This window comes from Phacochoerus africanus, chromosome X, assembly GCF_016906955.1.
Source record: "Phacochoerus africanus isolate WHEZ1 chromosome X, ROS_Pafr_v1, whole genome shotgun sequence".
NCBI classification, from domain to species: Eukaryota; Metazoa; Chordata; class Mammalia; order Artiodactyla; family Suidae; genus Phacochoerus; species Phacochoerus africanus.
The window spans coordinates 88,963,170-89,035,258 of NC_062560.1; the positions used below are offsets into that span (position 1 = coordinate 88,963,170).

Genomic DNA, 72,089 nt, shown 5'->3' on the forward strand with positions numbered 1-72,089 from the left:
CCCAGTCACATATATATGTATATACATTATTTTTATCATATTATCTTCTATCTTGTTCCCCATGATATATCCCAAGAGACTGGATGTAGTTCCTGGTGATATACAGTAGGACCTCATTGCCTGCCCATTCCAAATGTAATAGTTTGCATCTACTAACCCCAAATTCCCAGTCCATCCCATTCCCTTCCCCACCCCTTGGCAACCACAAGTCTGTCCTCCATGTTTGTGACTCTGTATCTGTTCTTTAGATAGGTTCATTTGTGCCACATTCTAGATACCACATATAAGTGATATCATATGGTATTTTACTTTCTCTTTCTGGCTTCACCTAGTATGAGACTCTCTAGTTGCATCCATGGTGTTACAAATGGCATTATTTCATTCTTTTTATGGATAACTAGTATTCCATTGTGTACATGTACCACTTCTTTTTTATATATAATTATTTTTTAAAATTATAGCTGGTTTACAGCGTTCTGTCAATTTTCTCCTGTACAGCATGGTTACCCAGTCACACATACATGTATAGATTCTTTTTTTCTCACATTATCATGCTCCCTCATAAGTGACTACACATAGTTCCCACTGCTACACAGCAGGATGTCATTGCTTATCCATTCCCAAGGCAATAGTCTGCACTATTAGCCCCAAGTTCCCAATCCATCCCACTCCCTCCCCCTCCCCCTTGGCAGCCATGAGTCTATTCTCCAAGTCCATGATTTTCTTTTCCATGGAGAGGTTCATTTGTGCCATATATTAGATTCCAGATATAAGTGATATCATATGGTATTTGTCTTTCTCTTTCTGACTTACTTCACTTAGTATGAGAGTCTCTAGTTCCATCCATGTTGCTGCAAATGGCATTGTTTTGTTTTTTATGGCTGAGTAGTATTCCATTTTGTATATATACCACATCTTCCTAATCCAATCATCTGTCGATGGACATTAAGTTGTTTCCATGTCTTGGCTATTGTGAATAGTGCTGCAATGAACATGCGGGTGCATGTGTTTTTTTATGTAGAGTTTTCTCCAGATGTATGCCCAAAAGTGGGATGGCTGGGTCATATGGTAGTTCTATGCATAGTTTTCTAAGGTATCTCCATACTGCTTTCCATAGTGGTTGGGCCAAGTTACATTCCCACCAAGAGTGTAGGAGTGTTCCCTTTTCTCCACACCCCCTCCAGCATTTGTTAATTGTGGACTTATTAATGATGGCCATTCTGACTGGTGTGAGGTGGTACTTCATGGTAGTTTTGATTTGCATTTCTCTAATAATCAGGGATGTTGAGCACTTTTTCATGTGCTTATGGCCATCTGTATATCTTCCTTGAAGAAATGTCTATTCAAATCTTTTGCCCATTTTTCCACTGGGCTGTTGGCTTTTTTGCTGTTGAGTTGTACAAGTTGCTTGTATATTTTAGAGACTAAGCCTTTGTCAGTTGCGTCATTTGACACTATTTTATCCCATTCTGTAAGTCGTCTTTTTGTTTTCTTTTTGGTTTCCTTTGCTGTGCAAAACTTGTCAGTTCCATTAGGTCCCATTGGATTATTTTTGCTTTTATTTCTGTTACTTTGGGAGACTGACCTGAGAAAACATTTGTAAGCTTGATGTCAGAGAATGTTTTGCCTGTGTTTTTTTCCAGGAGTTTGATGGTGTCTTGTCTTATATTTAAGTCTTTCAGCCGTTTGGAGTTTATTTTGGTGCATGGTGTGAGGGCGTGTTCTATCTAGTTTCATTGCTTTGCATGCAGCTGTCCAGGTTTCCCAGCAATGCTTGCTGAATAGACTGTCTTTTTTCCCATTTTATGTTCTTGCCTCCCTTGTCAAAGATTAATTGACCATAGGTGTCAGGGTTTATTTCTGGGTTCTCTATTCTGTTCCATTGGTCTGTCTGTCTGTTTTGGTACCAGTACCACACTGTCTTGATGACTGTGGCTTTGTAATACTGCCTGAAGTCTAGGAGAGTTATGCCTCCTGCTTAGTTTTTATTCCTCAGAAGTGCTTTGGCAATTTTGAGTTTTTTGTGGTTCCATGTAAATTTTTGGATTGTTTGTTCTAGTTCTGTGAAAAATGTCATGGGTAATTTGATAGGGATTGCATTCAATCTGTAGATTGCTTTGGGTAGTATGGCCATTTTTACAATATTAATTTTTCCAGCCCAGGAGCATGGGATAGCTTTCCATTTCTTTGAATCCTCTTTCATTTCCTTGATTAATGTTTTATAGTTCTCAGCATATAAGTCTTTTACCTCCTTGGTCAGGTGTATGCCCAGGTATTTGATTTTGTGGGGTGCAATTTTGAAAGGTATTGTATTTTTGTATTCCTTTTCTATTATTTCATTGTTAGTATACAGAAATGCAACTGATTTCTGAATGTTAATCTTATATCCTGCTCCTTTGCTGAATTTGTTGATCAGTTCAAGTAGTTTTTGGGTTGAGCCCTTAGGGTTTTCTATATATAGTATCATGTCATCTGCATAGAGTGACAGTTTTATCTCTTCTCTTCCTATTTGGATGCCTTTATTTCTTTCATTTGTCTAATTGCTGTGGCTAGGACTTCCAGTATGATGTTGAATAACAGTGGTAAGAGTGGGCATCCTTGTCTTGTTCCAGATATTAGTGGGAAGGTTTTCAGCTTTTCTCCATTGAGTATTATATTTGCTGTGGGCTTGTCATAAATGGCTTTGATTATGTTAAGGTATGTTCCCTCTATACCTACTTTGGTAAGAGTTTTGATCATGAATAGAAGTTGGAATTTGTCAGATGCTTTTTCTGCATCTATTGAGATGATCATGTGGTTTTTGACTTTTCTTTTGTTAATATGGTGTATGATGTTGATTGATTTGCATATGTTGAACCATCCTTATGCACCTGGGATGAATCCCACTTGGTTGTGGTGTATGATCGTTTTTATATGGTGTCAGATTCAGTTGGCTAAAATTTAATTGAGAATTTTTGTGTCTATATTCATCAAAGATTTTGGCCTATACTTTTCGTTTTTGGTGGTATATTTGTCTGGTTTTGGAATTAAGGTGGTGGCGTCGTAGAATGTCTTTGGGAGTGTTCCTTCTTCTTCAAATTTTGAAGAAGTTTAAGGAGGATGGGCACCAGTTCCTCTTTATATGTTTGATAGAATTCGCCTGTGAAGCCATCTGGTCCTGGACTTTTATTTGTAGGGAGTGTTTTTATGACGTATTCAATTTTATTTCTAGTGATTGGTCTGTTCAGTTGATCTATTTATTCTTGATTCAGTTTTGGCAGGCTGTAAGTCTCTAGAAAGTTGTCCATTTCTTCTAGATTGTCAAATTTGTTGGCATAAAATTGTTCATAGTATTCTCTCATGGTTTTTTGTATTTCTGTAGTATCCGCTATGACTTCTCAATTTCATTTCTTGTTTTGCTTATTTGGGGTTTTTCTCTCCTCTTCTTGGTGAGTCTAGCCAGAGGCTTGTCAATTTTGTTTACCTTTTCAAAGAATCAGACATTGGTTTTATTGATTTTTTTTCTATTTTTAATGTCTATTTTATTGATTTCCTCTCTGATCTTTAAGATTTCCTTCCTGCTGCTGACTTTAGGTTTTGTTTGTTCTTCTTTTTCTAATTCACTTAAGTGGTGGGTTAAGTTGTCAACTTGAGATTTTTCTTTTTTGAGGAAAGCCTGTATCGCTATGAACTTCCCTCTGAGCACTGCTTTTGCAGCATCCTGTACATTTTGAGTAGTTGTGTCTTCATTATCATTTGTCTTGAAGTATTTTTAATTTCCTCTTGATTTCCTCATTGACCCATTGGTTTTTTAGTAGCATGTTGTTTACTCTCCATGTATTAAGTTTTTTCTCATTTCTTTTCCTATGGTTGATTTATAGTTTCATGCCATTGTGGTCAGAGAAGATACTTGAAATAATTTCTGTACTCTTAAATTGTTGAGGTTAGCTTTGTGCCCCAGTATGTGACAATCCTTGAGAATGTTTCATGTGTACTTGAGAAGAATGTATATTCTGACTTTTTTGGATGTAATGTCCTGAAAATATCAATTAAGTCTACCTTTTCTATTGTGTCATTTAGGATCTCTGTTGCCTTATTGATTTTCTGTCTAGAGGATCTGTCCATGGATGTGAGTGGGGTGTTAAAGTTTCCTACTATGATTGTATTCCCATAAGTTTCTCCTTTTATGTCTATTAGCATTTGTTGTGTGTATCTGGGTGCTCCTATATTATGGGCATATATATATATATATATATATATATATATATATATATATAGACGATTATAATATCCTCTTCTTGAAATGGATCCTTTTACCATTAGATAGTGTCCTTCTTTGTCTTTCTTTATGGCCTTCCTTTAAAAATCTATTTTGTCTGATATGACTATTGCTACACCTGATTTCCTGTCTTGTCCATTGGCATGAAATATCTTTTCCCATCTCCTCACTTTCAATCTATATGTGTCCTTTGCCCCAAGGGGAGTCTCTTGTAGACAGCAGATTGAAGGTTTTTGCTTTTTTATCCAATCTGCCACTCCGTGTCTTTTGATTGGAGCATTCAGTCCATTGATGTTTAAGGAGATTATTGATAGATATGTATTTATTGCTATTCTAAACCTTGTTTTCCAGTTGATTCTATGTTTCTCTTTTATTCCTTTCTTTTTATGGTTGGATGATTTCCATTTATCTTATGCTTGAGTACTTTTCTTTTCACTTTTTTGAATGTAATGTTTGGTTTTGATTTGTGGTTGCCCTGTTTTTTAAGTATGTTAACCTTTCCTGAATCTGCTTGCTTTAGCCTGATAGTCATAGAGGCTCGAACACATCATTAAAAAAAAAAAAAAAAAAGAATCTATATTTTCTTACTTTCCTTCCCCACATGGTATGATTTTGATGTCTTCTTTTTTTTTTTTTTTTAACATCTTCACGTTTAGATCTGGATGCTGGCTTATTTAAGTGATTACTTTCCAATTGTGATTTCCTCCATCCTAGTTATTCTTACTTCTTCTTCTTCTTTTTTTTTAATTTAGAGAAGCCCTTTCAACGTTTCTTTTAGAATGGGTTTAGAATTGCTGTACTCTTTTAGCTTTTGTTTGTTGGAGAAATTCTTTATTTCCCCTTCTATTTTAAATGGTATTCTTGCTGGATAGAGTATTCTAGGTTGCAAATTTTTTTTCTTTCAGCACTTTAAATATATCTTTCCACTCCCTTCTGGCCTGTAGTGTTTCTGTAGAGAAATCAGCTGATAGCCTTATGGGGGTTCCCTTATAATTAAGGCTTTGCTTTTCTCTTGCTGCCTTTATTTTATTTTTTTTTTTGTCTTTTTTTTTTTGGCATTTCTTGGGCCGCTCCCATGGCATATGGATGTTCCCAGGCTAGGGGTCCAATCGGAGCTGTAGCCACCAGCCTATGCCAGAGGCACAGCAACGTGGGATCCGAGCCGCATCTGCAACCTACACCACAGCTCACGGCAATGCCGGATCGTTAACCCACTGAGCAAGGGCAGGGACCGAACCCGCAACCTCATGGTTCCTAGTCGGATTCGTTAACCACTGTGCCATGACGGGAACTCCTCTTGCTGCCTTTAGAATCCTCTCTTTGTCTTTAACTTTTGCCATTTTTATTATAATATGTGCTGGTGTAGTCCTATTTGAGTTCAGCTTGTTTGGGGCCTTCTGTGCTTCCTGTATCTTGATATCAGTTTCCTTTAGATTTGGAAAGTTTTCAGACATAATTTCTTCAAATATATTTTCAATCCCCTTTTCTTTTTCTTCTTCTGGAATTCCTATTATTTGTAGATAGGCCCACTTTATATTATCCCATAGATCTCTTATATTGCTTTCTAGTGTTTTCATTTGATTTTCTGTCTGCTGTCCTGATTGGGCGATTTCCATTATTCTATCTTCCAAGTCACTAATTCATTCCTCTGCATTATTCATCCTGCTCTTTAGTGCCTTTAGCTCAGTTTGCATCTCTGCAAATGAATTTCTAATTTTTATTGGCTCCTCATATTTTCTAGTTCCTTTCTAAAAGAATCTGCATTGCTATTCATATCCTCTCTTATTTCCTTGATATTCAGCCTTAATTCCTTCAGTATTTTCACTATCTCCCTTTTGAACTCAGTGTCTATCAGACTGCAGGGGTCTGTTTTATTTTTGACTGCTTTAGGTGAATTCTCCTGTTTCTTTAACTGGGATTGATTTCTGAGATTCTTCATCTTACTTATGTTTTTCTTTTTCTGAGAGTTTAGGGAAGCCAAAGTGTAGTCTTATAATGCTCCTTGTATGCAAGGGCACCCCTCTGTATTTTTGGGGGGGTTACTGTTTACCTTTGGTGTGGGAGTTTGAATATTTGCCCTCTCTTTCTTCGGTGTGAGCAGGCTGTTATCCCCAGGATGCTCAGCGTGTAGGGCCAGCAGTCAGTACCTGGTTGCTGGGCTCTCAATGGCAGCAAGGACCTGCAGGAAGGTGGCACAGACTACTCCTAGTTGCAGGGCCCTGGGAAGTGGTAATGAGCTCTAGGCAGATCTACAAGGTATCTAGAGCATTTGGCAGTAGCATCAGCAGGGTGCGTGAGTTCCCAAGGGAGTGAGAGCAGCAACCGCTAGTTTTTTATTGCAGTGCCATCCTCTGAGGTGATTGGAACCACAGGTGGTGCCTGTTCAGGGACCCTTAGTGGTAGTGGACCATGACCACCTCTGGAGTCAGTGATAACTGTGGTGGTTTGCCCCTGCCACCTGTAGACCATGCATGAAACACCCCATCTCGCTTAGCCCACATAGGAGGTGTTGCACAGGCTGCTCCTAGTTGCAGGATCCTGGGAAGTGACAGAGATCAGGCATGCGGGTACTGCCTGGAGCATTCAGGAGTGGCAGCATCAGGGCGGGTGTGTCCCCAGGGGTGCAGAGCACCAACAGGTGGTGTTTGGTCATAATGCCCACCTCTGTGGTGCCCTTGAGGTGACTGGGGCTGCAAGTGGTGCCTGTTCATGGACCCCTAGTGGTAGCGGGCCACTCCCACCTCTGGAGCCAGAGATAACTGTGGTGGTTTGCCCCTACCTCCTGTAGGCCACGCAGGAAGCACCTCTTCCTGCTTAGCTCCCACAGGAGGTGCTGCACCAGCTGCTCCTAGTTGCAGATTCCTGGGAAGGGACAGTGACCAAGTGTCTGGGCACTGCCCAGAGTGTTTGGCAGTGGCAGCAGCAGGGCGGGTGTGCTCTCAAGGGAGCAAGAGCAACAACAAGTGGTGTTCTGTCACAATGTCCTTCTCTGTGGTGCCCTCTGAGTGGTTGGGGCTACAAGTGATTTTTGTTGAGGTATCTCCATTGACCGTGGGCCATGCCCACCTCTGGAGTCAGAGATAACTGTGGTGGTTTGCGCCCCCACCCCCGCCACCTTTGGACCATGCAAGAAGCACCCTGTCCCACTTAGCCCATGCAGGATGTGCTGTACCAGCTGCTCCTAGTTGTAGGGTCTTGGGAAGGGACAGTGACCAAGTGTCTTGGTGCCACCCAGAGCGTTTGGAAGTGGCAGCTGCGGGGCGGGTGTGTTCCCAGGGGAGTGAGAGAATCAGCGTATGGTGCTTGGTTGCAGTGCCCTCCTTTTTTTTTTTTTTTTTTTTTTTTTTTTTTTTTTTTTTGCCAACCGCTGAGGTGACTGGGGCTGCAGGTGGAGCCCACTCACAGGTCCCCTGTGGTGGCAAGCCATGCCTCCCTCTGGCCTCTGAGACAGCCACAGCAGTTTGTCCCTGCTACCTGTAGATTGTGCAAGAGGCACCACATCGCACTTAGTCCCCTGATGCCCTTAGCCCACACAAAATGTGCTTGACTACCGGTAGCCTGCACAAGAAGTGCCCAGTCTCCCGTAAATGAGCAAGAGGCTTCTCGCCACGTGTAGCCTGCACCAGAGCCACCCTGCCTTCTGAGAGCCTGCAGGCATGCACAAGCTCAGGTGCGGGGAGTTCCCTATGTTGGTCCGCCCCCTCCTCCTTTCACCCTTCCCAACAATGGCACCTTGCCTCTCCTGCAGGCCTGGACCTTCTCCCCGGTTCCCTCTGCCATGGTGTTCCACTACCCAGCCCATAGTGTACCACTTCCCTGCCCATGGCGCACTGCTCCTTAGCCCCTTAGGCAGTCCCCACACAGCCAGCCCCAGTCCTCTCCCCTGGACTAACCTCTGGAGCCTAAGTCTCAGCACCCAGTCCCTGCCCAAGTGTCTCAGGCTGTGGTGCCTGGGCCGGTGGTTCAGATGATCTGTGCGGCTCTCACTCTGCTTTGCTGTTTTCAGTCCAGCTGCTGTGCTTTTCTTGGCGACTTTGAGGTCCCTCCCACTCGGCTGATCTTTCTGTCAGTTAGGTGGCTTCCCAGGATGTGTGTTCCTCTTCTCCTTCACAGCTCCCTCTTAGGAATTCTAGTCCCATCCTGATTACTTTTCTCTCTCTTTGTTGTTCTACCCAGTTATGTCAAGAGTTTCTTGCCCTTTTTGGAGGTTTAAGTTCTTCTGCCAGCATTCAGTTGATGTTCTGTGTGAGTCGTTTTACATGTAGATGTGTTATTTTTTTTATGTGTTTGTGGGAGAAGGTGAGTACGACCTCTTACTCCTCCACCATCTTTCTCCACCCCCTCCACATTTTCTTAATGCATTCATCTGGCAATGGACATTTAGGTTGTTTCCATGTCTTGGCTATTGTGAATAGTGCTGCTGTGAACATACGGGTGCATGTATCTTTTTGAATTGTAGTTTTGTCCAGATATATGACCAGGAGTGGGATTGCTGGATCATACAGTAGATCCATATTTAGTTTCTGAGGAACCTCTATACTGTTTTCCGTAGTGGTTGTACTTTTTTTCAAATGGGCTCACCATTGTTTTTCTGAAAACGCACCCGGCTCTGTAAGGAAACGTGAGCTTTCAAAATTTATTCCAGGTGTGTAGAATATCTCTAGGAACCACAAAGCAAGATCAAATTGCACTGGATTTCATGTGTTGACAAAAATTCTTAAACGATCAAATTAAGAAGAAAAGGGAAATTCATTTTAGCTAAACTGAGGATTATACCCTAGAGACAGGGTCTCCAAAAGCTCTGATAATCTTACGAGGGTTGACTTCTACATACAAATTGTTTTTCTCTTGCTGGGTCTCTTTGGGTTTATCTAATTTGGAAATTTATGGACTTTCTGGATCTAGATGTCTGCTTTTATCCCCACGTTTGGGAAATTTTCTATCGTCAAAGCCCCCAGTGAGTTAGCAGAAGATGTAATAGCAATGGAATATTCCCCAGAAATCAGAACAGGAAAAATAAATGGGAATACTTATATAATTACTAAAAATGCTTAAATATTTTCCAAAAAAAATGTGGGGCATTCCCTTGTCACACAGCTGTTTAAGGATCTGGTTCAGGTCACTGCTATGGCGTGAGTTTGATCCCTGGTCTGGGAACTTCCACATACCAGGGTATAGGCAAAAACACTTCTTTTAGCATGGCTTAGTTCTCAAAATACCACGCATAATTTAACTAATGAATAAACATGAGCTATTATTTAAAATTTTTCTAATCTTTAATTCTTATTCTGTGAGAAACCACCAGAGTGTGATGCAAAAGAACAGTAAAATGAAATTTTTAATTGAGGTTATATTTCTTCCAAAAATCAATGATAACAAAAGCAATTTCTTTAGTGCATTTATATAAAAATAAATTACAGATATTGTATTAAAATAACTTAAAAAGTATTGACGTTATTTAATTTTCAATGAGCTAAGATCCAAATGGTGAGGTTTCAAGTGTATTTCCTTTGAGGCCTTCAAAGCAGCCAGTTCTAGTGTCAATAAAATGGTCCCATCATGAAGGGAAAAAGTAACTTTATCACTAGTAACTATAATATGATGATAAAACTATGGGTGAAACTTTGCAACAGGGAATTATTTAGACCATGATGATAGCTACAGGAGTGGACCCTTGTGATTACAGGTCTTTAAGATTTTTTCCCCATACTGATCAAGGACATGGAATAGAATTTGTTTTGGTTTCTGCCTCTCTCATTGGGAAGAGTCCATTTTTTCATTACAGGTGCAGTCCTTCAGGCATCTATTATTATTGAAGGGCTCAGTGGACTATTAATTTCTGTTATTTTTCACACAAAGCTGAGCTTTTGAAATAATGTATATAAATAATTTTGTCAAGTTATTTTTCACATTTGGATGGAATTTTCCTACATTTTCTATTCCATTTATTGAATAAATCAGAAGTGTAGGCATCCCTTTACTCCGCAACATTAAAAACAACTATTCTCATACTGGTGTCATGGAGGTACCTCTCCATGGAGGTGTCCAAGAGGACAGGCAGATTTTTTTTTTACTAGTCATCTCAGAAATCTCAAAGAGCAAGGCAGAAGCTATGTGTACCCGCAAAGATTAGCTCTGTACTGTGCATAAAAGCACTTCTTTCACACTCCATTGGTCAAAGCAATTACAGGCCTGCCAGAGCCAAGAGAGGGCAACAGACATGTCTTATACACAGGTGAAGTTCTGGAAATGAGTAGCCTACCTCAGTCTAACAAATGCATCAGACAACACAGGCTTCTTGAGATGCTACTGAGGGCCACACATTGGTAAGTCCATAACAGAAGGTCCTGTGGTAAATTTGGGCCACTGAGGTAAACTCTGTAATCGTTTTCAACTTGACTTATACCTATCTGGGTGACCTTACACATTTAGTGGATCCCTATGTTCCAGGGAAGAGCTTTCACTCTAAACAGCATGAAGTGTCTGACCATTTTACACATGGATTGACAGAAAGGAGAGTTTATCCAATGAGTACCTGCAAAGAACTCTATCAGAATCTGGTCTCAATATCAGATTTCCTGATTTGGGTCTAGTGAGTTTTCCTATATTCCTCAAGTTCCTTTTCTTTCAGGGGTCCCCTAACACCTGTCACTTTCATTGCAATCCATCCCTCTCTGCCTCTCCTACAAATAAATATATTGTCAGAGTTATGTTGGACAGGTTTGGGGTCACAGAAGGAATTGAAGGAGCACAACCAGCAGAAACCAGCACAACCAGCTCCTGATTCTGAAATCCCATACTCTTGGAGTTTGCTTAAGGGAAACACTTGATTAAGTAATTACATTTGAATTAGTTCCCCAAAGGAGATGAGTTAGGTGAAACAAATTCATGCTACATTTCCTTTCATTCTAAAATATTTCCTCTTGAGCTGGTTACTAGAGAAACATGGTCACTAGGAGCTCCTGAAATGTTCACATTTTCAAAGGCTAATACCATATCTGATGGACTAGAACCTAGAGATTCAGGAGGTCACCTGGGTTCTGGTATTATATCTCACCCAGCAGCTATGTGACCTTGGGTAATGAATTCCCTTCATATCTCTGGAACTACGTCATGTGGGAAAGAACACCGAGTGCCTAGAAGGGGTAGAATTCACCATGATGGTCCAATATTTACAAGAACAGTAATTATGCAAATGAGTGCTACTTGAAACAAAATCCCCAGTGATGCATGGCTAAATACCTGGATCAACATCAAGGCCACCCAAAGTCATATGATACTAGCCTAATTACATCCTTAAGGGCTGACATTGTCAAAAGTAGTTACATTAAGGACAGCTTGCAGGATTTCAAAGATCCTGGCTGACAGGGGCAGGACTGGCCATGTAACTATCCTCAGACAGACACTAAGTAACAAAAACTTTGTTGATGATTTGTTAGAGGGGAGTCCTGGTGCTCTCATGTTCTACTAATGTTCACTAGTCATCCTACCTTTGTTTTGAAAGTTCCCTCATAATATCTGTAAAGAGTAAAAGTCTACTTTTTCAAGATTTCTCCCCTCCCATCTGACATTCATTCCCTGTCACTCGGTAGTGACAGGCCTTGATCAAAGAGGAAGAGTGCAATAATGGATCAGAAATCAGAACCAACTCCAGTTTATTGACCCCTACCTTGAGAGCTGGGTTTTTATCCTATCAATCTAGTGTTGTGGTTTTATTTTGTCACATCCATATGCTTGAAGATGAAAAAAATATTTTAACAGAGCAAAAAACCTGAGGAAAAATACCCACTTGAGTCAAGGGGGAATAATTTTCCTAGCATTAAATGGATGGATAACACAGCCATATGTCTGCTCACATGTCTGGATTCATATCCTTCCCATCATGTTTAAGGTATATAGTTAAACAAAGAAACCAACAGCAGCTTAAGAATAATATCAACTTGCTCCTCAGTGTCTGAGGTTGAGCAACCCAGGAAGGTTGCTAGCTCAGTCTAAGTCACCTGACCCCACATCAGGCCAATGGCTTGGTGGCTACAGGTCCCTTAATGACTAATTCAGAGCTGAGTGCAGATTGAACTGCTTTGTTTGCAAGCCCCTATTCATGCCCACGACACCAATATGCAAGTAATGAAGTTTTGCGTTTTCAAGAATGCAATATCTCAGGCTTTGAAAGAACAAATGAATCTAAAGGCGTTAGAATAGAAATTCAATTCTCAGCAGACTGGAATAGGCATTGTTTCTTGAACTTTGTGATTCCACTATTTCTGTACGGTGTTTGGGCTCTTGCTTATGTTTTCGATGGACTCTGTAACACGTGTAAGTTGAAAAAAAATGGAAATGTTGGCCCTCTTAATGCTATGTTCTTGGGATCGCTGCCTAAATTTTTTCCCATAAGTTTAAAGCTCTTTACCTCGGTTTGTCTTTTCAATCACCACCTCCATTATCTCATGATTGTTCATTAGGAGCCCTGTTTCCTCAGTCATACTCTGAAGTGACGATGTAAATGTACTCATTTCTCCTGTTTTCAAAATCAAACCCCACTCCTCTCTTTTGGCTACATTTCACATATATCATTCAACTCTTGCATTCCAGTCATCAAAGCCTTTACAACCCAGTGATTTTTGGGGGGATTTTTTTATTGAAGTATAATTGATGTACAATGTTACATAAGTTACAGTTGTACAACATAGTGAGTCACAATTTTTAAAGGTTATACTCCATGTATAGTTATTATAAAGCATTGGCTATATTCCCTGCTTCATACAATGTATCCTAGAAGTTTATTTATTTCATTTTTCCACATTTAAAAACATTTTTATTAAAGTATTGCTGATTTACAATGCTGTGTTAGCTTCTGCTGTACAGCAGTGATTCAACCACACACACACACACACACACACACACACACACCCATATCCATTCCCAAACAGGTTATCACAGAATATTAAGTAGATTTCCCTGTACTATACAGCAGGTCTCTGTTGATCATCCATTCCATATACAAAAGTGTGCATTTGCTGATCCCAAACCCCGAATCCATCCCTTGCTCCCACCCTTCCCTTTTGGTAACCATAAGTTTGCTTTCGAAGTCTGTGAGGCTGTTTCTGTTTTGTGACTAAGTTCATTTGCATCATTTAAAAAAATTTCCGGGGGTTCCGGTCATGGCACATCGGAAACAATCCGACTAGGAGCCATGAGGTTGCGAGTTCGATCCCTGGCCTTGCTCAGCCGGTAGATGATCCAGCGTTGCCCTGAGCTGTGGTGTAGGTCGCAGACGCAGCTTGGATCTGGTGTGGCTGTGGCTCTGGCATAGGTCGGTGGCTACAGCTCTGATTGGACCCCTAGCCTGGGAACCTCCAGATGATGTGGGTGCAGCCCTAAAAAGACCAAAAAAACAATTAAAATAATAATAATAAATTTTCTGCATATAAGTGGTATCATATGATAATTTTAACCTTTGTAATTGTAATTACACTCCCATTTGTAGGTCACTCATCTGAGGGCATAGGTCTTGACTATACAGTCTCCACCTCCTTAAACATGTACCAAGTTTAAAATTGTTTTCTTCACAATACCTAAATCCTAAAAATACTCCAAACATTAGAAATGATGAAGACCTATTGAGTAAAAATATATATATTCACCTAATTCTCTAAAAAACCTCCTTAGGGAGAGAAAAATATCAATAAAATGGGAAATAACCTAAATTTAAAGGCATGCCCCTTTCAAGAATCTTTGATAATATACCCAAAGATATTCCTACATGTATGAATGTAAAACAGTATAGAAATTGAACTCCCAAAATTATAAAGATTGATCCAAACAAGGGTTTAAGGATAAAGAAGAACTAAAGAAACAGAGGTCATCAATGATCTATCATCCCAAATGGCCAAACTTCCAAGGGTGTATCTGGTCAGGCCTTCGAGGAAGAGTTATTTCCACTGCTGATAAAATAGTTCTAGATTATGAAGGAAAAAAATTGCTATGTCATGAAATACAATATGATGATAAAACCTATTGAAGAAAGCATGCTAAGCAAATATCCAAGCAGTCTCATTTATAAATGAGGATACAAAAATCCTACTTGAAATAGTATTAAATAAATCTGATGTCACATTACAGAAGAGACAAAATAAGGGAAATAGCATTGCATTACAAACATTAACATGGGAGAAAATTATTCATAAAACAAAATACCCCACACAAACTTTTTTCAACATGACTGCTACTGTGGAATTTATTTAAATAAATAATGGTAGACTCAAACAGAGTCCAGAACAGCTAAATCAAAAAATTCATGAAATGGCACCCATTTCAAGCTTCCTAGTAATTGGAATAAGTAGTCTATCTCATTCAGATTTATCTGATTCTATTATTTTCTGGTCTACATCTTTTTTTTCCCTAAAAATACAAAGCTTCATGACCTGCAAATATGCATTGCTGGATGATGGGAGGATCCAATCAGAGCATCCCAAGCCTCACCCTCCACTGGCTCAGCCAGTGAAAGACCTGCAGACTCTGAACTACAGCCATTGGGTCAAAGTAGGAGCTGGTGACTTGGATTGAACCAGTAAGTGCCTTCCTGGGCATTCCTCCTTGGAAACTGAGGAGGAAATTGATGTGTTAATTTTTTTGTCTGTCATTTGTTCGGGGCTATAAATCTCAATTGCTGCTAATAGTGGGTTATTGCGGGCAGGGGCGGGGGGGGCATATTCCTCTGGTTAAACAGGCCAGAAGAGTAGCCTTACATATATTTAAGAAATACTGAATAAAATTACTCTAGGTGAGCAGCTACCAGTCTTTCACATGCCACCATGTACCTCTCATCTGTTCGCCCTCAATTTAACACTTACAGTGCTAAAATGGAATCAACATGTCAGTGAAAAGGATTACCAGATGCAGCTGGACAGTGGGAGTTATTATCCAACCCCAGCTCAGCTCACATCCATTCTTTCCTTTAGGCACCCTGAAATCCAATCTTGTGCTGGATTGCTGTGGAAATGCCGAGGTTGCTGAATCTATCATGGATGTATAGTATCTTTCTTCAAATTTGAAAATGGCAGTGTTGAAAGTAGAGTAAATGTGTTGGATGACAGAATCAGGATGCAAAGATATCTGTTCGTGAGCACATCAGCCATCAGGATGGTTCCTCATCATGTAGCTTGGATCCAAAGAATCTGGGCGGTATCATCAGGAGAATATTTGAAGTATAGAGGCAGGTACACAAGAGCTGATTGCAAATACCAGAGCAAGGACTAGCTACATTGTGTGGGTGTCTAGCACAGTCCTAGGACTATTGGATAGAAATTACAGGGAGGCAGGTTTGCACACAGTGTAAGCCGTCTGTCACAGCAAGGGACTGAGTAACTCTACTGGGTAACAGTTTCAGGCAAGCAGTAAGGTATTGGTGACCAATACAGTTACTTCCAACTTTCAAATCCTCTGGCTACTCTAAGCCCTGTTATTTTGTCCCCTCATTCACATTTGATCAGAGGTGACCCCCTTTTTTCACTTAGGGAACTTTATGTTGTTCTAGAGATAACAGCTTTTACTTCCTGTAAATCCAGTGATCATTTTAGATTGTCAGCTCTTAATAGGGAGTGGTAAGGTAATACTTGAGGTTGCAAATAGGTACAGACAGTATAATCCCGTTTCGTAAGAAAATCTATGAATATTAATAAACCATAGTCTGGATGGTGATTCATTCAAATGCTAACATGTGTAACTGGTGGGATTATAGCTGATTGTTTCTCATAAATTTCAAGTGATAAAAGCATTGTTTTAGGGCAGCTATCTGGACTCATCTGTTTATATGTATTCCTTACTATATTACTCAGCTAGGATTGCCATAAGAAAATACTGTAGCCCAGGTGGCTTAAACAACAGAAATTTGTATCCTCACAGTTCTGGGGGACAGAAGTCTCAAAATCAAGGTATAGCAGGGCCAGTCTCTGGTGAAAACTCTTCCTGGCTTGCAGATAGCCACCTTCTTGTTGGGTCCTCACATGGTGGGAGAGAGTGAGATCTGTTGTCTCTTCCTCATTTTCTTGGTGACAATCCTATCAATCCACCCTTATGATCTTCATTAACCTTAATTACCTAAATACTCTATCTCCAGATCTAGTCACATTAGGGCTTAGGGCTTCAATATATGAATTTTTTGGAGGGGAGACAGTCCATAGCACTTATGTTCACCACAAACACCAAAAATACTGGGTTCATGAGGCAATGAATTCCATTCAGGACAAGAACAAGACCTGGGGTTCAACACTGTAGGTCATTAGCAGGTATTCCGCTATCTGAGTTTATGCTCAATGGGAGATGTGATGTGCTTAGCACAGTATGGATTAGCAAGTGTCCCCCCCACCCACTTCCCCGTCCAACCCCAGCCTTGGGTGTCCCTTAAATTTAGTTGAAAATCACTTTCCAATAAACAAGAGAATCCAGCTAAAATTCCAGCCCTTATATAACACCTTAGAAAATCAAATCAGACCCTGTGTTTTCATGTTCTCATTTCCAAAATAAGGGGGCTAGTCCACATGTCATCTTTTGCCAGGGTTCTCTATCTCTATGATTTGAACTCTGAGGAAAAAGCACTTAGCGTCCCTGTTGGGAAGTAGACATATTGAATAATATCCTCCAAACTGAGAAGGAACTTTGGGACTGAAAAATGAAGCGAGCAACTCCATAAAGTGCAATATAAAGTTTATTGTGGGTAACTTACATATAGGCATGAAAGATAGGGCAGACATAATCCAGAGAGCATCCACAGCTGCACTGTGCACTGCACCACCAAAAGGGGTACAGGGGAATTTAAAGGGGCCAGGGCTTCAGACAGAATTTGACTACCAAGGGAGAAGCATGTCTGCACCACATGGAACCAGGGTTTTTTCCTCCCTACAGGGGTCTCAGACCATTACCTATCTATGTCAGCAAAAGGCATGCTTCTGGGTTACACATCAGATGAGAAGGCAAGGGTAAAATTTTAGGGAGAACTCTTCTGGCTTGGACTCACTCCTTGTAAGTTAGGCTAAAGCTCAATCACGTGGAAAGGGGAAAGGTTAGGACTGTGGGTCTAAGAGCTGACAAAATGAAAGTCAGTATGGGAGTTCCCACCATGCAACAATGGGTTAAGAATCCGACCTAAGCAGCTCGGGTCCCTGAGGAGGCATGGGTTAGATCCCCAGACCTGCACGGTGGGTTAAAGTATCTGGCATTGCCGCAGCTATGGCATGGGTTGCAGCTGCAGCTCAGATTCAGTTCCTGGCTCTGAAACTTCCATATGCCACTGGTGTGGCTATTGTTTTGAAAAAATGGAGTTGGTATGGTTCAGCCACACAATCCCCAAGTCAGGACCCACTTGATCTGGACAGAGGAGTGCCTGATGCCTGTCTCATGTGCCAAATCTGCTAACATTAGCAGGTATTCCGTATCTGGATGCTTTCCTGCATCCATTTTTGTTTGGCTGAAAGGTACCTTGCATACTTTCATGCCTTAAAAGATTCACCCAGGAATGAACCACAGGAGCCTATTATAAACAGATTGATTATATTTATTATTTTATTGTTCCACTAGAAATGAAAATAAACCGTGAGAAGCTGCAAAAGCATGCAACTTTATGAAGATTTTAAAGCAATAAAAGGAACAACTGTAGAAAGTTAAAAGTGGCTTATCCTGTAGGGGGTGCCAGAACTAAAAGTACAAAGGTTATCAGTGGTGAGATTCCTGACAGCATCTGTCAGCTGGAATCTATACACCACTGAAGGTTTAAAATGAATGTAAGAGAACATTGGCTGCCCCTGACCTCTTAGCCAGGCATTACAGGTGAGAAGACATCAGAAGATGTCTAAAATCTCCACAACACAAAGGTTTACCAAAACAAGCCAAAAATCAAGACACTCAAGCAATGTTGAAATTCACTCTTGGGAGAAGATTTTCATTTTACGATGTCTGAACACACTCTTTCTCCTGCTGGATAGCTGAGGAAGAAAACAAACACAAACAATCATTAAGAGAGTAGTTTGGGCAGTTCCCGTTGTGGCTCAGAGGTAAGGAACCCAAGTAGTATCCATTAGGATGTGGGTTCGATCTCTGGCCTCACTCAGTGGGTTAAGGATCCGGCGTTGCTGAGAGCTGCAGTGTTTAAATTACAGTCATGGCTCAGATCCTGCACTGTGTTTTCCTAAGACTAAGTTCCATTTTTCCAAAAGACTTCTTTGCCAAGTCACTGGAGGCTGCTGCTGCTACATCTTCCTTAAATTTAGAATGCCAAGGCACTAAATTCAGTCAGGTATGTGTGTGTGCAAATTAATGAACTGAACATTTCTTAGACTCAACTGTGTGGGGTTTTCCCCATTTGAGAGGTAGGTTTCTGCTGTTGCCCTTTTTTTTTTTCCTTTGGATTACTCTGAGACTCAGGGGCAAGTGAAGAATTTTTCTCAGATTTATCTATCACTATACAATTAGGGAGGTGTGCCCTTTCAGAGAATTTTGACTAACTTTGGAGCTTTCAAATAAAGCTGACATGACAAACCGTTTCCCTTGCTTGGAGCTTCTCCAACAGACTGTAAGTGGGGACGGCAAAATTGATCCCTTGATCCCTGGGAGACTTAAGTATACCCAAGATCTAAACTGATTACCTCACCTCATCTTGTCATCAGGTAAAAAAGGCCAAAACCACAGTTTGCATGGCTCACTAGGAATGAGATCAAAGACCCAGATAACTAGATGTAGAAAAGTGCCAAATAACCAAAACATGGACAAAACTAAGATATTTCTAATGCTACATCCAATATTCCAAGATTAGTTTTAATGTTGCTTATAGTAGCTTTCCAACAAAACCCAGTTTTTTTTTTTTATTCTTCCATTACTACTAGGGCCTATTTTGTGGAACTACTTACATAAGTAAAGGGAAAAGGCAATTATTTGATTTTTTAAATATTACATTAAATAATGGGTACTCTAACGATTGCTTACTTTGTGGTAAAATTTACTAGAAGAGTTTTATACACTGAATCTATCTATTTTCACTATTGTCTCAAATAGAAAGCCCCTGTGACTTACTTTCCTTTGAGGGAAGAGTGTTTTTTTCTTTAGTATTAGTCTTCTTCAGTTTTGACCTGTCAAACTTCTCCACTTCAGACAAGTCTGGCTTGTCACTCATCTTGACTAAAAGACTGAAAAAAAAACATTAAACAAAACTTACCTAGTAGAACTATTATCACACTAATAGTAACAGCCAAAATTCTCACATTTAATATCAATGTGTATTTTTACCTGCTGTTTTCAACAGGAAAATAGCAACAGATCTTAGAAGTCATGTTTTATCAGAATACTTTTTATTTTACATCATTACCTCATTTCTGATAGACAGTAAATGTCACTGGATCAGGATACACTAGAAACAAAGATGCTCTTGAAACACGGAGCCAATATAAATGGAGGTGATAGAAACACATGAGCAGATAGGGATAGAAGAAAAAATACTGAGTTTAACCAGCTAATTATTTATAATAGGAGATAGCACTATTTGAGCATTTTTAGTTTTATTAAATTACTTTGGGGAGGCACATTTCTTAGGGCTTATGAAGCAGCACACAAAAAGGGGTAGCATAAATTAGACTAGTTTCTTTCCATTTCATCTGCCCAAAACAATAGATTATGGGGTTACAATAAAATAAGGAATTAAATCCAGTCACAATTAATTAGATGTCTCACAATAGCTCCTTATGACACTGGTTTGTAAATATTGTTAAGACTGCAAGCTAATTATGATTGGTCTCAGGACTTCAGCAGAATAGGATTAAATTAAATAGAGTTGATTTTAATTTCACGTTTTATCCTTAAAGGGTGAGGCTAGGAGATGAGGTGCCCTGTGGTTATTACCGGTTTGTTCAGAAGAGACCCCTGAAATTGGAAAGCACAGCTCTCCTGCACGTGCCTGGCCCCAAACACAGCTAGTGCCCACATTAGAACAGAGAGGCCCCCAAGCAGCCAGACATCCCGAACATGCCTTCCTTCCATCGAGGTTACCTTAAGACCCTCCTTTGGTAAGTGATCGGCTGCCAATATCCAGGGGTGGGGAAATGGGAACTTCAAATAAACAGAGCTGGGCGCATAAACCACTTTGTTAGCAGCAATTTGCTCACATTCAAAAATGACTCTGATCATTGCCGGAAGCTCAGCCTAACCTAATAGCCACAGGAGGGGAGGGAGAGAAGGGCCAGCGCCAGAGGGAGGGCCCACTGCGAGCGGCCCCAAACTCCTTGTCCTCGCAGCCTCGGACCTGCAGCCGCAAAGGAGCGGCCGCTCTGGGGGCTTCCCCCTCCGACTTTTCAGGGACCGACTCGGGGAGGATTCAGCATCGTGCGCACAGCGAAAACAAAGGCTCGAACTCTCCAGGAGGCGCAGATACGAATCTCCCATCCCAACCCCCGCCCTTCTGGTTCCAGGAGAGCTGACACCCCTGCCCCGAGGCCACCCAGCCTCTTGTCCCAGAGTCCTCTGGCTTCCGCGGGGCCGCACATCCTCACCTGTAAGGCTTGGAGACTGGGGAAAGGCCTACAGCTAGGCTGGGACCGCTCCGCACCGTAGATGAGGTTAGCCTTCCCGCGCGGAACCCTGCAGTTATAATCTGCTGGCAGGCCCCGCCCCAGACCCCGCCCTAGTCCTCTCCGATTGGCCAAGGGGTCCCAGACTCGCCTCCTCGCCCCACCCGCCGCTTTAGCCTTGCTGGGTCTGAGTCCACTGTCTCCCTTCTCCTCAAGACCTCACCCCTGCAACAGGGTCTTGAGCACGTCATACCAGATCCACCTCCCTAGACCCCATCCAAGCTCTCTCAGATTCGCCCAGGGATTGGTTGCTGGTCTACCTCCCTTGCTTCTCCCACTACTTTCGTCCTGAAGGTCCATTTCCCTTGCTCACTTGCTCATAGTAAGAGCCTCTATAATAAGCGAGCACATCGTGCCCAGTTAGCTTTGAACATGCAAAACTCCAAGATCCAAGCTGAAGGAGCCATAATCAGGTACTTTTGGCTTTTATAGCCATAGGAGCCTAAGTATGCGATGACAACCAAATAGTGATTTGGAAGCGATGTTCGGTGTTGTCTGTTCTAATTCTTAGCCGGTCATGAAGGAGGGGTGCTCATGGAGAGGGTAGGAGGTTCAGGGTCCTTCACCCCCACAGCTGGGCATTTCCGTGACAGTGGTGTGCTCCTATGTAAAGTCACATTTTCTAATTTCTCAACCACTGAACATGGTAGCAGTTAGTTTAGGGTAATCAGAGGAGAGTCTGCTGAAGCTATTCATCTTGATATCTCCAATCCTGATCACTCTGCTTGGCCCACACTAAACTTGGAAAATACTTGTCTTTACTCTGGAGTAGTAAATCCAGGATAGAGCAGAATTTTTGGACAGCAGCACCACCCAGTGTCTATGTTAGGGGAGAAAAGTGAGGATCTGGTATTTACTTGAAAGAAGTAAATCTTCAAGGTAGTTTATTTTCTGGATATTCACCCAGAACCTTAGATTGATAAACTAAAATGGAGATAGGTCCGTGTCTTTAGCTTGCACCCCATATTTTCCACATGGTTCATTTCTGGTGGTAGAGATCTACATAGATCCAAATCACTCTTTCCTCAAGCATGTCTCAGGCCTTCCCCACCTCTCTCCATTCCCTTTTCTATACTCTTGCCGCATGTTGTGTAATCTTCAGAGTTTTCTATGTTTGTCAGAGGAACTTTTAAAACTGAAAGGCACACTCATTCAACAAATAAGGTGCATTGAGTATCTACAACATCCCTGACATTAAATATAACAAGCACCATTGTTTCCACCACTCAGAGTTGGATGATGTTAATATTTAGGTATATATACTTTGTATTTTTTTAATGAATAGAAACATTACAGAAAAAAATTGAGGTTTATTGACCTTTACCCCATTTCCATTGCCCTTCCACTTGCCCAGGGGTACTCCTATCCTGAATGTGATATGTAGATTCTAGGCCATCATTACAGATTTATGTGATCTGTTTCCAGGAGGAACATGGAGCCTCCTGTGGACCTGTGTTCCAGGTGTAAGACTGAATTTCCACATCTCTTGGGATCTACGGGAAGTCCCAGACACCCACCTCCTCCTCCCTAACACAAGCTCCAAAGTCTATCTCGAATCCATCTGCCTCAAATCCATCAGAACTCATCTCATTATGTCTGTCTCCCTTTATGTGAGTCATCATAACAACCCTCAAATCCCCACGACACCCCTCAACTCCCATGTCCTAACTTCCATAAATGACCACATTCTCTCTTTAGTTCACTCTACACACCCCTTCCCTACTGCTAAAACAATGCAACCTCAGTGATTGCTCTGTGTCTTCACCCTCTTTTCTTTCTTTCTTTTTTTCTTTTTGGGACCGCACCTGTGGCATATGAAGTTCCCAGGCTAGGAGTTGAATCAAAGCTGCAGCTGCAGGCCTACACCACAGCCACAGCAATGCCAGATACAAGCAACATCTGCATCCTACATTGCAGCTTGCAGCAACACCGGATCTTTAAGCCACTGAGCAAGGCCAGAGATTGAGCCCACATTTTCATGGATGCTAGTTGGTTCTTAACCCGCTGAGCCACAACAGGAACTCCTCACCCTCTTTTCTGATGTGCCCTTGTTTGTCGTCCCCTGATAGAAACCAGGCTCTTCCCTGAGGACTCTGTGTGCCCTGAGGCCCACTCAAGTGAAGCAGATGATTTTTCTCTCCCACGACCATTGTTTAACAGAGCCTAAATGTCTAGTGAATGTCTTCCTTGTTTCTTATTGCTGCCTTTAGAGCATTCCTCTCCCACATGCCTCAAAACCTCCAGTTTTTGAAGCTTGTGTCACCATCTAGCCTTCATTGTCATCATCTACCAATCTTCAGTGCTCCCTCCCCTATTTCTCAAGGATTTTAGCTCCTGAAACTAGGTCACTTCCAACCATAGTAATTTTAATTCCTGCTGAGCTCAAAACTGATAATTTTGATACAAATTCTCCTCCATGACATTGTCCTTGACCCCACTTCAGCTGTTCACTCGCATGGCCATACCTTAAGCCTGTCGTTGCAACTATAGCAATTCCTCCATAATCTCAACTTCAAACATTCCTCCCTATGACTATCATCTCCCCTATTTTTCAGCTCACTCCCTTTGGTACCTGAGCCCCACCTTCTTTCAACCTCACTGGAATCTCCAATCCATTGATCTTACCACTCGCTCCCTTATTGTCTTCTCTCCCCTCCTTCCCAAGGTCAAATGTCATATTCAGTTTTAAAATCACTCATTGACATATACTCTGTGCTCTCCTGCCCCTCTCTCACTTTGTATTGCATCCCTAGCAAATTCATAACCTTAGCTAAATCCAAATACACCTCAAGGAGACCAAATCCACACAGCTAAATCTGGCTGGAGGAAAACACATAACCACAAAATTTCAAAAACTGATCTTTCCCCAGTCAAGTGATACTCCCACATGATGCTGGGCAGCAGCAGTAATCTATAGCTACTGGTCAGCCACATGATACCAACCAAAACGCTTCCAACCATTCTGTGCCCATACAGTCATTTGGTTTTTCCCTTTCAATACAGTATTCGATAAATTACATGAGATATTCAACACATAATTATGAAAGAGACTTTATGTTAGATGATTTTGCCCAAATGTGGGCTAATAAATATAAGTGTCCTGAGCATGTGTAAGGCAGGTGAGGCTAAGCTATGATATTCGGTAGGTTAGGTATATTTAATGCATTTTCAATTTAGGATGTTTTCAACTTACAATGGGTTTATCCAGGGGTAATCCCATCGTAAATCAAGGGAAGTCTATAGATCTTTCTCTCACACCAATTCAATGATATCGCTATCATCTCTCTCCCCCTTATCTCCAACATCATCAATGTTGTGCTATTAGATTATTTCTTATCTTCGCATAAATACATTCTCATCATTATATATGGATTATATATATTATATATGCTTAACTCCACTCTTTGTACCTGCTATCATCCCATTTCTTTGCTCCCCTTTGAAGCAAATCTCTTTTACAAATATATGTAATATGCATCTCCATTTGCGGTGTTTGACTGTGAATATTTGAAGGCATCATTTGAACCAGTATTTCTGGTCTAGGACCATATTCCCCCAGGCCTTCTACTATATATCAATCTGGTGTCAAGAGGGAGCCCCAGTCAAACTTCCTTCCCTAGCACTCCCTCTTTTCTGCCTGCTCTCCACCTCACTCACTCTGCCCCAACTGTGGCCTCTCTGCTGTTCCTCAAACAAGTCACACTTACTGTTGCCTAGGGCTTGTTTGATGTCTGTTCCATCTGTCAGGAACAGATATCTTCCCTCAGATATCCACTTGGACTACTCCTTCACCCCTTTGTAATAGTTGGCTGTATTCACTGATTCTAATTTTTTTTTCCTTTTCTCATTTGAACACATTCTGATCAGGCGTCCACCACCACCACGCCACTGAAATTGTTCTTGTCAAGATTGTTTATAACTTCCATACTATTAATCCAGTGGTCAATTCTTTATTTTTTATTTTCTGCTTTTTAGGGCTACACCTGCAGCATATGGAAGTCCCCAGGCTAGAGGTCAAATCGGAGCTACAGCTGCCAGCCTATGCCACCACCACATCAACACGAGATCCGAGCTGTGTCTGCAACCTACACCGCAGCTCAGGGCAACATGAGATCCTTAACCTACTGAGCAGGGCCAGGTATCGAACATGCATCCTCATGGATTCTAGTCGGTTTTGTTTGCACTGAGCCACCACAGAAACTCCCAATTATTACTCCTTGTTCTACTCGACCTATTAGCAGTATTTGGCATAGCTGATGAGCCCCTTCTCCGTAATTCACTGTCTTCTCTTGACCTCCCATTCACCCGGTTTCCTCTAACCTCGGAGGCTGCTCCTTCTCAGTCACTTTTACTGGTTCCTCTTTTTCTCCAAAATCTCTTAAAATGGGAGTGTCCCTGGACTCAGTTCCTGTTCTTCTCACTTCTATCTGCACTCCCTTGATCTCTTCCAGTCCAAGGCTGCAAAGCCATTTCTATACTGGCAACTCTTAAATTCAAGTCTACAGACAGGATCCGTATCCCAAACTACAGTCTAATATACCAAATGCCTATCCAGGACCTTTACTCAGATGTCTAACAGACGTCTCAAACTCAAAATGTCACAGATTGCATTCCAAATCTTTCCCCCAAACCTGCTTCTCCTACAGCCATCCCCATCTCAGGTGATGGCAATTCTATCCTGACATTATCTTCTACTCCTCCCTTTCTCTCTCATTGCACATCAGGAAGTCATTCTGTTCCTACCTCAGAGTGTATCCAAAATCCAACCACTTCTCACCATCCCATTGCTACATCTGAGGTCAAATCCACTAACATGTCTCATCTGAATAATTGAAATGGCCTTCTAACAGATCTCTCTGCTTTCATTTGTGCTCCTCTATGGTGCATTCTCTACACAAAAAAATTAAATGATCACTTTATTTTTATTTATTTATTTATTTTAGCCATGCCTACAGCATGAGGAAGTCCAAGGCAAGGGATCAAACCCATGCCACAGCAGTGACTCAAGCCACAGCAGTGACAATGCCAGATCCTTAACAAGCTGAGCCACCAGGGAACTCCTAAATGATAATTTTAAAATATTAATCAGAAGTCCTCTTGTAGTTCAGAGTGTTAAGGATACTGTGTCATCACTGCTGTAGCTTTGGTTACAGCTGTGGTGCAGGTTCAATCTCTGGCCCAGGAATTTAAGCATGCCCCAGGCATGGTCAAAAAAATAAAAATAAAAATAAAAATAAAATGTAAATCAAATCATTGTACTTCTCTGCTCAGAATCCTGTAAAGATAGACAGTTCCACTCAGAGGGAGGCCAAAGTCCCTACAAAAGCCCTACATTTTCAGCTGTAGAAGAGTCCCTATTTCTCCCACATTTTTGCAAATAAGTATTTTTAGATTTCTTTTTCCAATCTAATGGGTGAGCATCTCCCTAGTATTTGAATCTGCATTTCCCAGGTCATTTCATGAGGTGAGCATCATTTTATTGGTTTTTCTGACCATACATATTTCTTATTCTGTGAATTACCTTTTGATATTCTTTACCCATTTTTCTTTTGACCTCTTAGTATTGCTACATGTGAGTGCTTTACATATTCTATATTCTTTTTTGGGTTGAATTTGTTATTAAAGTATAGTTGATTTACAGTGTTGTGACAATTTCTACTGTACTGAATAGTGACCCAGTCATCCATATACATACATTCCCTTTCTTATATTATTTTCTATTGTGGTCTAGCCCAAGAAACTTGATATAGTTCCCTGGGCTATACAGCAGGACCTCATTGCCCATCCTTTTTTTTAATTTATTTTTTTTATTTATTTAATTTTTTTTTCTTTTTAGGGTCGCACCTGTGGCACATGGAAGTTCCCAGGCTAGGGGTCAAATTAGAGCTGTATCTGCTGGCCTACACCACAGCCACAGCAACATGGGATCTGAGACTCATCTGTGACCTACACCACAGCTCACAGCAACGCCGGATCCTTAACCCACTAATCAAGACCACATCCTTAAAGATACTAGTCAGGTTCATAACCTGCTGAGTCACATCAGGAACTCCCTGCCCATACGTTTAAAATGGAATAGTTTGAGGAGTTCCCGTCATGGTGCAGTGGTTAACAAATCCGACTGGGAACCATGGGGTTGCGGGTTCAATCCCTGGCCTTGCTCAGTGGCTTAAGGACCCGGCTTTGCCGTGAGCTGTGGTGTAGGCCAAAGACGTGGCTCGGATCCCGCATTGCTGTGGCTCTGGCGTAGGCTGGCAGCTACAGTTCCAATTAGACCCCTAGCCTGGGAATCTCCATATGCCGTGGGAGCTGCCCTAGAAAAGGCAAAAAGACAAAAAAAAAAAAAGGGATAGTTTGCATCTACCAACCCCCAATTCCCCATCAATCCCATTCCCCTTTCTCTGCTCCTCCATGCTATATTCTAAGTATTGGTCTGTAATGTATTTTGGAAATTTTTTTCTGCACTCCTAATTTGTTAGTTTATAGCAAGTGTAACTGGGAGAAGCCTGTTTGAGGAAAAAACGACTTTTGATACACATGCAGCTCTACTGGTGGGAACCAAGTTTAAGAAAGTATCCTATTAGGCACCTTTTAAAAAGATTTTAAGTATAATATATATATACAGAAAAACAGACAAATCTTAATTGTATATCTTGATGAATGTTCACAAAATGGAGAGACCCACAAAACCAGCTCCCAGATCAAGGCACAAAACACCATTAGGACCCCAGAGCCTCTCTGGTGCCCCCTTTCAGTGATTATGTCCAAGGACAGTAACCCTTCTCCTGACAATTAGTTTTGCCTCTTTTGTACTTCAAGTAAATGGAATCGTTGAGTATATACTCCCCTGGGTCTGGCTTCTTTTCCTCAACTTTAGGTTTGTGGGATTCACCCATGCTGTCATGTGTATTTGTTGTTAGTTCATTCTCCTTTACATACCTTATTTCAATGTATGAATACACTACAATTTATTCATTCCATTGTTGATGGACATTTACCTTTTTTTTTTTTTTTGTAGTTTGGGGCTATTACAAATAGTGCTGTTATGAGCGTATTTATACATACCTTTTCATAACACATACGTGCATTTTCTTAGGCATATACCAAAAAGAAGAGCTCCTGGTCATAGAACCTGCACATGTTCCGCTTTAATAGTACACCTAACTAGTTTTCCAAAAACTTGCACAAATTATTGCTTGCTATTTGACCATAACTTTGTTTCTTACATTTTTTATTGTATAATGTCCATGGAATCAAATGTATGTTTTTTCCTTCAAACCCTATGTTGTTGAGTTTTGTTCTGGAAATCCTTTTCTATTCAGAGGACATTATATGTATTAGGGCCGCACCTGCAGTATATGGAAGTTCCCAGGGCTAGGGGTCAAATCTGAGTTGCAGCTGAGGCCTATACCACAGCCATGGCAACACAGGATCCAAGCCATATTTTCAACCCATACTGCTTTTTGCAATCCGGATCCTTAATCCACTGAGCGAGGCCAGGGATTGAACTCGCATCCTCGTAGACACTATGTCGGGTTCTTAACCCACTGAGTCACAGTAGGAACTCCTTCGTGTATATATATTAGGGCTGCATATGAAAGTTCCCAGGCTAAGAGTTGAATCAGAGCTGCAGCTGCCAGGCTTTGCCACGGACACAGCAACACCAGATCTGAGTCATGTCTGCGACCTACACCACAGCTCATGGCAACGCCAGATCCTTAAACCACTGAGTGAGGACAGGGATCGAACTTGCACCCTCATGGATACTGATCAGGTTCATTACCACTGAGCCACAACAGGAACTCTGCTTTGTCTATATTTTTAATTGGTTTTAAACTTGGCTGTGTGCTTTAGGTCTCTTATACATCTAGACTTTATTTTGTGTAAGGAAGGCATGTATCTAGATATTTTTAAGGGAGACCAATTGTCAATCCTATTTATTAAATTATCCAACCTTTCTCCACTCATTTGCAGTGCCACATCTTTCATAAACCAATTTCCCATATATGACTTTTCTAATGTTACAATCAATTTGTCAAGTTCTACCAAAAAAATGGGCCTGCTAATATTTTGATTGGAATGTTATTGGATTTAGGGATTCATTTTAGATGAATTGCTAACTTAGAGACATGAAGTCTTCCCATGCTTAATAAATGCAGTATTGTTGGGAGATACAATCTATCATGGGCCCTGAGCATCCCTGCACATTCTTGCTGAGTGTTCAAAAAATGCAAGTCCCTGGCAGTCAGTTATCTGAGCCAATTCTCAGGGTCATGTTTGCAGCGGATAACCATGATGGATAAGAAAACGTCTCCTCACAGACAAAGAGCAGGTTTTCTTCTACTTTCTATAAAATCAGTGGAAATTCCAAACTCATTGTTCCTCCGCTGTAATGCAATCCACTGTGTGTGCAGCCAGCCATCAAGGGTCTTTTATATCATCCTTATGGGACCTGGGGGGCATTAGAAACAGACACAAACCAACATGAACCTCTGGCTACTGCTTTTGTTGCCAATAATAAAGTCCTTAGTCTCTCACCCAAATTTCTCCTGTTATTGCCAGAATCCATGAAAAAAATGCCAGACTAATGTCTTAGCTGTTGCATAGGTAAAATCCCTGAGCCTGAGAAGGTCTTGACAAGCATATTTCCTTACCTTCAGATATTTTTAAATTTTCCTTTAGCACAATGTTACTTTTATGCATAATGGCTTGTTCATCTTTGTTAGCTATCTTCTTAGCTGCCTTAAAGATTTGAGGGTTACTGTGAATGGGTTATCTTTTCTACTGAATTTTCTAATTGGTTGTTAAATTCTATATCCTTTTTTACCCATCACTAGTGTAACTCTTCATATGGAGTAATAATGTATTGTATCCCTCAATAAACTATTGGCTTCTCTTGAGAACAGAAGTCATGTCTTAATTATGTCTGTATTCTTCCAAAGAAACATTTAACTCAATTACTTTTATTGAACATCTACTATATATCAGTTGCTAAATAAGGAGTGAGAAGTATAGAACCATAAAAAATATGGTGCCTGATCTCAAGGAATTTATAAAATGTGAAGAAGACAGACACATCCACAGACTATTACATCAGACAGAGATATAAACAGTTCTACAGAAGTAGGGGCAATTCATTGTGATTTGGAGGATTATGGAAGTTCTCATAAAACATAGGGTATTTGAGTTGGGCCTCAAAGGGTAATCAGCATCTAGACTTGTGCCAATGGAAAGCAGAGAAAATGACGTGACTTTCTGTACCATGCCTGGCATTCAAAGCCGTCCACAATTAAGCCGCAAGCTACCTTTCTAAACCCAGATGTTTAGTCCTCTAAGAAAGAAAAACTAGCTTCTCATCCATTAACCCTCGTTCAAACTCATGTTGAGTTCTCACTATGTTGCTTTGCATTATAACATAATGTTTAAAAGCAGAAGATTTATAATCAGACAAATTTGGATTCTGGCCAAGGCTTTACAACTTACTGGCTATGAGATGTTGGCAAGTGAAAACTAGTAATGGTGATTATCTCATAGGATTGTGTGATAAATTAGATAATACTTGTGAAGCTTTGGTATAGTACCTGGCACAGAACATGCATTCAGTATACATTAAGTCTTATGAATGATATTTTATCCATTGCTTTGGTATTACTTCTCAAATCAATCAAAACACACTTATTTTATATCCACAATGTGTAATAGATTGTATCAGGTATCATGAAGACCACAAAGATGAATAAGATCCTACCTCTGCCCCCAGTGACCTGTGAAGAATATAGAATATGGACACGAATATAATGAAGCAAGGTAGATTAAAAGACCTGAATTTTCTCTGCCCTTCACAGCATGATTACCAAGACTACTTCCAAGTCTAACATTATGATTCTATGACTTCTGTAATTGTAAGTGCTACATCAAGTTTACAAAATACCAGGGGAAAATGGAAAAGCGGCTGCACCTAATTCTACCTGGGAGAGCAGAAGATGATTGCAGAAAGGAAATAATATTTGAATTGTGTTATAATAGATGGGTATCTTTTGGTGAGGGAAGAAATGGGAGCAATGGAATTCCATACAGAGAAATAAATAAAAACAAAGGGAAGTGTAGGGCACACTCAAGGGATACTCAGTAGTCTTGTATGGTTAGGACATCATGATTCATAATATTTAAGTAGGGAAAATATGGTGGACACAGTAAACGGGTGTCAGATGATGGAGAATCTTGAATGTGACGTTAAATCATTTGGATTTTATCTATAAACTCTTCACATTGTAAGATGGTAAAGAGACCCATTACAAAGAGTGGCGACAGTCACTGAGCACCTAAACTACGGCTACTCTAAACTGAGCTGTGCTGTAAGTGTCAAACAGACAATGGAGGTCATGAGTTAGTATGGAAAGAAGGATGTGAAATTTCACGCTAATAATTTCTCGTAATGATTACATGTGTAAATAACATTTCAAATATATTAAATAAAATGGTACTAGATTTTTTTTTAAAGAGAGAATGGCTGCAGAATTCCCTTATGGCATAGTGGGCTAAGGATCCAGCATTGTCACAGCAGTGCTTCAGTCACTACTGTGGCACAGGTTCTGTCCCTTGCAAGGGAATTTCCACATTCCATGAGCGTGGCCAAAAAAGAAAAAGGAAAAAAAAAAAAGAGTAGTGGCAGTTGTTCAGGTGCAAAATAAGGAGGAACTGAACAAGGGCTTCAGGTCTAATAGTGGGAAAGAAGTGGCAGAAAGCTTTTGGCTTTTTTCATATGCTACTTTGTGTGTACTGTTGAATAATTTTTAATTAAATGTTCTTTAGGGCAGAGACCATTCATTCATTCTACAAATATTTATTGAGCACATATAAGAATGTGAGACACTCTTCTGGGCAGTGTAAATACACTAGTGAATGAGTCATGATCCCTAGATGTTAGGACTCTCTGTGTTGAAACTATAAAAAAAAACTCAATCATAACACTGGAAATGGGAAGGCTATGGACTGGTTGGTAAGGGGAATAGAAAGTTCGGTCTTTGATATATTAACTTTGGGATACCTGTAAGGTATCTTGGTGGAAATGTCAAGTAAGCATTTGGATAAGACATTTCTGTGCTCCATTCCACAGTTCCTCTCCATTAACATAGTAATTTGTTTGAGGTGAATTGTTTACTTTTTGAAAACCTAATGAATTATTGACATCTTTATAGATAATAGTATATATTAATCAATATACATTATATTAAATATGTCAATATGAGGGAGCAACACATGTAAACTGATTTATTAACACACGATATATATTCTCTCTTAAAACAGAAGAGCTTTACCTATAAGACACTTATTATAATCCCATTCTGAGAATTCTCTTTACTGTTATCAATTTTTAAAAATTCAGCAACTAATAAAAAATTATCAAAAGATTCATTACACACTATGAAAAATATTATGAAACTTTGAGAAACATTAAAATTAGAGTCCCACCATTATTTTTGCTTACATTAAAACTTAACAGTTACTTTTGCTAAAATTAAGATCTCAACAACAATTTTTGAAGAAAATAAAATCTCAACATATTTTTGTAGATATTATTAAGAACAGTTTAAAGTCTTGAAGAACAAGAATGAGAAGGGAATACTTTCCCTTTCAGTTATCAAGCCTCATTACAAAGCTATATTAATTAAAGCAATCCCATATTGGCATAAGATTAGAAAAATAGATCAATGGAGTAGAACAGAGGGGCCACGAATAGTCCCAAGAATATATGAACCCTTGATATTTGACAGAGCTGGCATTGCGAATGAGCGGGGAAAGGAGAGATTTTTCAACAAATGATATGGGGCGATTGAGTATTTGTACAGAAAAAAATGAAATTGGACATCTAATCTCAGACTCTACAGAGAAATTAACCCCAAGTATATTAAATACATAAATGTAAAAGGAAAAACTATAGAAAATTTAAATATTAATATAGAAGAATATCTTCATGATGTTGGGGTATGGAAGGAATTCTTTGAAAAGACACAAAAAGAGAAAAAAGATTGGTATCTTGACTATAATTAAGAATTTTGGTTTATTCAAAGATACCATCAAAAAATGGTCAAAAATAAGGACAAAGTGGGGATAGATATATGTAACACACATAAAAGACAAAGGACTAAATTTAGAATATATAAATATCACCCACAAATTAATTTTTGAAAGTCACACTACCCAGGAGAAAAAAATTGGCAAATGTCTTGAATAAAGGATTCACAAAATAATAAATCCTAATGTCCAACAGACATATGAAAAGATGTTCAACATCATTAGTAGTCAGGAAAATCAAATTATGAGAGGCTATTTTACACCCATCGGATTGGCAAAAATTTTAAATTTGGGAGTTCCCATTATGGCTGAGCAGGTTAAGAGCTCGACATAGTGTCTATGAGGATGTAGGTTCGATCCATGGCCTTGTTTAGCGGGTTAAGGATCCAGCAGTGCAGGAAGCTGTGGCGTAGGTCACAGATATGGCTCAGATCCAGTGTTGCTGTGGCTGTAGTGAGGCCTCAGCTACAGCTCTCATTTGACCCCTGGCAGGGAAATTTCCATATGCCACCAGTGCTGCAGTAAAAAGAAGAAAAAAAAAAAATTTGTCTGATTAATAATACCAAGTGTTGCCAGCAGGTGGAGCAATGGAAACTATTAAACTGTTAGGGTGTAAATTGGTACACACCATCAGGAAAAGTTAACTAAGAAAAGCCAGGCATCATCTAGCAACTTTGAAGGTGTCCATATCCTATAAATCAGCAATTCCTCTCTTAGTTAAATATCTTAGAGACATCTGTATTTTTGTACACTACCAAGAATATTCATGGTAGCATCGTTTTGTAACAAAAATTGAAAACAAGCAGAATGTACTTCAAAACTATCATGGATATTCATACAATGGTACATACAAAAATAAAAGTGAAATAACCAAACAGCAGTGAGATGCTACTACACACCTATTAAAATGGCCAACATTTGGAACACTGACATCAAATGTTGACAGACGTGGAGCAGCAGGAACTCTTATTTACTGCTGGTGGGAATGCAAAATGGTACAGCCACTTCGGAAGGCAGTCTGGCAGTTTCTTACCAAACTAAACCATATACTTGCTATACAATGCAACAACTGTTCTCCTTGGTGTTTCTCTAAAAGAGCTGAAAACTTATATCCACACAAAAACCTGCATACCGATGTTTAGAGCAGCTTTATTCATAACTGCCAAACATGGAAGCAACTCAGATGCCTTTCAGTAGATGAATGGATAAATAAATCATGATAAATCGTGATGATTGAATATTATTCATTGCTACAATTAATAAGCAATCAAGTCACAAAAGATACAGAGCAATCTTAAATGCACACTACTGGAGTTCCCATCGTGGCGCAGTGGTTAACGAATCCGACTAGGAACCATGAGGTTGCGGGTTCGGTCCCTGCCCTTGCTCAGTGGCTTAACGATCCAGCATTGCCGTGAGCTGTGGTGTAGGTTGCAGACGCGGCTCGGATCCCGCGTTGCTGTGGCTCCGGCGTAGGCCGGTGGCTACAGCTCCTATTCAACCCCTAGCCTGGGAACCTCCATATGCCATGGGAGCGACCCAAAGAAATAGCAAAAAGACCAAAAAAAAAAAAAAAAAAAAGCACACTACTAAGTGAAAGAAGCCAATCTGAAAAAGGCTACATACTATGTGATTCCAACTATATGATATTCTGGCAAAGGTAAAACTATGGAGAACAGTAAAAGATCAGCCATTGCCAGAGGTGGAGCAGGAGGCTGAATAGGTGGAACATAGAGGATTTGGGTGGCAGTGGAACTAGTCTGTATGATACTATAATTTACTATAATGATACTTGGATACATTTGTCCAAGCCCATAGAATATACAACACTAAGAGTAAACTCTAAAGTAAACTATGGACTTTGGGTGATAATGATGTACCAATATAAGTTGTTCATCACCTGTAACAAATGGACCACTCTAGTGTGGGGTGTTGATAGTGGGGGAGGCTATGTACGTGTGGGAGGAGGGAGTATATGGGAAGTTTCCATACCATCCTCCCAAATTTGCTGTGAACCTAAAACTTCTCAAAAAAACATTTTTTAAAGTAAATTTATCACAATTTATACAAATGAAATACTATACAACTACCCACAACAAGGATAAATCTCACAAATAATATGAAAGGAAAGGAGACAGTCGCAATTCTGAGGATATAAAGTATATAAAGTTCAAATATCTGTAAAACAAAACTGTGTTATTTAGGGATGCCTATACAAAAGATAAATGTATAAAGAAAAGTAAATAAATATAATGATTGTCAGGCTAGGGGTCACCTCTAGGATGGGTGGAGGAATGTCTTAAGTGGGGAGCCTGAGTACAGGAGGAGTAGGGGATGGGGTCATCAAGGTGTTTGTTCCATTTCTTGCCTGGGTGGCCCTTACATGAGCAATAGCTTTATAAATGTTCTTTTAACTGGTAGTTCTCTTCTGAATGCTTCTCTTTTTCTAATGAAATAGAAAGTAAGTTCACCAACTGGGGTTGAGGATGTGGGAGAGGTATTGAGGATTTGAGGGAAAGGAAGATGGTATGAAAGAAACAAGTTGGAGAGTGAACAGAAGAGGAAAATACTGTATTTTTTTTTTTTTTACTGTATTCTTTCAGGAAAGCTCTTCCCTTTTTTCCCTGAGTCCCTGTGCTTTTTATCTCCTCCATAACATAATTTTGTTAACTTTAATATATTGCACTATAGGCAGTAATCCCAAACACATAGTTAAAATACAATTTAATGTTTAAAAATAAATGTAAAGGGATTCTCCTATGGCACACTGGGTTAAGGAGCCAATGTCGTCACTGCAGTGGCTCAAGTCATTGCCGTGGTGCAGGTTCAATCCCTGGCCCGGGACTGTCCACATGCAGTGGGCATGGCCAAAACAACAAAATAGAATTAACCCATAAAAAATGTTAAAAACAAAAGTGACTCTTAATAAACTATATAATTATAATAATATCCATAATTCATTAGTTATGTCTTATTTCACCTTGAGCTAAAGTGATTTAAGACAAATATACAGGAGTTCCCATCGTGGCTCAGTGGTTAACGAATCAAACCAGGAACCATGAGATTGCGGGTTTGATTCCTGGCCTTGCTCAGTGGGTTAAGGATCCAGCTTTGCGGTGAGCTGTGGTGTAGTTCACAGACGCGGCTCGGATCCTGTGTTGCTGTGGCTCTGGCACAGGCCGGCGGCTACTGCTCCAATTAGACCCCTAGCCTAGAAACCTCCATATGCCATGGGAGTGGCCCTAGAAAAAGGCAAAAAGACAGAAAAAAATAAAAGACAAATATACAGAGCTCATACGGGGATTTTTTTTTATCCTTTTTCTTTCCTCTTTTTTTATACCAAATAGCTTTAGTGTTAAATTCTCCATTTTGTAAGTTTTAAACAAATGTAGGTATTTATTACCTCCTTATTTTATTGATCTCAAGTCCAAAAATCATCTTTAAATGTCAGAAAATATATTAACACCACAAACTAAATATTCATATTTAAAATTATTTAAAACTATCATACTTTTTTCCCCCTCTTTGGCCACAACCATGGCATATGGAAGTTCCCAGGCAAGGGATTGCACCACCAGTACCACAGAGACAAGCCAGATCATTAACCAACTGCACCACAGCGGGAAGTCCTATACCCTTAAATTTTACTCGGAAGATATAAATAGGAAAAGTTGATAGGGTCACACAATTTTATAATTTTTCCTAGGATTGTATATGAACAAGTTTGTAAAAATAAATTGTTTAAATTATAACATGCCTTAGTTGCAAATTCATGTTTATAATCGCATGGCTTCAAGTATTAACATACATAATGTAAATTTAAAGTTTTTATAAAGGCAAATACAGTAAATTTAAACAATTACCACTAATGTAGATTTAAAATATGTCATGAGTTTTCATCTTCTAATATTCTATGATAACTGCACCATTGTCATAGAGATAAAATCCTTAGACTTTTTAAAAGAATTTGAATCTACAAAGATTGAAACTAAAAATACTTAAAATAACAACTGTTCAGGAAAAATATCACGGGTATGTAGATAGTGGAAGAGTGCTCAAATAATAAAGCAAATGAGGTAAAATATTAACAGCAGGTGATCTGAGTAAAGTGTATATGGGCATAAATTCTACTTATGCTGGCAACCTTTCTAGAAGGTTAAAATTATTTCTAAATAAAAAGTTAAAATGAAGAAAGGGACATGGACTAATATACTGATATAAATGGAAATCAATAGTATACACGAAAATAAATTCATCTCTTGAATAAAAAAAAGTAGAGGAGTATGGTAATGTATCCTCTTCTTTTGAGCTTAAATAACCAAAGCCATTAGCTTAAGTAGTGATTTTTTTTAAGTATCTTCATTCTGAGAGTCCGCCTTGAAATAGAACTACCTGCTCTTCTATGTTTTCTTCCCTTATACAGACTCTGTCTTCCTTGTCCTTGAATCTACAAGCAGAGTACTGTCCCACTCTGCCCAGGTCTGCACTGATTCTGCACCAGCCATTTTCTGTTGACCTTACTGGCAAATGCTTTCTAATCTCCTATCACTTATAGTGTGTCTTTAATTTCTGTGCTATTCAGTGAGGAATCCTCCCTGCTAGGATCTATAATCAGATCATTATAAAAAGTTTGGTTTGGTAAGGAGGTGCAAATGGAGATTATTACATGATGTCATCTCTAAGGGCAAAGCTGCAATATATGTTGTCTTGGAAATTCTCAAAATTCCAGAGTTGAAACAAATCAGACCATCAAAGTGCCTTGGTGAAATTTCAGTTCCTACAGTGTTGCTAACAACAAACATGCCATCAATAACACAAACTCATCAAATGTCCCAGTTGAAAGTCTTTTTTTAATTATCGTTATTATTAATCATCATCAGCATCATTATCATTAGCAAAAATTAAATCCACTAATAAAACAAAAATCACAGTCCACAGGCAGGTGTCTTAATGACAGTGAATCAATAACATTATTTTCATGTACAAGGGACAGCACCCTGAGGATAAAGACCATATCACAGCTTGATAATCAATCCAACAATTCAGCCAACATTATTGAGCACCTAGGCACAATGGAGGATCTTAAAATGAATACAAGAATCCCTGCTTTCAAGGAGTTTTTAGTCCCATAGGAGGTATTGAAGAACATCAAGATCACAGGACCACGCAAGATCAGTGGCATAATGGACTCAGTGCCATGTATGAAGTGTTACTGGAGAAGGGCATCACAAGAGACTACCATCACATTCAGTTGGGAGCAATCAGAAGAGGTTCTTTAGAGAAGGTGGCATCTGAGCTGGGCCTTGAGGAACTGGAAGGATTTTGGCAGACTGGCACGTAGAGAGTGGTTATTACAAGTGGCAAAAATAGCGTGGGCCAAAGCATGACCCTGGGAAAGTTAATGGCACATCTGGGGAGAGAATAATAGTCCAGTTTGGCTGGTGTATGGGATCTATGTAAGTGGGAGTAGCTTGATAAAATGCTACAGGTTTTATGGGGACCATATTCTGAAGAGCTCTAAATGATAGGCTAATATTTCACATCTTTAACTTGCATTAGAGTAACTATATTTATCCACAGCAATAAAATATGTAATCATTTATGAAGAGATATGGTCACTTCAGTTCCATATTTCTTAGGGAAACTCAAGTGGTTTCTAGGCAATGTTACTGCCTTGCTATCAGAAATGTCCCAGCACTTAACACCAAGCAATCGATAGAATTTTCTATTCTGCGTGCAGTTGAACCTCTTCCCTCTAAGTCTATTCTTTCCATCCATCCAGGGACCACCCTTCTTCCCACTTCCACCTCCAACCCCACCAGTTCTCATGGCACCTGATCAGTTGGGGCAAGTCTAAGTTAGGATTTCCAGACAAAACTACTACCTTGAAACTAGTATCCAACAGCTTGAGAAGTGAGAGTGGTGGTGGCTGGGGTACTGAACAAAGTCAAGAAAATGTAGCCATTTGAGAAAATCTGTGAAATCCTCATTCTATGAGTCAAGAATTGGGATTCTGAGTTCTCTGAAATTGGAACTCCTGGTCCTCCCACCCTGTTTGGCCCAGAGGACAACTGGAGGGGTACCAGAACTCACAGTGCCTAAGTAAGGTCATCTTTTAGAGTTTCCTCTTATGGCCATGGACATCCTTAAAAGGATGACATTTCATCTGTGTTAGAAGTTACTTAAAGGCCTCCTGCGTCTGAGGCTGTTGAGGCTGTGGATGGAGTGGAGTGAATTTCTCTTTCTGACCAAGGAGCCCTATTGGGCTTTGTCTTTGCCCCACAGGCTGGTAGTTGGGAACTTCTCAGTGCACTGACGGTATAAAGATGCTAAAGAATAGTTGTATTAGGTGACCAGGACAAAGAAGTAAGCTATCTAAACCAAGCAGTGAAGGCTTAGAATCACCAGTTGCCATGGCCACACTGCCTGCAGCTGGTCAGTCTTTCAGCTCTTTTCTGGAACGAGCCCTCCTCTGCAGGAAGTCATGGATCGCAGTAGTGAGGCCCCATGTCACGCTGGACCTTAGGATGACCAGGGAACCTCCACGGTAGATGAGGAACACCTTTCGGCCCCGTGTGTCCCACACGTCCTGGGCAGAGGCCCACAGGCTTGGCATGCTCTGCCAGCCAATATGGGACTGCATATTGGCCACGAGCACAATCAGAGGATACAGAATGAGGCAAGTTATGGTTCCATTGACACTCCCAGACACCAAGGCAGGAACCCAGTGGGGCAGGCCTTGCTCTGCTAAGCTATCCCGGATGGGGTCCTTGAAGGAGAAATACAGAGCACTCCCCAGGCTGTTCCTGAGAAGGACAGGCCAGAAACCACGATAGTAACCCATTGACAGCCGCCCCCAAAGCCCATAAGAGTGGAATTCCTTGAGGATGCTGAAGGTGCTGGGAAAGCGAGCTTGCTTGCGACCATCCTGGAGCACATTCTGCACCCTTTCAAAGGGGCTGAGCGCCACCGCCTCCACCACACCAGACATGAGCCCTGCAGTGCAGCGGTGTCCCAGGGAGTGGGGCCCAACAGGGCAGAGAGAACACAGCAGGTTTTCATAAGTCCCAAACAGCAGAGTCCCTTGCAGCGTCTTGGAGAGAAGAGGCGGGTAGATTCCCCGGTAGAAGTATTGAGGGCCTTCGTGCCAAAGCTGCCGGACGGCCTGTGACACCGCCACGGCATGGATCTGTTGCCGGAACACAACCTTATAGATAGGAAAAGTCAGAAAAGTAGACATAAAGTTGGAAACAGCCCCAAGGGCGTAGGCCTGGGGGTGCCAGCTTTTCTTTCCAGGAGCCTCTGTTCGTGTCCAGGGCTGAAGCTCCTTCCCGGGAGAGTGGTTCTGTTCCCCCATGCTGAAGATAACTGGATGCAGAGGGAAGAAACTGGCGAGAGTGGGGAAAAAAGAAATTAGACTAACGAGTGAAATCTCTTGGGGAGCATTTTCATTGCTTAGTTAGACACAGAGTCCCAAGAAACTCAGCTCTAAGGAAACAAGCGACTCTTTGGGCCAGTTTCTGAGAAAGAGTCACGCTCTTCAGAAAGAATGCATCCACCTTCAGAGGAAACAAAGGCAGTTCGTTTTATTCTGAACAGAGTCACCTCCACAGTGTTTATCTGACCTGGCAAATATTCCAATATTCAGAGCAGGTTGAAGATTGAAGAAAATAAAATTGGAGAAGGAGGGTTCCAAAACTTGATTGCATTCACCACATGAAGTTTTGCATCTGATAAACTGCTAAAATACCAAGTTGCTCTTCTCTTTCTAAAAAGTGCCACTATCTTACAGAGGCAGAAAGGCATTCCAAAGTTGTAGTCCAGCACTTTCTCTAAAAGTTGGTAGTAAAGTTAGGGAGCGGGGAATCTCCTTGCCTCTCTTTTTGTAGATTCCTAACGATGTGGTAGCTATGTCATGGCAACACCCTGCCCCCCTCGCCCAACTGAGGAACAGAAAAAGTAGCAGTTCCTGGAAGTTTAGCACTAAAAGGCTCTGTACTTGGCGGTTTCTAAGCTTCACTTTGTAGACCTGTAGTTATGCAATAATGCAGGGGGTCTCAATTTACATATAATTGACATTTGGGACCAGATAATTCTTTGTCATAGGTTCCTGTCCTGTGCATTGTATATATAAAACAATAATATAAAAATTTGAAACCTACTTGATACTCCAAGGCAAAGTTGATTTAAGCTAATGACACATTCATTCACAAGCATATTAGTATTTCAAAAGTTGTACAAAAAAATATTTTCTAGGGATTCCCACTGTGGTGCAGTGGGTTAAGGATCCGGCGTGGTCTCTGTGGGGACTCGGGTTCAATCCCTGGCCCCTTGCAGTGGGTTAAGGATCCTGCATCGCCACAGCTGTGAAGTAGGTCACAGCTGAAGCTTAGATTCAGTCCATGGCCCAGCAAATTCCATATGCCGAGGGTGCTAGGGCTAACATCATTATGTGTCATGTGCTATGAAATTTTTTCATATGTACTAAAAACCTAACAATTTAAAATAAAAGTTTGGCCAGGAAAAAAAAAATTCATAGGTGCCTGCCCTGAACATGATATGACATTTAAGCAGCATTCTGGCCTCTACTCACTGAATGCCAGTAGCACAAGGTGTGATCTATCCAGCTATGACAAACAAAAATATCTAAATATTTATTTATCTAAAGGCATTGTCTTCCCCCCGGGGAAGGGCTACAATTGCACCCCCGCATCCGCCTGCCCCAGTTTCAGAACCACTATACTAGAGGAAGTGGCGGTGCAAGGATTCCAGACTACTGCTCCCACCTCAGATGGTCTTGGAAGGTTACCTTATCCGAAAGGTAATGGTTGGGGGTAGCCAGAGCACATGAAGGACACTTGGATCAAGAAGAAAATGAATGCTCAGTGCAGATCTGAGAATCTGAGGGAGCTTGTCAGGAAGGGAATAGGGGTCACAGGAGGGGGAGGTGGTGTGTGGAGGAGAGGAGGCACAGGGTTGTGTGGCTGGGGGAGAGGGGACAGGGCATGATGACAGGCAGGGGACTCACATCTAGACTGGCAGGAAGCCCAGGAGGAACTGCAGAGCCAGAGGTTTCACACAGAACCTCAGGCTGTCTGGTCCCCAGGGAAGAGGGCTGAGGGGGCTCTGATGGGGCCAGCCTAGTCAGCAGGGACAAGGGCGCCCCACCCCAGGCCGAGGTGCTGCAAGAGGCCCACTGCAGCCTTCCCTGGGCTGCCACGGTCAAACCTGCCTTGCAGGGCTTCTCTTCCCAGAATCACCCCCATCAGCATCTCTCTGGCTTCTGGCTTCAGGCTCCTGCTCCATCCCTGAGTCCACAACCTGACCTCACAACCCACCCCCAGCCACAGTCTCTCTAGGTGGAGGGGGTGGAGGCTCAGCTTCCTGAGCTCTGCCCTCACCCCTCCCTGACCCCGGCAGTCCATGTTTCCTTAAGCCTCACCCCCTTAGCCCTCATGTCCAGGAGGAGGGTGTGGTGGGGGAGGGTGGGCTCCTCTGCCTTGGACCCTTGAGCTGAGACCTGGCCAGGGGCAAAGGCTCAAGAGTCCCCCTCCTTATCTCCTTCTGGGGCACTTCTGGGCCCCTGGCAGCACCTCCCTCTCTCCAGAGCCAAAAGGGACCCCTCCCTGACCCCCAGGCAGGAGGTAGCTCCACTCAGGCCCCCAAAGCCACAGGGCTCCCTAATATTACCCAGCTCTCCTATCAAGGATTTGTTCCCCAAGCTTTACCTGCAGGTACATAAGGACGGGTGGTGAGGGCAACATCTGTCCCCTCTTCTATCTCGGAGTGCAGTAAAGTTCCACTTCTTCCTTACATTTTCCCGAATAACCTATAAACATGTGTTGGACTGATCATATAAGGCGGGGTGACAGCAGAAAGAAAACTGGGCTAGAATGTGGCAGACCAGAATTTGAAGTGCCAGTTCTGCTATCAACTTCTCACGTGACCTTTAGAAATACCTTGACATCTTGGAGCCTCATGCATCTTGGTTATAAAATAGCAGAGGGGGTGAAATACTCTCTAGGCATCCTTATTCTGTGCATGTAGCAGGGGGTTGACTTGCGGGAATCTGAGCCAATATTCGAAAGAGGAACTGTTCTTCTTCCTCCCTGGTTCCTTCTGCCATCTTTGCCAATAATTTTCAGGGATTAAAAGTGAAGAATAATTTAGAAACACCCTGCCTTAAATATCTAATTCATCATTTTATAAACCGAACTCTTCCTGTGTTCTGGGGGCAGAGAGACTACTTACTTTTCTCCTCTGTATTTTTTTTTTCTGTTAAAATCCCAGGCTTTGGGACAGACAGACCTGAAACTGAACTCTGCCTCCACCATTTACCTACTTGTGTGACCTTAGGTAAGTCATTTTACTCAGTCTCAGTTCCTTCAGCTACAAAGTAGGGGAGTTTCCATAGTGGCTCAGCAGTAATGAACCCAATTGGTATCCATGAGGACTGGGGTTCTATCCCTGGCCTCACTCAGTGGGTTAAGAATCCCATGTTGCCATGAGCTGTGATGTAGGTTGCAGATGCAGCTCGGATCTGGCGTTGCTGTGGCTGTGGCATAGGCTGGCAGCTGTAGCTCCAATTCGACCCCCAACCTGGTAACTTCCATATGCTGCAGGTGTGGCGCTAAAATGACAAAAAAAAAAAAAAGCTACAAAATAGGGACAATAGACCTCCCTCAAATGGTTGTTGCAAAGATTAACAAAATAAAATGAAGTGGATGACCATCATAGCATGATGGCCTCGATGAACAATATTTTTTTTAAAAAAGATGCTTCTGGACCTCATCACTTGTCTCCACAGAGCACATGCTCCTGCTGGACATTCTCAGAACCAGATGAAATGATACGATGGGACAGATCCTGTGTTCACTTGGGAGGTAGGGAAGATCTTTCTTCTGTGACTGCAGAGGTGTTATATAAACAGTCCCAGACAGCCTGGCTCCTTAAATATGAATTTCAAAGCAGGGACCACAGAACAAGGGTGGAGTCAGCGTAGAGCAGTTATCTCCCAAACCCTTCCTATGTTTACATCCTAGTAAAGTGAGCCCAGGGGATTCCAGACTCCCCTGGCCCTTGCCTGTACAGATGGACAGCTTGTGTCACCACACCAGGATCCAGCCGCACATTTGGCCATCCCTCCAGGACATCCCTCAGCCAGTCCTCTGGTCAGCTCACAGTCATGTACTGATCACTCTGGGTGGGTCATGGTGGAGCTAGGTCAACCAGGAGCTAAAGTAGAAGGTGGAATAAGGGGTACTAATCAAGGTCAGAGCAGACAGATAAAAGCAATTTATTTCACCTGGGGCAGGGAGCAGCCAAAAATTTCCCTGGTGAGGGGCATCGGACTTGATCCTTTTTTTTGTTTGTTTTATCTTTTTAGGACCCCACCCATGGCATATGGAAGTTCCCAGGCTAGGGATGAATTGGAGCTGCAGCTGCCAGTCTACACCACAGCCACAGCAACACCAAGGTCTGAGCTACATCTGCGACCTACACTGCAGCCTGTGGCAATGCCAGATCCTTAACACACTGAGCTAGGCCAGAGATCAAACCCACAACCTCATGGATTCTAATTGGGTTCTTAACCCACTGAGATACAAAGGGAACTTCCAGGACTTGATTTTTAACCAATAAGCAGGCTCTCATTTAGGTGGAGGAATAAGGGCAGGAGTTCTAGGCTAGGAAAGAGGCCTAAGGCACAAATGCCTAAAAGCGTAAGTGATACCCAGCTCTGGACTCAGGCTATAGGAAGAAGACAGAGCTGGGGCTGACAGAGACTCTGGGCTGGAGTCCCAGTGCCTCCATTCACGATGTGTGTTAACTGCCCTGAAACTGTTTTCCTATCTGCAAAATGGGATAACAATGCCTGTCTCAACAGCACTGCTGAGAAGCTTAAATAAGATAACAAATGGAAAGTTCCTAGCACAGAGGAGGCAAGCAGCCAAGGGCAGCTATTATTGTTTCAACTAATAGCTTTACCCCCCTAAACCTTTGGGCTTTTAAGGTTTCTTCATTGAAACTGGAAAATGTGGTCTCATTAGAGCCGTGAATTGGAACACACTCCCACACAGGAGGCCAGAGATCAGGGATGCTCTGTATCTAACTGGACCTGCTTAGCAAATCCTCTTGCCAGCTTTGTACAAAGAGTCCCTCACTCTGTTCTAATGGCCCAACCCCATCACTTGTACGTAATCCATCTCCTTCCACTATTTCTTTTTTGTCAGAGCTCTAAGATCTGTTCTTTGTCCTGTTTGACCCTACCCCCACCATGGTTCAACTGAAGATCACCCACTTTCGCGACAAAGCCAATTTAAACGCAGAACAAGAGTCTGCAAGAGAGCCAGGGTCAGAGGTCATGGTGGTGGGGAGCAGAAGCAAGAGTCTAAAAGGAAACCCAAGAGCTACTGCCAGTAGCACCCTTTACAGCGTGATGCGGTCTCTTTACTTTCTAAATCCTCCACCGTCCACCCCTTCATTTACTGTTCCATCCATGCAAAAGCCCACAGTCTTCAGATGGAAGGTGCTTCATCTCCCAGTGTGCATTGTTTATTCCAAGGAAGTCTAGGCATTGAGGCAGTAGACAAGAAGGCAGGAAGGAGCAGGTGAAGTACCTTGGCAGGTTCAAGACAACCCCAACAGCAGTTGAAGGGAATCAGATTGTTCTCTTGCTTCCCAGCACCAGGAGTCAGGAACAAGCCCCGCAGGGGGCCTCCTAACCACAACCTATGGAAGGAAGACCTTCTCTTCAAGAACCTTAAGTCACAGAAAATGGTGCAGCCTTCGCTGCCCCTGGCTTCACGGCCCATTCACTCCAGACAGCCCTGCATGCCGTTTCCATGGAGTTGCTCCATCTCTGGGGCCAGAAATGCCAAATCCAGCAAAGGAGAGGTCCCCTCAAGAGCTCACAGAAGGGCAACCTAGCAACGTGTCCTTAAGCCAGGAAATGAAAGAGCTATATCAGCGGCAGAGAGCTGGAGTTCAGGGGTTAGGTTAAATTGTGTTTCATTTTTCACACATCTTCCTCAAGTACAAGTTGAAAAGGAAAAAAATTGTTAGGAAGAAAGATGGTAAGGGGAGTGGGTCCTAACCATCTCTGGGCCACAGACTCATTGGGAAATCTACAAAGCTACAAACTCCAAAGAATATAGAGTCCCAATTCTATCCTTGACAAACCATTTCAGGAAGGAGCCCAGGTGAAACTTCTGCCCTGGAGTTACGTTTCATGGCAGATGCAGTATGCACAGGTACACTGGCCACAGCCACATTTACTTATTAACCTCAGCATAACGTGGTGTTTCCAGCAGTCGTTCACAAACACCTCTACATCTCAGAATGAACTGCCACGCTAGTTAAAAATGTAAATCCCACTCCCCCAGCCCTAGTCCTAGTAAATTGGAGCTCAGGAATCTGCATTTCTAACAAGCTCTTCAAAAACGATTCTGAGAAGTTCCCATCATGGCACAGCAGAAACAAATCCAACTAGGAACCATGAGATTGTGGGTTCTATCCCTGGCCTCGCTCACTGGGTTAAGGATCTGGTGTTGCCATGAGCTGTGGTGTAGGTTGTAGACACAGCTTGGACCTGGCGTTGCTGTGGCTGTGGTACAGGCCGGCAGCTGTAGCTCTGATTCGACCCCTAGCCTGGGAACCTCCATATGCTGTGGGTGTGACCCCCAAAAAGCAAAAAATAAAATAAAATAAAAGATTTTGAGACAGCCAGCCTTGTACTCCTACTTTGGTTAAAAGCATGGACTCTGGTGTCAAAGAGACTTGATCCAAATCTTGACTTCACCTTGTCATTTCAGGCAAGTCATTTCAATTCTCTGAGCCATGTCTGCTTTGGGATCATAATCAGTAAAAATAATGTTTTACCTAAAAAAAATTAAAGCAGGCAGCTTGTTGTAGTGTGAAAGAAAAGTGCCTCAATTTCTTCTTCTGTACAATGGGTACTATAAAAGTCTCCTACTTTTTCCCTCACCCCTTTCCCTACTGCCTCCCCTAGCTCTCCCTCAGCACTACCTACCAGCACACTAAGACTGCGGTGGAGATGGTTTAAGACCACCCACGTAAAAAATGCCCTCTAGGCAGCTTACTAGGGCAAAGAGTTGGCATTTGGAGAAATAACAGACTTGAGCGTAAAACCGGATGCTGATACTTATTTGCTGTATGATGCCGGGCAAGATGCCTGACCTCTCTGTGCTTGTTTCCTCCCCTGTAAAATGGAGATAACAGTCCTTGCTCACTAATTCTATATTGTTCGCAGTGCGCCTTCCTATATCCACTTTGGCTTTTCTCCACTAACCCACAATCTGAGGGTAGAGAGGGGTGTTTATAAGGGGCAGTCTTTGGAATCAGGCATGTGGACTTGGGTGTGAGCTCCTAGCTCTCTACTTCCTAACCGGTGTGACTGGGTGCTGAAGTCCCCTCTCTGATAAATGGGCATACTACTACCTCCTTCACAAGGCTGCTGAGACGAATAAATGAGATGTCCAAGCAAGCGCATCTGTATGCAGAAAGCGCTCAGTAATTGCTTTCTCTCCCTTCCCCCCATACAAAGGTGAGGGATTCTTATTGTTCACTTGATTTCTGTCCCACCTCGTGTTGAAGGCATCCGGTCTCAAAGCGCGGAGGACAGCAGAGGTGGAAGGGGAGAAGGAGAAAGGAAGCGAGGGAGAAGCAGCAAACTCACGGGTAAAATGCAAATCGGCCCGGTCCGAGAGTCCGAGCTGCACTTGACACCGCACCGGCTCCCGCGCCTGTGTGCCGCAGCCCCCACCGGCTGGCTCCCCCCTTTTGCTAGCAATGGCCTCGGGCCGGAGGCTGCGCGGGGAGGCCGCCCCTTCGGCCTGCTGATTGGCCGCGCCGCCCAGCTCGTCATGCTCTTTTGTCTCAATGGGCAGAGGCTAAAAGAAGCGGCGGCTGCTGGGAGGGCCCAGCGGGTGGGCGGGAGCGGCTGCTGCTGCCGTGGGAACCGCGCTGCCTCGACTCTGCTACCCCTGGCTGGGCCGCCGGGCGAAGCGGCTCCTGGTGGCTCCTGGTCGCTTAGCGCAATCCTTCCTGCAGGGCCACGGAGACCGGAAGGCGGCATCCGCAGCTCTCCACGCCGGAGCAACCGCTGTCCACCAGCCGAGCGCTGGTAAAGAAAGGGACCGCGATCGCCCGGCCAGGAGGAGGAGGAAAAATCACCACCGGGTCTGAGTGACTCACCCCCCGGGGAATCGAGGTCTGCGGGGCTGGGGAAAGAGCACCTCCGCGGCCCTACTGCGCTGAGGCAGGAGGTGGGTTCCGCTGGATGCTGGCGAATAGGTAGGATTTGCCTGGAATGAAGGAGGGGCGTTTTTTTTTGGCGGGGGGGTAATGGTGCTGGAAGGGAGAGAGTCGCATGCTGTCTGTGTTGAACCCCCTTTGCACGTTCTGGTTCCTTGTGAGGAATATGTGCTTGTGCGTGTCCTACTCCCATTCCTTTTCTCCCTGGCAGGCCACGAAAAGCTGAATCCGAACTTGAATTCTGATTGCAGAGCTGGTAAGCCAATGATTTGGATGGGGGTAACAGGGTGGGTCAATTTGGCTTGTATTTACAAGGTGGGAGAGGGAATTTTCCATCTGGCTACAGCAGAGGAGGGAGAGAGAGAGCAGGATGAGTGATGAGGATGCTTCTGACCCTTCCCTGCCCTGCCCTGCTTTCCGCGATGGCGTTGAAGACTGGGATCTGCAACCTCACGTGCCCTGACATCGACCTATCCCGGAATCGAGCTTTCTCACCTAGGCACTTGTTGCAGATGCTGAACGTGAAATAAGGGCGTGCACTTGTTTCCGAGCTCATATAAAAATCTGAGAAATAACGGAGAAAACTTGGCGAAGGGGGTGTGGTTGAGACCCGAGACCATGAGTTTAATGGAGATCTTATTTGCCATCACACATCTGAGACTTAGTCCTTTGCACTCTGTTTTGAGAGCCCAATATCGGTTCCACGCACTGCCTATTTCCTCTAGAACTCTAAGCCGCAGTTGCTCCCCCTCCTGGAAGATTGGTTGGGCAGGGGGGAGGGGGGGATGGTTGTAGTTCTGAAAAGCAGCCTTCTAGCCTGGGAACACCCACTAGCTCCTGAAGGCTGTAATTGCCAGATTCCTGCAGGATATTTTCAGGGCAGTAGGCAAATGGAAAATGTATGGCAAGGTGTTTAGAAAGTTGAAGAAAATGACTGTAGGCTTCTTCCTTGCCTTTACTGACTCCCCCCCCCTTTTCTTTACAGTCCCTACTGATATACAAGGAAGGCAGGCAGAGCCCCTCAACGTCACTTTGGGGATTTCGTTCGCAGATTCAGCTTTTCCAAAAAGCCCGAGCCTTGCGTTATATTCAGATAGATGATCTTCTTGGGCATGGCTAGCATAATTGCACGTGTGGGTAACAGCGGGCAGCAGAGTACACCCTTGCCACCTTGGGCCCATTCCATCTTGAGGTCCTTGGGGAGGAGTCTTGGTCCTTTAAGGGTCAATATGGTGGAAAGAAACATGAAGTTGTTCTTGGGAAGGGCGGTGCCATCCCAAGGGGAAGAAACCTTTGAAAACTGGCTGATCCAAGTCAATGGGATCCTGCCAGATTGGAATATGTCTGAGGAGGAAAAGCTCAAGCGCTTGATGAAAACCCTGAGGGGCCCCGCGAGGGAGGTCATGCGTTTGCTGCAGGCAGCCACCCCTAACCTAAGTGTGGCAGATTTCTTGCGTGCCATGAAACTGGTGTTTGGGGATTCTGAAAGCAGTGTCACTGCCCATGGTAAATTCTTTAACACTTTGCAGGCACAAGGGGAGAAAGCCTCCCTTTATGTGATCCGTTTAGAAGTGCAGCTCCAGAATGCTATTCAGGCAGGGATCATAGCTGAGAAACACACAAACCAGACTCGCCTGCACCAGTTCCTTTTAGGGGCTGGACTGCATGGGGACCTGCACTTCAGGCTGAAGCTTCTTCTCAGGATGTATGCACATGATCCGGAGCGTCTTCCCAACTTCCTGGAGTTAATCAAGATGATAAGGGAGACAGAAGACTGGGATGACACTTTTATGAAACGGAAGCGTTTCAAAAGATCTGAGCTAATCACGGAGAGGGCAGCGAGCCCCATGGCATTTCAGGGCCCCCAGCTAACAGCCATCAGCAGTGCTGATTGCAGCGTGATAGAGATAGATGATACTCGGGATGACTTGGATGAGGATGTGATCCTGGTGGAGCCTCAGAACCCTCCACTTACATACACAGGTGCTCCTCCCCACAGAATGAGAGCCAGACTGCAGGACCAAATACTGGCCATTGAGTCCCCAAACAGTTCCCAGGCTCAGTGGCCTTCTACCAGTAGTGGTTCTGCACATAAGAATGATAGTCCTGGGGATATCCGTAGAGCCAGGAAGAGAAAATATACAGTCTGCTGTTCCTATTGTAGTGAGGAGGGCCATTCAAAGGAAACCTGTGACAATGAGTGCAACAAGGCCCAGGTATTTGAGAATCTGATCATCACCCTGCAGGAGCTGACACCTGCAGAGGAGGAGAGGTCAAAAGAGGTCCCTGGTGAACACAACGACCTCTTTGAGCCACAGTAAGGTGCTAGACCCAGCCCTGAGTGAACCCTTAACTGTATTCAAAGAGTGATGACAGGAAAAACAGGGGTGGGGTGGAGGAAGCGTCTATAGGCATAAATTAATACACAAAGTGGCTTTCTTTTGGGAAGAACAACAACATTGATAGGAGGGCCTAATCTCTGTCTCTGCTCCTTCCTCCATCTGCCTGAGGGTCTGTTCTCCATGCGTGTGTCTATTTCCTTGAGGACTTTATTCTTTCTAGGAAAGGAGAATAACTTATTGTTAAACCTTCAAAAAATGAAAGAAGATACAAAAGCTAAAGTACAAATGACCTGAAACGCTTCACTCTTGTCATTCTTTGGATGAACATCCTAGCAATTTCCCTATTCCTTTGTACCGAGATAGATATACGTGTAGATAAAACTGATCAATGTAAATGCTGTTCTATACTGTGTATCTTTTCATCTAATAATATATGCTGTGGATTTCTGTGTCAGTTAATATTACATATATATGTATATATATATATACACACATACATATGTATATATATATATACACACATACATATATATATATGCTTCAAGTTTCCTGCCTCTGTGTGTGATATTACTTTTAGGAATATAAAGGGAAAATAATAAGAAAACTAAACATAGAAGTTATGGGGGGGTCATACTGTGAAGTGGAGTTTGATCAACCTCATTGACAGGTGAGGAAAAGGGAAGCTGAAAGGAGATGACTCTCTCCCAAATGGTCCCTTATCACAACTGACCTGTCTCCTACATCACAGAGTCAGATCTGCACTCACTACTTAATAGTGTGCCAATACTTTCTTTGCTAGTGCATCTTGAGAAACCTGATGACGGGACAGGGGTGGGGACAAAATTGAGAAGTGGGCATTTCAGGGGCTCCATTCCTGTTCACTTTGGAAAGGGGCAGCTCTCCCTTCTCTGAGTAGATTCCTTACATTGCTGCTAATGCTGCTTCTGGACAACACCTCGTGGCAGCAACAAGATTGTCCTTTGGGTTGACACTACTCCCTGGCTCCTCCCCAATTACAGAGAAAGCAGCTACTCATGAGAGTTAAGTACCAGGAGGCTTGGCATGACCCAAGCTCACCTAGGGGACACAAGAAGACCAAGGCCTACCAGCTAACCTCACCCAACCCCAGAAATGGGAATCGCCGGCAAGATGAAAAGCAATTTGGACGCCAGGACATGAAAACACGGGGGATGGAGTTCCCACTGTGGCTCATCAGGTTATGAATCCAACTAGTATCCATGAGGACACAGGTTTGATCCCTGACCTCGCTCAGTGGGTTAAGGATCCAGCATTGCCGTGAGCTGTGGTGTAGATCGCACATGCAGCTTGCATCTGGCTTTGCTGTGTCTGTGGTATAAGCCAACAGCTGCAGCTCCGATTTGACCCCTAGCCTGGAAACTTCCATATACCACAGGTGTGGCCCAAAAAAGAAGAAAAAAGAAAACAAAACCACAGGGGAGTTAGAAAACCAGAAAGTTCACATAGCCTTTCAGAGCTGAGGGACTTCATAGGGGAGAGAAAGCACAGAAGGACCTCCCTGGACATCCGATCCTGCCCCATGTCATAGCCTCAGGTTGGCGAGTGATTTAAAAAAAAATGACCAACCTGTGACCTCAGTCCTGGAGGGGTCCCATATTCCTTTCTAGGTATATCAGTTCCTGTTCTTGTGAGCAGGGCAAGGTTGGCAGGGGAATGGTTTAATTTGCGTCAGGGTGTGGAGTGAAATGAATGCAGACCTGAGTTTGTCAGGAAGGAAATAGGGGTCACAGGAGGGGGAGGTGGTGTGTGGAGGAGAGGAGGCACAGGGTTGTGTGGCTGGGGGAGAGGGGACAGGGCATGATGACAGGCAGGGGACTCACATCTAGACTGGCAGGAAGCCCAGGAGGAACTGCAGAGCCAGAGGTTTCACACAGAACCTCAGGCTGTCTGGTCCCCAGGGAAGAGGGCTGAGGGGGCTCTGATGGGGCCAGCCTAGTCAGCAGGGACAAGGGCGCCCCACCCCAGGCCGAGGTGCTGCAAGAGGCCCACTGCAGCCTTCCCTGGGCTGCCACGGTCAAACCTGCCTTGCAGGGCTTCTCTTCCCAGAATCACCCCCATCAGCATCTCTCTGGCTTCTGGCTTCAGGCTCCTGCTCCATCCCTGAGTCCACAACCTGACCTCACAACCCACCCCCAGCCACAGTCTCTCTAGGTGGAGGGGGTGGAGGCTCAGCTTCCTGAGCTCTGCCCTCACCCCTCCCTGACCCCGGCAGTCCATGTTTCCTTAAGCCTCACCCCCTTAGCCCTCATGTCCAGGAGGAGGGTGTGGTGGGGGAGGGTGGGCTCCTCTGCCTTGGACCCTTGAGCTGAGACCTGGCCAGGGGCAAAGGCTCAAGAGTCCCCCTCCTTATCTCCTTCTGGGGCACTTCTGGGCCCCTGGCAGCACCTCCCTCTCTCCAGAGCCAAAAGGGACCCCTCCCTGACCCCCAGGCAGGAGGTAGCTCCACTCAGGCCCCCAAAGCCACAGGGGCGCCCAATATTCCCTGACTCTTGAAGGTTTATAGCTCCTTGGTCCAATGTACCTGTCTCTAAATTTACCCTTGGAGGGGATCTGCCCACTTATATTCTAAATTAGAATATCGCTCTTCTTTCTGCCCACCTTTTCTTAATTTTTATAAACATTTGTTGAACAATTTACCCAAATAAAGTTTATGCTGTCATAGTTTCTTTCTGGGACCAGGTACAGTGAAAAAGGAAAAGAGAGTTCCCATGGTGTCGCGGTGGGTTAAGAATCTGACAGCAGTGGCTGCGGTTGCTGTGGAGGTGAGGGTTCCATCCCCAACCCGGCACAGTGGGTTAAAAGAATCCAGCATTGCCACAGCTGTGGCATATGTTGCAGCTATGGCTTGGATTCAATCCCTGGCCCAGGAACTTCCATACGCCGCAGCAGGTGTGGCCATAACATTTTTCAAAAAAGAAAAAGAAGTAAATGCTACACTTACTGGCACCCTCCTTTTCAGTGGATTTAGCTTGGAGGTTCAGAAGATACCACTGCTTTGAAAGCTTCCAATTCATCCCTTTTTCTTCCCTCCCCCATCCTCTTCCCTGAAATTGTCTAAATTTCCATTTCACCAAAATGATGCAAACCTGATACTTTATTTCACTTTTTGTGATATTGACTTTTCCTTTATTTGGGAAATATGTATTTTACCCATTTGGAAGACACAGGAGACCTGGGCATTCAGATGAGACCGAGAAAAGAAAGCTTTCAGAGAATTTTGTGTCTGCTAGCCTTCATTTATGATTATGGGTTTTCTTCCTTTCTCCCTTCAGTCTCATTAGGCTTTAAGAGATGAAATGGGTCTTTTTGTCAGGAGAAACTAGCCTTTGAATGACCTTCTTTTACATCATCTCCCTCCTTCTAAATACAGTCTTCTCTTGGTTTCCACGACAACCCTGTCTCATCCTTTCCCCTCAGAGATCTTTTCAGTGGTGCCTACTTCTCAGTCTCCTTTCCTGAATCCTTTCTCTTCCTGATCACTCCACAAAGATAGTGATAAAAATTTAAATCACAACAACTGTGATTTATTGAAAGCTTATTTTGTGCCAGGCACCCTTGTGCTAAGCCCTTTAAATGCAGTATAGCACTTTAATTCTCAGAGAAACCTCAGAAGATAGCTATTACTATTTCTAATTTACTATTGACATTAATTTAATTACTATTAATTGTCACATATTGCAGATAAGGAGATGGGCTGGAAAGTTAGGAAATGACCTGGAGTCATGCAGCTAGTTAGTGGTGGAGCCAGGATGAGACTCCTGGCTGACTGACTCCAAAGTTTGTGCTCCTCATTTAGGTTAGCTCTTGGGGACCACACCCTATGATGTAGATGCTGTCACTATCTGCACATGACACATAAGGAAACTGGGCTCTATGCACACGAAGTGATTAGCCAAAGGTCATAAGAGTAAGTGGCTTGTGTGTCACACACAAGGATGGAATCTTTAAGGAACACTTCTTTGATAGAAAAGAGGTTTTTCTACCTTTTTCTTTCCCTCTGGGTTGCAGCTGCTGGCAACCATCCCCTCCCCCTCCTTCAGTTGCATTACCATATTCCATTTTTAGCTTTTGGTGTAAACGGTAGTAAATTTAACATATGCAAAAGGAGAAAGCCTCAGAAGTCAGTGAAGGACAGATGAATTGTTCAGTTAGAGGGGCTGGGGGGGAGGAATGACTTCATTACCTGATGGGAAAAAAGATTAGTTTATTTTCTCCAATGACATTAAATGTGAATTCCAGATCAATCTGAGAAATAAATGTAGATTTTATGCCAGTGTATACTAATTTTTAAATAATAGATTGTTGTTAATGAAAGGAATAAAAAGAATCAAATGTCCAAAATCAACTCCTTTCAAAACTGCAAGAAAATAAACATTTATTCAATCTCTGGACTGGAGAAGTCGTTCTATGGTTAAGAATGATGACAGAAATTACAAAGGAAAGACCAATAGTTCAAAAGATAGCATTATAGAAGACAAATAGCAAGCTGAAAAATATTAGCACCAAATCAGAAAAACAATAATAACAGCAAACGTTTATTGTAGATAGTTAACATTTATTAAGGTCTTATAAAAGTACCAGGCATATTCTAAGAGCTCTACATGGTTTCACTTGATTCTCACAATAAACCCTGAGATAGATCCTAATATTATCTCCAGGTTTTAAAACATTCTTATTTAAGGGGAAAAAAGAGAAAATGCATAAAATGTAAATATACATACACCTTAACAAATTATTATAAAGTAAAACATCACAAAGATCAAGAAGTAGAACTTTGCCAGAACTCCTGAAATCCCTGTGAACCTCTGCTCAATCACAACCTCTTTCCTTCCCCTAAAGGAAGCCATTCTCATGGTTATGGCTATCACTTTCATTATTTTATTATTTATTATTATTTTATAATTACATTATGGCTTTTATCACATCTTTTATGAGTTTTACCATATCTTTTATTAAATTTAGTTCAAGATATGTGATTTTAATATGCTATTGTAAATGTTCTATTTGTTTAAATTTCATTTTATAGGAGTTCCAGCTGTGGTGCAGTGCGTTAAGAATCCTACTGCAGTAGCTCCATTGCTGCAGAGGCGCAGGTTCAATTCCTGGTGCAGTGGGTTAAAGGATCTAGTGCAGTTGCTGCTGCTGTGGCATGGGTTGCAGCTTGGATTCAATCTCTGACCCAGGAACTTCTATATGCCACGGGTGCAGCCATAAAAAAAATAAGCAAAAAACTTTTCATTTTCTAGTGCTTGTTGATGATATATAGAAATATAACTGGTCTTTTGATATTGATTTTGTATATTGATTTTGCTAATCTCTCTTAATAATGATAAATTTTTATTTGTAGAATTTTCTGCATACACAAGCACATCATCTGCAAACGTTAACTCTTTTATTTCTTCTTTTCCAATTCATATTCATTTCATTTCTTTTTCCTGCTTTACTGTACTGGCTAGGACCTAGAGTATAAGAAGTGGTTAGGGACTATCCTTATCTTATTCCTGAACTCAATACTTTCAACAATTCAACACTAAGAAAGACATTGACTACAGGGTTTTGATATATCATTTATCAGATTAAAGATGTTTCCTTCCATTCCTAATTTACTAAAAGTTTTAAAAATCTCCAATGGGCCTTCCCGTCGTGGCACAGCAGAAACAATTCTGACTAGGAACCATGAGGCTGCAGATTCGATCCCCGGCCTCACTCAGTGAGTTAAGGATCCAGTGTTGCCATGAGCTGTGGTGTAGGTCACAAACATGGCTCAGATCTGGCATTGCTGTGGCTCTGGCTTAGGCTGGCAGCTGTAGCTCCAATTAGACCCCTAGCCTGGGAACCTCCATATGCCGTGAGTGCAGCCCTAAAAAACAAAAGACAAAAAATAAAATAAAATAAAAATAAAATAAAATAAAATAAAGTAAAATAAAATAATCTTCAATGGATGTTGAATATTATTGAATGCATTTTCTTTATCTCTTAAGATGATCTTTTTTTTCTCTTAAAATTTAACCTCTTAAAATGTTAGATTACACTGCTTGGTTTTCTAGTACTAAAACAACCAGGGATTCCTGGTAAGCCCAATTTGGTCCTGATTATTAAAACTGTTAAATATTGCTGGATTCAAATTTTTAGTATTTTTTAGGATTTTTATATCTATGTCCATAAATGATATTAGCCTGTAATATTCCTTTCTCATAATATCCTTGTCAGATTGTGTTATCAAGGACTTGCTGGCCTCATAGAAAAAGTTGAGAAGCACAACCCCTTTTTTTCTATCCTCCTTTGGTTTTCTCCATTTACAAACAAGGAAACTGAGGTCCAAGGTGTTTAAATAGATTATTTCTCATATCTGCTAATGCAGATTATATTCAATTATTTACTTATAACCATAATTTATTAAAACAGCCTCCTTATACATCATTATTTCCAGTGCTTCCCTATTACAAACCTGATGAGAAGAGCATCCTCATTCACATACAGATTTGCACATGTGACCAATACTTCCTGAGAATACACCTAAAGAGAGTTCCTGAATGAAGGAACATGTTCCACTTGAACTCAAGGCAAAGGTGGCCTGTGGCATGACTTACTTTGGTAGCACTGGCCCACATTCAGGACCCTTCCCCATCTCTCTTTTTTATTTCTTCTTTTGGGCCGCACTCGCAGAATATGGAAGTTCCCAGGCTAGGGGTCCAATCAAAGCTGTAGCCGCTGGCCTACGCCATAGCCACAGCAATGCCAGATCCGAGCCATGTCTGGAACCTACACCACAGCTCACAGCTGTGAGGCCAGGGATTGAACCCACGTCCCCATGGATGCTACTCAGATTCATTTCTGCTAAGCCATGATGGGAACTCCCCTTTCCCATTTCTTAATGTGACTGTAATACTCTCTAACCCTGAGCTCCTATAGACTTTAGTGTGCAATATTTAAAGGTCGATTCTGCTCTAAGAAATCCCCAAATTACCTACATTTTCAAAAGATTTGGGGAGTTGTACTTTAACTTTTTTAATGGAACTTTTTGAACACACAGAAAACTATTGAGAACAGTATAATGAACCCCCATGTTCTCATCACCCAGCTTCAAGAACTATCAACATTTTGGAGTTCCTGCTGTGGTACAGTGGGTTAAGAATCCAACTGCAGCAGCTCAGGTCGCTGTGGAGGTGCAGGTTCAATCCCTGGCCCAACTTCTACATGACATGCATTTTTTTAAAAAAAAGAGTTGGAGTTCCCATCATGGCTCAGTGGTTAATGAACCCGACTAGCATTCATGGGGACGTGGGTTCGATCCCTGGTCTCACTCAGTGGGTTAAGGATCTGGCGTTGCTGTGAGCTGTGCTGTAGGTTGTAGACGTGGCTCAGATCCCGTGTTGCTGTGGCTCTGGCATAGGCCAATGGCCACAGCTCCGATTTGACCCTTAGCCAGGGAATCTCCATATACCTCTGGTGCGGCCCTAAAAGGCAAAAAAAAAATTTTTTAAGGAATTATCAACATTTTGGGTATCTTGTTTCATCTATAATCCTTACTTTTTAATGGAGTACTTTAAAGCAATTACTAAACATCATGTCAAATGATATGATTCTTCTGTATTCTGTCCATAGTAATATCTCCCCTTTGCCATTCCAAATATTTTTGTTGGGACAAAATTCATGTAACATAACATTCACCATTTTAAGTGTACAATCCAGTAGCATTTAGAACACATTCATTTTTTTCTTATTTCTCTTTTCCAGAGGTTTTTTTTGTTTTGTTTTGTTTTTACTAGTCTTTTGGACAAATTTACTTTTGGTTTAACTGACTTTTCTATTGTTTGTTTTCTGCTTCATTGATTTCTACTCTTATCTTTATCGGATGTTCCATTCTATCTTATCATTTTGGATATTTGCTGCATATATTTTTCAGTCTTTCTTCATTTTAAATACACACACTTTGGCCTTAAATTTACTTTTGAATAATGTTTGAAGTGCATTTTACAAGTTTGGCTGAAAATCAACTCTTTCACTCAGTTCTACATGATTTTTTATGTGTTTCCAGCAGATATAGGCACTTCTCTGGTGGAAGAGCAATGGCAGAATTTAGGCTCAAGATGGTCACAGCCTTCTGTAAACTTTTAGATCCACAGTCCCAGCGATTATACCTTAACCCTAGCCTAACACTGTATCTTGAGGTACTCAACTAAAAAAAGGTTGATCTCATTTGCATTTCCTGAAATGAGACTATAGCACCCCCTTTGTTTAGCTACCCTAAATCATCCTTTTATGAGGACACAACTATCTTCAGTAACATGTGGATGAAAAAGAAGGTAATCACAAATTTAATTTCAAGCAGGACATGCTGCTACAATGTACCAAATAAATCACGTTCTTCAATCTGGCTTTTGGGAGTTGGGTACTGGCTGAGCCCTTCAAGAAGTGATATTATGATTGCAAGCTGAATACTGTACTTTGTGTAAGAAAGTGGCCAGTAAAGTTGTGTATGGAGGAGTTGGGCTATTGGACAAAGAGAGGAGGGACATGATTTGGGCATTCTTGAAACCCTGGCTCCTCTCCTTACAAGGTGTGTGAACTTGTGCATAGCAGGTAACTTCTCTGTGCATCAACTTCCTACTTAGCAAACTGGAGTAATAACAGGAAGTCCCTCATGAGGTTGTGGTGAAAGTTAAATGTGTTAGCCTTTGTGAAGTTTTTTAAGAGCGCCTGGTGCATTTTAAACACTGTACTGCAGAATACCTCATAACTGCACCAAACACTTCTCTTTGAACTTTCTGAATAGGGTTGTGGATGGATTACCTTAGCGTTCCCTCTCAGCCGCCTCACAGGGAATTTCATTAAACTCAGTAGCCTTAGGCTACTTTACCCATATGAAGGGGGAGAGAAGAAAAATCCTTGAGGAGCTAACCAAATAATTCCTCTCAGAACAGGAGCTGTCTTTGCTTTGGAACATACCTGCAGGGATGCTCATTCAGCTTGGGAGATGAGTGAGGCCCTCTGGACCCAGCTGAGATGGCTTGCATCTAACAAGAGATAGCAGCTAAGCTTCTCTGCAGAAGGGTAACTGCAGAAGGAACTCTGGAGGATGGGAGAGGGCTAAGCCAAGAAGGTGAGGGAGCCCAAGTGTCAGGCAGGAGGCTGAATGGAAGAAAAATTTGAATGAAAATGCCTTGAGATGCTTTTGTGTGATTTGCTGATTGGTTAATTTGTTCATTGGTTGGTCTTTTAAAAAATAGTTTACCCTTGTTTAGTGTAGCACATGCTCAATTAAAATGAAACAAATGGCTTTCAAACACAGAAAGGAACAAAGTGAAAGCGAAAGTTACCCCAATTCTCCACAGCCCAGTCTGGGGTATGTTCTTCCATATCTGCTCTGACACAAACACAAACATATGTTTTCTTATTCTTTTATGTAAAAGTTGGGACAGAGCAGGCCCTTGGCTCTGAGATTGTTTTTCATGTCCTCTGCTGTGTTGCGATGAACTTTCTCCACTGTCCCAAACCTTCAGCAAGATCCTGCTACCTGCCTCATGCTGGCGGGTCTTTGGACTAGATTCTTGATTTCTGTCAACAGTTTCTTTCAGGGAAAGGAAGAAATGATAGTTTTATCTCCCTACATTCATATAATGATAGTAATACATGCACAGCTTATGGTGCCCCTACTCTGTGTCAGGCAGTCTCTTCAGTGCTTTACTTGAATTCTCATATCACTTCCTCACAACAATCCCTTGGAAGTCAGTCCCACTGCATGTGGGTTCTCAGATAGGGCTTGAAAGACCCAAAAGCTAAAGAGGAATAATAAGGAGGAAAATAAACATGTCAGAGGCAGGACTCAGACATATAATGTCTCTCTAAATCTTCACAATGACCTTATGAGGGAGCTGTCACCACAAAGTGGGCAGCTAAGGCTATAGAGTTCACAGAGTAAGATAAAGCCACTGCGAATCTACCAATCTTCTCGGTTCATAGGTGTATCCCTTCCTGTCAAATGATGAAAGCAAGAAAGCAATGATCTAAATGAATGGAAAGACATGCAGTGTTCGTTGACTGGAAGACTCAGTACCATAAAGATCTCAAGTCTCCTCAAAGCAATCTCTAGGTTTACATGAATTAGCATCACAACCCCAGCAAGATTTTTCATAAATACAGACAAGCTTATTCTATAATTTGTGAGGAAAACAAGGTAACTATGATAGTTAAAACAATTTTGAGATAAAAATAAAATAAACCAGGGAGAGTCACTCTATCCAATGATAAGGCAGTAAATTGAGACAGTGTGATATTAGAGGAATGAGAGACACAGACCAGAGGAAACAAATAGAGAACCCAGAAAGAGACCAACACAAATACACTCAACTGATTTTTGACAAAGGTGTTAAAAATTCACTAGAGGAAAAAAGGTATAACTACTATATATGAAATAATTAACAAGGACCTACTGTATAGCACAGGGAAATCTACTCAATAGTATGCAATAACCTGTATGGGGAAAAAAGAAGGGATATATGTATACGTATGACTGATTCATTTTGCTGTACACCTGAAACTAATACAATATTGTAAGTCAATTATACACCAATAATTTTTTAAATAAATAAGGAAGGTGTAAAAATTCGATAGAAGTATCTGAACCTGGGAAGGATCAAGATGGTGGAGGAGTAAGACGTGGCACTCACCTTATCCCACAGAGACTTAAAAAAAAATCTACATGTAGAACAATTCACACAGAACATCTACTGAATGTTTGCAGAAGAACTTAAAGTTCAAAAAAGGGCAAGAAACCCTCGACATAAATGGGTAGAACAAAAGAAAAAAGATAGAGAAAAAGGGAATCAGGTATGGACGAGAATTCATGAGAGGGAGCTGTGAAAGAGAAAAGGAACCCACACCCTGGGGAGCCACCTAACTGACAGGGAGATCAGCCAAGATGGACAGACCTCAAAGTCGCTGAGAAAAATGCAGCAGCTGGACTGAGGAGGGCAAAGCAGAAAACTGCACAGATCATCTGCTCCACAGCCCCAGACACCACAGCCTGCGATGCTTAGGGACAGGTGCTGGGTGCTGAGACACAGGCTCTGGAGGTCAGCTTCTAGGAGAGGAGGACTAGGGTTCATTGTGTAGGGACAGTCCGAGGGGCTAGGAAGTGGTGTGCCATGGGCTGGGGAGCGGAAGGCCATGGCAGAGGGAATCTGGGAAGAGGTCTGGGCCCTCAGGAGAAGCAAGGCACCATTGTTGGGGAGGGTGAGGGGAGGAGGGGTGGAGAACTCTAGGAATCTCCCTGAGCAAGTGAGGGCTCTCAGAGGGTGGGGAGCCTCTGGTGCATGCTACAGGTGGAGAGGCCACTTGCTCTAGCTACGGGAGACCAGGTGCTTCTTCTGTGGGCTATGGGTGGCAGGGAACCTCTTGTGTGGGCTAAGGGCAATGGGGGGCTAAGTGTGATGGGGTGCTTCTTGTGTGGTCTACAGGTGGCAGGGGCAAACCACTGCAGTTATCTCTGACTCCAGAGGTGGGTGTGGCCTGCCACCACTCGGGATCCATGAACAGGCACCACTTGTGGCCCCAATCACCTCAGAGGGCACCACAGAAGAGGTCATTGCAACCAAACACCACCTGTTGTTGCTCTCACTACCCTGGGAACTCACACACACTGCTCCTGCCAATGCCAAAAGTTTTGGGCAGTGCCTAGACTCTTGATCATGGTCCCTTCCCAGGACTCCACAACTAGGAACAGGCTGTGGAACACCTCTTGTGTGGGCTAAGCAGGAAGGGGTGCTTCTTGAATGATCTACACAGTGGGGGCAAACCACTGCAGTTATCTCTGACTCCAGAGGTGGGGTGGCCCACCACCCCCAGGGGTCCATGAACAGGCACCACTTGTGGCCCCAGTCACCTCAGAAAGCACCACAGGGTATTGTGACTGAACACCACCTGCTATTGCTCTCACACCCCTGGGAACACACCCGCCCTGTTGCTGCCACTGCCAAACACTCCAGGCAGCGCCCACATGCTTGACCACTGTCCCTTCCCAGGATCCTACAACAAGGAGCAGACTGTGCAGAACCTACTGCGTGGGCTAAGAGGGATGGGGTGCTTCTTGAGTGGTCTACAGGTGGCGGGGGCAAACCACCACAGTTATCACTGACTCCAGAGGTGGGTGTGGCCCGCCACCACTAGGGGTCTGTGAACAGGCACAACTTTTGGCCCCAATCACCTCAGAGTGCACCATAGAGGAGGGCATTGTTACCAAACACCACCTGTTGTTGCAATCACTCCCCTGGGAACTCACACACTCTGCTGCTGCCACCGCCAACTGCTCTGGGCACTGCCTAAATCCGCCTAAGACTAATTATCACTTCCCAGGGCCCTGCAACTAGGAGTAGCCTGTGCCACCTTCCTGCAGGTCCTTGCTACTGTTAAGAACCCAGCAACCAGGAGTTCCCAACATGGCTCAGTGGTTAACAAACCTTACTGGCATCCATGAGGACACAGGTTTGATCCCTGGCCTTGCTCAGTTAGGGATCTGGCATTGCCATGAGCTATGGTGTAGGTCACAGATGTGGCTCAGATCCCACATTATTGTGGCCCTGGCGTAGGCTGGTGCCTACCACTCTGATTGGGCCCCTCGCCTGGGAACCTCCATATGGAATGGGTGCAGCCCTAAAAAGACAGAAAGATTAAAAAAAAAAAACAAACAGCAACAAGGCACTGACTACTAGCCCTACCTATTGCCTCCTTCTCCCTGGAAACACACTCAGCACCCTGGGGATAACAGCCTGCTCACACTGAAGAAAGAGACAGCAAATATCCAAAATCCCACACCAAAAATAAATAGTAACCTTCCACAAAGTACAAAGGGGTGCTCTTGCACAGAAGTAGCCCTCCAAGACTACAATTTGGCTTCCCTAAACTCACAGAAAAAGAAAAATATAAGCAAGATGAGGAAGCTCAGGAATTATTCCCAGTTAAAAGAACAGGAGAATTCACCTGAAGCAGCAAAAAATGAAAAAGACCTCTGCAGTCTGACAGACACTGAGTTCAAAAGAGAGGTAGTGAAAATACTGAAGAAATTAAGGCTGAATATCAAAGAATTAAAAGCAGATATGAACAATAATGCAGACTGTTTTAGAAAGGAACTAGAAAATATAAGGAAGTACCATGAAAAATTAGAATATTCATTTACAAAGACACAAACTGAGCTAAAGGCACTAAAGAGCAGAATGAATAAGGCAGAGGAACGAATTAGTGGCTTGGAAGATAGAATAATGGAGATCACCCAATCAGGACAGCAGACAGAAAACCAAATGAAAAAACATGAAAGCAGTATAAGAGATATATGGGATAATATAAAGCAGGCCAATCTAGGCATAACAGGAATTCCAGAAGAAGAAAAGGAAAGGGGGATTGAAAATATATTTGAATAAATTATGTCTGAAAACTTTCCAAATCTAAAGGAAACTGATATCAAGATACAGGAAGCACAGAGGGCTCCGAACAAGTTGAACCTAAATAGGCCCACACCAAGACATATTATAATAAAAATGGCAAAAGTTAAAGATAAAAAGAGGACTCTAAAGGCAGCAAGAGAAAAACAAACCGTTAATTATAAGGGAAACCCCATAAGGCTATCAGCTGATTTCTCTACAGAAACAATACAGGCCAGAGGGGAGTGGCATGATATACTCAAATTTCTGAAAGGAAAAAAAACTGCAGCATAGAATACTCTATCCAGCAAGAATATCATTTAAAATAGAAGGGGAAATAAAGAATTTCTCCAACAAACAAAAGCCAAAAGAGTACAGCACTACTAAACACATTCTAAAAGAAATACTGAAAAAGCTTCTCTAAATAATAAAAAAAGAAGTAATAAGAAATAGGATGGAGGAAACCACAATTGGAAAGCAATATCTTAAATAAGCCAGCATACAGAGCTAAAGTAGGAAAAAAAAAACCTACTGTAAGAGCAATGATAAACACAAGGCACAGCAAAAGACAAACATGAACATGCTAAAAAAGGACTTCAAAATCATAGAATGTGGGGAAGGAAAGTAAGAAAATCTGGACTCTTTTTTTAATAATGTGTTTGAGCCTACATGATTATCAGGCTACAGCAAGCAGATTCAGGAAGGGGTTAACATACTTAAAAAACAGGGCAACTACAAATCAAAACCAAACATTGCATTCACAAAAACTAAAAAGGACACAAAAATAAAATAAATGGAAACCATCCAACTAAAAAAAGAAAGGGACAAAGGAGAAACATAGAATCAACTGGAAAACAAGGTTTAAAATGGCAATAAATACATTTTTTGTGTGTCTTTTGGCCATTTCTTAGGCTGCTTCCCACGGCATATGGAGGTTCCCAGGCTAGGGGTCTAATCAGAGCTGTAGCCGCCGGCCTACACCAGAGCCACAGCAAGGCAGGATCTGAGCCGCGTCTGCAACCTACACCACAGCTCACGGCAATGCCACATCCTCAACCCAGTGAGCAAGGTCAGGGATCGAACCCACAACCTCATGGTTCCTAGTCGGATTTGTTAACCACTGAGCCACACGGGAACTCTGGCAATAAATACATTTTTATCAATAATTACTTTAAATGTCAATGGACTGAATGCTCCAATCAAAAGACACAGAGGGGCAGATTGGATACAAAAGCAAAAACTGGGAGTTCCCACCATGGCACAGCAGAAACAAATCCGACTAGGAACCATGAGGTTGTGGGTTCTATCCCTGGCCTCACTCAGTGGGTTAAGGATCTGGCATCTCTGTGAGCTGTGGTGTAGGTTGCAGACACAGCTCGGATCTGGTGTTGCTATGGCTCTAGCGTAGGCTGGCAGCTGTACCTCTGATTAGACCCCAGCCTGGGAACCTCCATATGCCACTGGTGCGGCCCTAAAAAAGATAAAAATACCAAAAAAAAAGCAAAAACCTACAATCTGTCTATAAGAGACTCACCTTAGGGCAAAGGACATATATAGATTGAGAGTGAGGGGAGGGGAAAAGGTATTTCATGCCAATGGACAAAACAGGAAAGCAGGAGTTGCAATACTCACATAAGACAAAACAGACTTTAAAAGGAAGGAGATAAAGAAAGACAAAGTAGGACACTATTTAATGGTACAAGGATCCATTCAAGAAGAGGTCATTCCAATCGTCAATATATATATGCCCCTAATATAGCAGCATCTAGATACCTACAACAAACACTAACAGACATAAAAATAGAAATTGATGGGAATACAATCATAGTAGGAAACTTTAACACCGTATCACATCAATGGACAGATCCTTTAAACAGAAAATCAATAAGGCAACAGAGATTCTAGATGAGACAATAGAAAAGTTAGACTTAATTGACATTTTCAGGACATTACATCTAAAAAAGTCAGAATGTACATTATTCTCAAGTGCACATGGAATATTCTCAAGGATTGTCACATACTGGGGCACAAAGCTAACCTCAACAATTTAAGAGTATAGAAATTGTTTCAAGTATCTTCTCTGACCACAATGGCATGAGACTAGAAATCAAACATGGTAAAAGAAACATGATAAAACTAACTACATGGAGAGTAAACAACATGCTACTAAAAAACCAATGGGTCAATGAAGAAATCAAAAAGGAAATTAAAAAACAACTCAAGACAAATGATAATGAAGACACACCATCCAAAATTATGGGATGCTGCAAAAGCAGTACTCAAAGGGATATTCATAGCAACATAGGCCTTCCTCAAAAAGAAGAAAAATCTCAAATTGACAAGTTAACCCACCACCTAAATGAATTAGAAAAAGAAAAACAAAGAAAACCTAAAGTCAGCAACAGGAAGGAAATCTTAAAGATCAGAGAGGAAATCAATAAAATAGAGATTTAAAAAACAATAGAAAAAATAAATAAAACCAAGAGCTGGTTCTTGGAAAAGGTAAACAAAATTGAGAAGCCTCTGGCCAGACTCACCAAGAAGAGGAGAGAAAAAACCTGAATAAACAAAATAAGAAATGAAAAAGAGAAATCACAATGGATACTGCAGAAATACAAAAAAACCATAAGAGAATACTATGAACAATTATGTGTCAACAAATTTGACAACCTAGAAGAAATTGACAACTTTCTAGAGAGTTACAGCCCACCAAAACTGAATCATGAATAGATCAATTGAACAGAGTGATCACTAGAAATGAAAGTGAGTATGTAATAAGAGCACTCCCTACAAACAAAAGTCCAAGACCAGATGGCTTCACAGGTGAATTCTATCAAACATACAAAGAGGAACTTATACCCATCCTCCTTAAACTTTTCCAAAAGGTTGAAGAAGAAGGAACACTCCCAAAGACATTCTATGAAGCCACCATCAGCCTAATACCAAAGCCAGACAAAGAAACTACCAAAAAAGAAAAGTATAGGCCAATATCTTTGATGAATATAGACGCAAAAATTCTCAACAAAAATTTTAGCCAACCGAATCCATCAACATATAAAAAAGATCATACACCATGACCAAGTGGGATTCATCCCAGGTTCACAAGGATGGTTCAACATGCAAATCAATCAACTTCATAAACCATATTAACAAAAGAAAAGTAAAAAACCACATGATCATTTCAACAGATGCAGAAAAAGCATTTGACAAAATCCAACACCCATTCATGATCAAAACTCTTACCAAAGTGAGTATAGAGGGAACATACCTTAACATAATAAAAGCCATTTATGACAAACCCAAAGCAAATATAATATTCAATGGAGAAAAGCTGAAAGCCTTCTCCACTAAAATCTGGAGCAAGACAAGGATGCCCACTCTCACCACTGTTAGTCAGCATAGTACTGGAAGTCCTAACCATAGCAATCAGACAAACAAAAGAAATAAAATGTATCCAAACTGGAAGAGAAGAGATAAAATTGTCATTCTGTGCAGATGACATGATATTCTATATAGAAAACCCTAAGGACTCAACACAAAACTACTTGAACTGATCAACAGTTTCAGCAAAGTAGCAGGATATAAGATCAACATTCAGAAATCAGTCACATTTCTATATACTAACAATAAAATATTAGAAAAGGAATATAAAAATATAATACCTTTTAAAATCACAACCAAAAAATTAAATACCTGGGAGTAAACATGACCAAGGAGGTGAAAGACTTATATGCTGAGAACTATAAAACATTAATCAAGGAAATTAAAGAGGATGCAAAGAAATGGAAAGATATTCCATGCTCCTGGGTTGGAAAAATTAATATTGTAAAAATGGCCATACACCCTAAAGCAGTCTACAGATTCAATACAATCACTATCAAATTACCCATGTCATTTTCCACATAACTAGAACAAAAAACCCAAAAATTTATATGGAACCATAAAAGACCAGAATTGCCAAAGCTATCCTGAGAAACAGAAACCAAGCAGGAGGCATAACTTGCTCAGACTTCAGGCCAAGTACACTCTTGGGCATTTATCCCAGAGAAATGAAACCATGTTCACACAAAAACCTATACATGAATATTCATAGCATCTTTATTCATAATAGCCAAAGCAGGAAACAGCCCAAATGTCTTTCACTTAGTGGTTAGATAAATAAACCTGGTACTTTCATCCAGTGGAATACTACTCAGCAATAAAAAGGAACAAACACTTGATACACACAGAAATTAGGATGGACCTCAAGAACATTTCAATTAGTGAAGAAAGTCAATCCCTAAAGTTTACATATTATAGAATTCCATTTATACAACATTTTCAAAATGCCAAAACTATAGAGATTGAGAGGAGGTTAATAGTTGTCAGGGCGTAAGGATGGAGCAGGGAGCTGAGAACATAAAGGGGTAGCACAAGGGATCACTTTTGAGGTAACTGAACAGTTTTATATCTTGACTATGGGGGTGGTTACACAAATCTACACATATATAAACCTGTATAGGGCTACACACATGCACGAAAATGAATAAGGTCAGTAGACCAGCTAACAATATTATACCAAATATCAATTTCTTGGACTTAATATTTCCCTACAATTACATAAGATACTACCATTGGGAGAAGCTTGGTGGAATTCCAGAGTTACAAAAAGTAGCCTTGATGACTTTAGTTACTAGAATCATTCTGTGCTAGTTCCTTTGCATGCATAGCTGGAGTAGTTTAAAAATTCCTCCTACTTTTGGCAAGTCTTGCAAAAAAGTACTCCAAGGAAGTGCACTAGTACTTCTTTTTAAAATTTTGGCAGCTTTTTAATAACATAGTTTAAAGTAAAATTACAGGGACACAGTAAAAAAAAATAATATTTTTAGACCCTTACTAAAGAGCTTTTGTTCATGTAGGTTATATATATACCAGTATTTTCTGTGTTCAAAATCAAAACTAGGAGTTCCCTCTGTGGCACAATGGGATTGGTATGGCATCTCTGGAGTACTGGCGTGCAGGTTCAATTCCGAGCCTGGCACAGTGCGTTAAGGATTGGGCATTGCCTCAGCTGCAGCACAGGTTACAACTGCAGCTCAGATATGACCCCTGGCCTGGGAACTCCATATGCTGTGGAGGTGGTGAAACAAAACCCCTAAAAATATCTAAAAATATTAATTCATTAAAAATTACTGGAGTTCCCATCATGGCGCAGTGGTTAATGAATCCGACTAGGAACCATGTGGTTGCGGGTTCAATCCCTGCCCTTGCTCAGTGGGTTAGCGATCCGGCGTTGCTGTGAGCTGTGGTGTGGGTCGCAGACGCGGCTCGGATCCTGCGTTGCTATGGCTCTGGCGTAGGCTGGCAGCTACAGCTCCGATTCGGCCCCTAGCCTGGGAACCTCCATATGTGCGGGAGCGGCCCAAGAAATGGCAAAAAGACAAGAAATAAATAAATAAATAAATAAAAATTACAATGAGTCTACCAATGTTAATATATTTTATTTAAATAACTATTTTCCAAAATAAAAACTAATTTAGAAGTATTTTATATTTTTGAAAATCTCTGTACTGTCTGCCTTAATACAAGACAACTAGAGTCTCATATTTGCTTTTCAGCCTTGCGATATGGTTGTAGTTATTTTAGTTGAAGAAAATCTAACTTTACAGAGATATGTAGTGGGGAAAAAAGGAGGATTTCCCAGACACTTTGTATAGGTCTCAGGTGTCAGGTGTCCCCAGGGTCCCCAGACCACACTTGGAGAACCACTGTGCTAGGGATACACACTGAAATATTTACAAAGGAAATGTTAGGATGCCTGAAATTTGCAATAAAATACTCCAAAACACAGACCCACAGGCACACACACACACACATACATGACAATCCTTGTTATATGTAGTAGTTACGTTTGATAAAATTACCTTGAGCAGTGGCTTAGCAAATGCAGAGCCACTGCTCCTAGTGGACATACAGGGTGAGGTTCCTACAAACTCCTGGTCACATTCTCAGCAAGCAATCAACATATAACCTTGTTTCACTTGTGTTTCTGTTTTGACACCTTATTTTATATTTCTTAGAATAATGAATTATATGCAGTATTTCTTTCCTGTTTTTTTTTTTTTTTTTGGCTGCACCCAGAGCATGTGGAAGTTCCCAGGCCAGGGATTGAACCTGCACCATAGCAGTGACAATGCTGTATCCTTAACCTGCTGCACCACCAGGGAACTCCTAATATTTATAATAACGAGAAGGGTCTATCATTTTCCTAATCCAGGTAACGTGACCTTACATTTCTTTGGCTCTTGGCCTCACAACATTGTTGTTTACTGTGTTTTATAAAATTTGGTTATCTTATAAATCCACAAATTTAGCTACTTTTCCATCTTTTTCATAGCTTGCGTCACACATAGATGGTATTTTAGTGTTTTCTGGAGTGGGAACACATATAGATTGGCAAATTTCCTCTCCCTTTTTTTGGATGCACTGTATAAAGCCAATAAATTGAACTCCCAGCCAACATCACTGTAACTCATGCCTCAATGAAGCTTATCTAATGCACGAATTTCCTCTGTAAGGTACATCACGACCTTCTTGCTGTATTGGCTTCTGAACCCTGTTCACTCTCTTATATTCATTGAGGGATATGGCATCTCAATTAATTTCTTCTTTTCCACCCCAAAGTTTTTCCATTATCTAAAGTGATTAAAGTTTCAGGTTTTAACTCATCTAACACACCAGACTTATATTCCTTTGATCATCTTGTCTCTACTGACCTTCTTCCATGGAAATACCCTGAACTTTGTGTTCACCTAGAATTTTTTTTTTTGCCACTCCTGTTGCATATAAACGTTCCGAGGCCAGGGACTGAATCCAAGATGCAGCTGCAACCTACACCACAGCTGCAGCAACACTGGATCTTTAACCCACAGTTCCAGGTGGGGATCAAACCAGCGCCACCACAGAGACAATGCTGGATCCCTGACCCACTGTGCCACAGCAGGAACTCCTCGCCTAGAATTCTTTATCCATGAAACAATGAACTTTAGTCTACCTTTGTTTCTCCAGATCATACTCTCTCTTATTCCCACTGCAGTAACTCTTCAACCTTATCAAGACCTCCATGATCCCTCCATTTTCATCAGCATGGCTTCCCATTTCCTTGTTTTTTACTCTATCTTACAAACTGCTTCAAACTTTCTGACCAATATTCTCATCAAACATTGCCCCCAAGACATCAGCTCTGAATCCATGCAAGTACTATCTTTTCTATCTTATGCCATGGTTTCTAAGAACTGATAAAGAAAATAGCATAGGTATAATGATCAGTACTGTCTCATTTTTGTGGTTTTTAATCAAATACTGCCTGGAAATTCTCCCACAAAACTTTAGTCAGTTCCTGCTCTTACTTCTCAAAACAGCTCTTCCAATCTTTATCACCATCCTCAAGCCTGGTACCTATTCCTGCTCCCAACATTCTCAATAGACAGAATAAACTCTTAGTTATCAAAGGAAAAGACAGAACTAAGGATGTGAATTCTAATCACTTCCTGGTCTGGGATAAATGAATGAGCCAGAAAAAGTACCTCAGTCAAACAATTCTTGGGAGATTATTATTGTCCAACTAACCTTCATATATTCTCTCAAGTCCAGTACATGGGAAACCTTGACATCTTTAAAGATCCAGAGGGGAGCACTTATCTCCTATTTTAGAGACTAAAGTGCCCCACTATCCTTATGTCCAAGATCAGCTTCTTTTTTTTTTAATTTATTTTTTCCCACTGTACAGCATGGGGATCAAGTTACTCTTATATGTATACTTTTTTTTCCCTATTCTTTGTTCTGTTGCAATATGAGTATCTAGACAAAGTTCTCAATGCTACTCAGCAGGATCTCCTTCTAAATCTATTCTAAGTTGTATCTGATAGCCCCAAGCTACCGATCACTCCCACTCCCTCCCCCTCCCATCAGGCAGCCACAAGTCTATTCTCAAAATCCATGATTTTCATTTCTGTGAAGATGTTCTGGATGTGTGTGCTGGATATTAGATTCCAGTTATAAGTTATAAGTGATATCATATGGTATTTGTCTTTGTCTT

General features: G+C 41.9%; 3 protein-coding genes across 6 annotated transcripts; 1 reads left to right on the forward strand and 2 right to left on the reverse strand.

Annotated features, from left to right (window-relative positions):
• Positions 1 to 17,852: 17,852 nt before the first annotated feature.
• Positions 17,853 to 47,714, reverse strand: TMSB15B (thymosin beta 15B). 2 transcript variants are annotated; one of them, XM_047765323.1, is made up of 3 exons: positions 47,639 to 47,714; positions 19,322 to 19,434; positions 17,853 to 18,237 (listed from the first exon to the last, which is right to left on the reverse strand). In XM_047765323.1, exons 2-3 carry the CDS (start codon positions 19,419 to 19,421, stop codon positions 18,200 to 18,202), a joined length of 138 nt encoding a protein of 45 aa, XP_047621279.1. In that variant the 5' UTR covers positions 19,422 to 19,434; positions 47,639 to 47,714; the 3' UTR covers positions 17,853 to 18,199. The 2 variants fall into 2 exon arrangements, with proteins under 2 accessions (XP_047621279.1, XP_047621278.1); XM_047765322.1 differs by lacking the exon at positions 47,639 to 47,714 and adding an exon at positions 20,791 to 20,895.
• Positions 37,760 to 47,695, reverse strand: SLC25A53 (solute carrier family 25 member 53). 2 transcript variants are annotated; one of them, XM_047765320.1, is made up of 2 exons: positions 47,639 to 47,695; positions 37,760 to 40,331 (listed from the first exon to the last, which is right to left on the reverse strand). In XM_047765320.1, exon 2 carries the CDS (start codon positions 40,298 to 40,300, stop codon positions 39,380 to 39,382), a length of 921 nt encoding a protein of 306 aa, XP_047621276.1. In that variant the 5' UTR covers positions 40,301 to 40,331; positions 47,639 to 47,695; the 3' UTR covers positions 37,760 to 39,379. The 2 variants fall into 2 exon arrangements, with proteins under 2 accessions (XP_047621276.1, XP_047621277.1); XM_047765321.1 differs by lacking the exon at positions 47,639 to 47,695 and adding an exon at positions 42,672 to 43,432.
• A 182-nt stretch (positions 47,715 to 47,896) lies between the features above and the next one.
• Positions 47,897 to 51,001, forward strand: ZCCHC18 (zinc finger CCHC-type containing 18). Of its 2 annotated transcripts, none has more exons than XM_047765318.1 (2): positions 47,897 to 48,255; positions 48,428 to 51,001. In XM_047765318.1, the coding sequence occupies exon 2, from the start codon at positions 49,314 to 49,316 to the stop codon at positions 50,535 to 50,537; it is 1,224 nt and encodes a 407-aa protein (XP_047621274.1). In that variant the 5' UTR covers positions 47,897 to 48,255; positions 48,428 to 49,313; the 3' UTR covers positions 50,538 to 51,001. The 2 variants fall into 2 exon arrangements, with proteins under 2 accessions (XP_047621274.1, XP_047621275.1); XM_047765319.1 differs by having other exon boundaries at positions 47,897 to 48,227.
• The last annotated feature ends 21,088 nt before the right edge of the window (positions 51,002 to 72,089 follow it).

What these genes read in the sequence shown, in the direction of transcription:
- ZCCHC18 (XM_047765318.1), top strand. Translation starts at nt 49,314, where the DNA reads ATGATCTTCTTGGGCATGGCTAGCATAATTGCACGTGTGGGTAACAGC.
- SLC25A53 (XM_047765320.1), bottom strand. Translation starts at nt 40,300, where the DNA reads ATGGGGGAACAGAACCACTCTCCCGGGAAGGAGCTTCAGCCCTGGACA.
- TMSB15B (XM_047765323.1), bottom strand. Translation starts at nt 19,421, where the DNA reads ATGAGTGACAAGCCAGACTTGTCTGAAGTGGAGAAGTTTGACAGGTCA. An exon ending in CACTCTTCCCTCAAAGGAAA is followed by an intron (nt 18,238 to 19,321) that starts GTAAGTCACAGG and finishes TTTCTTCCTCAG; the next exon opens with CTATCCAGCAGGAGAAAGAG.